The 55,597-nt window shown below is 53.5% G+C and overlaps 2 protein-coding genes across 4 annotated transcripts; both read left to right on the top strand.

The window, feature by feature from the left end:
- Nucleotides 1–3,266: 3,266 nt before the first annotated feature.
- Nucleotides 3,267–19,727, top strand: SARS1 (seryl-tRNA synthetase 1). The gene is made up of 11 exons (XM_061183765.1): nucleotides 3,267–3,501; nucleotides 7,730–7,800; nucleotides 10,436–10,516; nucleotides 11,672–11,830; nucleotides 12,799–12,942; nucleotides 13,683–13,838; nucleotides 16,750–16,971; nucleotides 17,556–17,685; nucleotides 17,955–18,112; nucleotides 18,839–18,968; nucleotides 19,302–19,727. Exons 1-11 carry the CDS (start codon nucleotides 3,366–3,368, stop codon nucleotides 19,457–19,459), a joined length of 1,545 nt encoding a protein of 514 aa, XP_061039748.1. The 5' UTR covers nucleotides 3,267–3,365; the 3' UTR covers nucleotides 19,460–19,727.
- Nucleotides 19,728–30,421: 10,694 nt separating this feature from the next.
- CELSR2 (cadherin EGF LAG seven-pass G-type receptor 2) lies at nucleotides 30,422–55,280 on the top strand. 3 transcript variants are annotated; one of them, XM_061183763.1, is made up of 34 exons: nucleotides 30,422–34,065; nucleotides 38,482–39,129; nucleotides 41,012–41,234; nucleotides 41,645–41,760; nucleotides 41,936–42,024; nucleotides 42,417–42,574; nucleotides 42,963–43,126; nucleotides 43,291–43,416; nucleotides 43,780–43,946; nucleotides 44,213–44,500; nucleotides 44,590–44,764; nucleotides 45,003–45,144; nucleotides 45,317–45,437; nucleotides 45,865–46,048; nucleotides 46,227–46,328; nucleotides 47,069–47,163; nucleotides 47,400–47,609; nucleotides 48,086–48,269; nucleotides 48,378–48,506; nucleotides 48,592–48,772; nucleotides 48,929–49,096; nucleotides 49,196–49,322; nucleotides 49,437–49,637; nucleotides 49,956–50,130; nucleotides 50,452–50,564; nucleotides 50,704–50,783; nucleotides 50,872–50,998; nucleotides 51,110–51,232; nucleotides 51,833–51,960; nucleotides 52,195–52,283; nucleotides 52,396–52,590; nucleotides 52,729–52,899; nucleotides 53,039–53,273; nucleotides 53,720–55,280. In XM_061183763.1, the coding sequence occupies exons 1-34, from the start codon at nucleotides 30,771–30,773 to the stop codon at nucleotides 53,739–53,741; spliced, it is 8,751 nt and encodes a 2,916-aa protein (XP_061039746.1). In that variant the 5' UTR covers nucleotides 30,422–30,770; the 3' UTR covers nucleotides 53,742–55,280. The 3 variants fall into 3 exon arrangements, with proteins under 3 accessions (XP_061039746.1, XP_061039745.1, XP_061039744.1); XM_061183762.1 differs by having other exon boundaries at nucleotides 42,945–43,126; nucleotides 54,210–55,280; XM_061183761.1 differs by having other exon boundaries at nucleotides 42,945–43,126.
- Nucleotides 55,281–55,597: the final 317 nt, after the last annotated feature.

Here is a 55,597-nt window from a genome sequence, read left to right as displayed (position 1 = left end):
CTAGAGCAAACTCAAACTCCACTGACTTAGTCATAATATTTTAAGGATCTCCTTTCTACACCCCTTAGTGGACCGACTTCTGCAGATCTTCCCTGCATCCTGCCAGGAACTCCTGAGTTATGCTATCGGGGTCACCTGTTGCTCCCCTAGCAACTTAGACACATGTTAGATATTTTTTAATAGTTCTATTGAAGTGTAATTCAAATACCATACAAGTCACTCATTTAAAATGTACAATTCAATAAATTTTCATATACTCACAGAATTGTACACCCATTACCACAATCAAATTTAGAACAGACACATGTTATTTTATATGGGAAAAGCGTTTAGCAAACTAAGGCTATAGCATTTTGCACAAGCTATTGGGGGAGGGAGTGTGGGCTCAGGAGACAAAATACTTAAATCCCATTTGGTCACTTAGAGTCTGAGAACACACATGTAACTCTCATCATGTAGGTGTCACCTGTATTTGGCTGGGAGTACAAATGAAGACTGTGGTGTATTCAAGGACAGGGATTTCTTATGCCAACAAAACTTTTTTTTTTTTTCTCACTCTACATTAAAGATAAGACTGACTATATTTATACAACAGAGACTTTGTAGTGGATTTTTCAGCTTTGTGAAATCAAATTTTTGTCTCATCAAGACTGGTTGGATTTCCTTTTTACTCTGTATTCCAAGAGTTCGTAGATTGTTAGGGGATGGGTATCGCATGTCACACTTTTTTGTGAAATAAAAACATACCTTTCAGCTGTTTTTCTTGAACATAGGTTGGATGGCTGGATGGGTGAGTGAGAAGTGGTAAATGTCCTTGAAGCTTAAACTGAAGAGAAGGATTCTGGAACCCCAGAGTGACAGAGAAAAGAGCATACTTGGGAGCAATAGGGACCTATGCTAGAAGCCTCTCACCACCTGTTGAAGAATCAGCCATCAATCAAAGCCTCAGTTTTCACAATAATAAAACACACCTGATGATGCCTTACCTCCCAAGATTGGGTGAGGATCGAAAAAGAGAACACATAAAACACTTAGAATGTCAGTTCCATTCCGTTCCAGTTCAGTTTTCCCTTGGGTGGCACTGAGGCCAGCCACATAACAATGTGCCTACAAAGACAGGTAAAATTAGATTATTTGGGTATGACATGGATTATTATGGACTAGATGTGGATAAAACCCTAGAGGACATCAAGGACCCACCATTTCCCAGAGCAGCTGGATTTTCCTGCTTCCGTGCTTTCCTTCACTCTAGTTGAGGGCACTTAATCCCCTACAAAGAATTCCCTCAGCTGATTAGTTGTGACCCAAATTTGTTTTGACTGGGTGGTACCTGGGTTGTACTGGTGGTTAAATATTTTAAATATCACCCCTGCTTATAGGATCAAGTCTAAACTCTTAAGAAGGAAAGTAGGAAGCTCACATTAATTTGGCATTTCTATGTGTCAAGCCTGGACTAAGTCCTTTCATAACATTGCTCACCTCGTTCTCAGAACAGGCCTAGAGGCAGGTACTAGCCCCACTATAACGGTGAGGAAACTGCATCTCCAACAGATTTAGTAATATGGCATACACACTAACCCTAACTGCACATCCTTATACTCTAACCACACTGAATTTTTTACTGACCCTCAGTCATAAGCTCTGTCATTCTATTATGTTAATTTGTTATATTTATCAGGTAGCATGAGCATTTTAAAGGAAGATGTCTGTAACCTAACGATAAAACTAATGGTGAAAATTCCTAAGGAAATTTGGAGAGGTCAGAATTTTAAGGCCATCCTTCCAATTACACTGATGACCTCCTTAAAGTATTAGCTCAGTGGCCCTCCTCCCCTAGGCCTGGGCCCCCTGCAGCCTCAGGAACACCCATCACTGTTTTGAAACTTAGCAAACAATACACTTTGGCACTGCCTTCATTGACATGGAAGAAGTCAGCTCCCGTCACAGACTTGCCCTCAGAAGATTTCAGGGAACCCAAGCCTTTGAGGACAGTCTTCTTACATGCTTTCTTCAGAGCCTGTAGCTCCCAACACTTCCTTTCCACTGGTTTTATCTTTTTTTTTTGGCCGCGCTGTGCCGCATGTGGAATCTTAGTTCTCCCAACTAGGGATTGAACCCGCACCCCCTGCACTGGGAGCACGGAGTCTTAACCACTGGACCGCCAGGGAAGTCCCCCTTTCCACTGGTTTTAAATCTAACGTCCTCGGTAAGCGGAACCTAGGGGGGCCAAACCCAGACAAATGCCTTTCCTAAGCCTCCCTCTGGGTCTCTACTAGTCAGCTCCAGCATTGTCATTAGCCCTGTCCTACACCTCAGAGTTGGCTTGGCAGAGCCTTGTTGGGGAGTAGGATAGCAATGCCATATCCTCATGACAGGTGCACAAGCAAGTGGCAGAAGACCAAGGTCTTAGCACAGTTAGCTTTGGGGCATGGTGGGTGGGTCTCTAAACTCTTGGTAAAGTGGAAGGATGGGGAACAGTATGCCTATTCCCAAATCCTTCAAATAAGCTCTTGTTATCAGGGAGATTCTTGGATAACTTTGGCTCCAATCAGCAACCAGAATATTTCACTGTAAAGGCCTGAACATTATAAAATTAAAATATGATGAAATCTTTGTTCTAGGAATTTTCAAATAGATCCAAGACATGACCTCAATATCTTAAACTGCCTTCAAATCTCCTAAATATTTTCCCCTTGGAAAAGTCTACTCAAGTGTCTCTCTAAAAGATTCTCCAACCCTGTGATCTTAAGGGTTGATAAAGGGACAATTTGGTTCACCCAATAATCAGATTAAGAAAGGTATCCTAACTCTGAGGCAGGAGAGCAGGTATTTTGAACTGAGGTAATCTGGGGACTAAAACATGTAGCCACACTCTTGTCTCAAGATGGAGAAGAGAGCAGAGGTTCAGAGAGAGCGTCCAGTCTTAGGACCCAAGCTTGTAAGGCGGAAACTGGCATCTATTGAAGGTGCCAGCTTCCAAGCCAGTGATTATACTGACAGGCCTTGTCTTAGATATGCCCTTTAACATGAGAAAGAAACAGGCACCCATTTTTATTCCATGGGGCAATTAGAGCCCCTAGAGAAGCGGGCACAGCTGGGGAAAAAGCACACGAGGAGGCAAAACAGCTAGTGGGACTGACTTAACACATCCGGCAAGCCCACACCCACCCACCCCGTCCTCCTCTGCGCGGCCCCGCCTCCTACGCAGCCGCTTCCGGCCCAGAGTGGAGGGCGGGCTGAATGCTCCCGTCGCGCCTGCGCGGGAAGTGGGGGGCGGTCAGCGCGCCGGTGCAGTGCGGCAGTCACAGGGCGGCTGCTGTGGGACGAACCTCCCTTGTCTTAGTGTTGGCCCTGGAGAAGGAACGATGGTGCTGGATCTGGATTTGTTTCGGGTGGATAAAGGAGGGGACCCAGCCCTCATCCGAGAGTCGCAGGAGAAGCGCTTCAAGGACCCGGGACTGGTGGACCAGCTGGTGAAGGCAGACAGCGAGTGGCGACGATGTAAGTACCGGGACGCGCGGAGTATCCCCGGATGCCAACCCCAACTTCGTTTCTTGGACCTCGTTACCGCTCCTGAGGTTCCACCCTTCATAAGACCCCCTCCCAGGTTGCGGTGGCTCCGAAGCTCTCCCTGTCCACCCGGGGAGCCGGACCGACCCACTTTTCTCCTCCGCCCGGGCCCTGCGACCTCCCTTCCTGGCTAGCTGGGTGCGGGTTGCTGCTTCTGAGTCTGGGAAAGGAGCATGGCGCATTCGCATCAAGAGCTGTCAAGCCTTCCGGCCTCAAGGATAGCCAGAAGAAATCCAGGGCGGGAGGTTTGGGGGGTTTCACCTTTCCTAACACTTATCTTTGGTCGCCTCCTGTCTTTTTCTCATCTTAAGCAAGGCCAGAGTGGTCTCCCTCTATCTTGATAGAATCAAAGGTTCCAACCTGACTGAGTCACATCTGCAGCACAGTAGGTTCACTCCGTCCATATTGGAAGCATTTTGGGACTGTGGAGGCCGCTCCTGGCTAAAAACAATGATGCCGGAGCTTTTGGGAAGGCCATCCCCCTGAACTGTGGGCAAACTTTTAAGAACCGAGAATAGTCTTACGTAGTAGCTCAGACATGGGCAGAGGGGTGCTGTGAAGCAAGAAAAATCTTGTAATTATTGAGGCTGTTTAAAGTTTTCCGGGGAAGACATTGGCAGAGTTGGGCTGGAACCTGGAACTGGACCGGGCATCTTTCATGAGGCTAAATAAAACCATAGAACCCTCTGCCTATCAATCTCTGCCTAGGCTAGCTGGTGTAGTCACTAACTGGCCGGATGCTGTCAAACACGTGATTTATTGTCTGATGCAATAGGTCTGCCACCCGCTGAGAGACAGGTTTATGACAGCGCACTGCAAAGGCAGTCGCTGTCCAAAAGTGTGGATTTCTATTAGGAAAGTTGATTTTCCTAAATATATAAGTATCACCCGTGTAGGGAGAGAGTCGAAGGAAGAGTTGGTAACATGAAGGTATTCGGTACCAGGAGAATATTTGTTTAGCTCAGGTTGTTTGCTGATTCTGCACATCACAGTCAAGCCCAGTGTGGTGGTGATCCCACCACCTGAATCTGAATCTGAAGTTTTGAGTTGCAATGGAATTAAATTAAATGGGAGTGAAAAAACTAGACTGGACAGTGTTTTACTGAGTCAGAAGTCAGAAGTATCAGATTTTTGTTTCGCTCTAGCCATTGCCCAGCTGCTAAATGACTTTGAATGTGTTACCTAGTCTCTTGGGTATAACGTACACCTCTGTGGGAAGTTCTGTCTTTTACCTGAGGAGTGGATATGTAGTGAGGGGATGAATTCTTCAGGGACAAGGTTGTGTTTTATTCATCTGTGTGTCAGTACCCAGGGGATACATATAGATACAGGATATACATATACACATGTGTACATATAATCCCAGTACCTAGCACTGCACCTGGTCTTTGTTAAGGGCTTGACAAAGGTTTGTTGAAGTCATGAATATCTTCTGTGTTCAGGGCACTGTGCTCTTCCATATGAAAAGCAGTTGATGTAGTTTATTTTCAACATATTTATTGATTTGATTCTTTTCTACTTGACATCCCTAACCAGTATTCTGTTTGCAGCTAAGGGGAGTTAATGATTTTTCCCATTGCTGGCTGCTGAAGGTGGACATTGACAGATTTTGTTTCAAGATTCTTTTACATCTGAACCTCTGATCAGAGTTTAGGGTTCTTCTATCCTTAGCTGCAATGAGGAGTTGCAACCCAGAGCCACATTAAGAAATCAGACCATGTTCCCTGAATGAGGATACAGCAAGCTTCAAAAGGCCCTCCATTACAACTATACCCATTTGTCTGTCTGTAGACCTTCAAGGTTTAGGGCTCTGTGTAGAACACAGGAGTCTGATATGACTTGGAGACAGAGCACCACATCAGAGTTTACCACAGCTCTTGTAACTTCAAGGATTCGAACTGTGATTTCTTCTTTTAATTCAGAGTAATATAATGAGGACACATTTAGGCATATAATAAACATTTGTCTTGACTACTTCCAAAGTCAGTAGATTTCCATGTATCTTGAAATCTGCCACTAACTACAGGAATTATCAGTTGAAGTTGTTACTTCCTCTTAACCCTGTTGCACATGCCTTAAACCAGGCCCTTATCATTGGAAAAACTTTCTAACTGCTTCCTTTGACCCCAGTCTCAGCTAGTCCAGGGCCACACCTAGGACATATGATCCATATACTATTTTATATATTTCTGTTGTGGCATTTATATTATTTTTATACACAACCTTTTAAAACTTATTGAGATGTAATGTATTCAGTAAGTTCAGTAAGGTGCACAAATCTTAATGTGCAGCTTGATGAATTTTACAAAGCCATACATCCATGTGACCACCATTCAGATCAAGATCTAAGACATTTGCAGTTCTCCGGGGAGGCTCCCTCATGCCCCTTCACTGTCACTTCCCCCCTCCAAAAAAACAGTATTTTGTCCTCTATCACCATAAAGGACTTTTGCCTGATTTTGAACTTCATATAAATGGACTTATATAGTATATAATTTTGCATGTGACTTCTTTCTCTCAAAATTATGTCTGTAAGATTATTCCATGTTATTATGTGTAGCAGTGGTTGGTTCTTTTTCATTGCTGTGTAGTACTCCATATATGTAAACATACCAACCAATTTCGTTGATGGACTTTCAGATTGTTACCAGTTTAAGGGTACTATGAATAATGTGCTATGAACATTGTGTCTTTTGGTGGACGTAAGCACTCATTTCTTTTGGGTATGTACCTAAGAGTGGAATTGCTAGGTCACAGAGCAGGCACATGTTTAGGTTTAGTAGATATTACCTAATAGTTTTCCAAAGTGGTTGTAATAATTGATACTCCCATCAGTAATATATAAGAGCTCCATTTGCTCTACAACCTTGCCCTTGATATTGGCAGTCCTTTTAATTTTAGCCACTTATTCACACTGATTCCAGAGATGGAGAACAGATTAGTGGTTGCTGAGGGTTAGACAGGGCAGGGGAAAGGTAATGGACTACAGAGGGATGATAACAAAAGGAATCTCTGTGGAGATGGAACAGTTCTGTATCTTGAGTGTAGCAGTGGTTACACAGATCTACACATGAGATATCACACAGAACTACAGGCACACGCAAATGAGTACATGTAAAACCACTCATCTGTTCTCCATCTCTGTAATCAGTGTGAATAAGTGAATGAGAAAGTAGTTATATAGTTTGTGCTGAAGTTTAGTTTAAATTTAGTTTAGTTAAAGTTGGCAAAACTTTAAAGAATAGCCATGTCTAGGTGCTGTCTCATCTCTAGTCATCATTTTACCTGTCCAAAGCTTATTTTTTACCATATTGTTGCTAAAGCTTAGATTCAGGAGGTCCAACTTTTGCTAATCAAGGTTAGACTGATGAATCACAATACCAAGATGTTAATTTGGGCCAGAATACCTATGCAGGGTGATTAGTGCACTGTCTTCCCCCAAAGAAACCAAAGTGTAAGAAATTGAATTCTTCTCAAGGCTGCCAGATGAGTGTTGTATCAAAGCAAAGGAAATAACATTAACCATTTCTAGCATAGGGAAGTAGCAACCAAGTTCATGGGAATAGAAACTTGACTGACTGCCTTTTTTCTAGATCCTGGTGCATACCACATAGTTTCTTTAAATGAATTTTAAGATAATTGAACAGGTTATAGTTACATGAGTATTTTCCAGTTTTCTCAGATGTGTTACTCTGTCTACAGTGGTATCGTCCAGGTTATGATACTTTTTTTTTTTTAAGTGTTTATTTATTTATTTGGCTGCATCGGGTCTCAGTTGTGGCGTGTGGGCTTAGTTGCCCTGCAGCATGTGGGATCTTAGTTCCCTGACCAGGGATCGAACCCACGTCCCCTACATTGGAAGGCGGATTCTTAACCACTGGACCACCAGGGAAGTCCGGTTATAATACTTTTTAATTTCAATCCCAGAATGGCCTTTTCATTGTCACCAAATGCTGGGGAATCCTACTGTAATCACCAATATATGCCATCTAAATTTGGGGCTCTAAAACTATAAGATTTCACAACTTTGTGAGGCAGATCCTTTAGGTCTGCCTGCATTTTGGCCTTGGGCTGAGATCAGTCCTAAGGAGCCAAGATTAGGAACAAGGTATCTTAATTATGTGCCTATCTTTGGTATATTGGGTTCTTTATTCTTCAGGCAGATTTCAGGCAGACAACTTGAACAAGCTGAAGAACCTATGCAGCAAGACAATTGGAGAGAAAATGAAGGTAAGAGAACTGAGTAATACCCTTGAGAGCTTGAGCAGAGGTATTTAATCTTATTCTTAGTTAATTCATAATTTCTAACGTAGTGTTTAATTCCATGAGCTACTGGATTTCTTACCAGAGGGGGAAAGTTATTTTAAAAAGAAAGGGAGGAAGGCAGGGAGGGAACTAAGAGGCATTTTCAAGGATCAGTGAGTCCATCTTCTGTCTGCAGGTATGTTTTAGTCCATTCTTGCTGCTGTAACAGAATACTGTAGACTGGGTGGTTTATAAACAGCAGAAATTTATTTCTCACAGTTCTGCAAGCTGGGAAGTCCAAGATCAAGGCACCAGCAGATTGGGGAGGGCCTGCTTCCTGGTTAATAGATAGTCTTCTTGCTGTGTCCTCATGGCAGAAGGAGCAGGGAGCTCTCTGGTGTCTCTTTCATAAGAGCACTAATTACATACATGAGGGCTCTGCCCTCCTGAGCTAATCACCTCTGAAAGACCCCACCTCCAAATACTATCACGTTGGGGATTAGGTTTCAACATATGAATTTTGGGGGACACAGGCATTCAGTCTGTTGTAAGATAAGATTCTTGCCACGCAAGTCATTCATTGTCTGTTCTGTTCTTAATAATATGAATTCCACCAGTAATCCTTTCCAGTTATTTCTTGAGCTCAACCTACAGTGCCAGAGAGGTTTTCCTGTTGTAGATTTCAGATTCTTTATCCCAGTGTAGTCGTGCTCTTTATTTAAAAGAGCACAGATATTGAGTCCAAATCCTAGACTCTTGGTTATGTGACTTCAGGCAAGTTAACTTCTGAGCCTCAGTTTTCTTGTCTGTGAAATGACAATTCTAACACTAACCTTTAGAATACAATTGTGAGAACTGAAAATTTCTAATATAGAAAACCTGGCACAGTGCCTGGAACATTGTAGTTATTTAGCAATTGAGAGTAACAATGAATGGCAAGTAGTTACTGGCCTTCATCCAGTATATCCTTCCTGTCCTTGAAGAATGTTACGTTTCAGCTCAGCTTTACTTTGGTAACCAGATTAGTTTTTAATCTTTCTTCAAAAATACCCTCTTAGCCTCTTAATCATTTTTTTTTAAAAACATGTTAAATGCACCCTACAGTCTGTCTCAGTTTTAAGTTGTAAACCTCTAAAATAAACCAAAAAATTATGAAATTTAGGAACCTGAACCTGGAAAGACCATAACAAAAAGATTCCCTTGGATTCTAGCACCTTATCCTTCATGATATTCTGTATCCTTCTCTTCAACACTATTTCGTTACACTTTCAGCATTTGACAGGCTGTAGAAATTGATATTGATGATAATCATACTGTTTTCTTCCTGTGGAACTCTTGACACTATGTCAGGTGCACGTCAGTGACCCCATAATTATGTTAATTTCCATATATACTTCTGCCTGAGTGTTCTTTGGGGCATATATACGGATAGTGCCAGCCAAGTATTTTTCTTAGCAAGAAGATGGGAGTATTTTCATTTGCGTTAACGTTCTTAGATTCCCTTGACTGCTGGCCCTGCAAGGAGTGTTCTCTCTTGCTATCCATTGAGATAGTACTAGCAGTGCTTTAATTTGTATAGCACTTGAAAGCATTCAAAACCCTTTCATATACGTCTCATTTTGGTTTTGATCTTCGCTGTAAACCTGGAGTGTAGGTAGTACATTTGTTAGCCCTATTAAAAGGGTAGGGTAAAGAGGCCTAGGAAATTAAGGGGCTTGCCTAAAATGGTGCCATAAGTTAGTTGCAGAGCCAGAACTTGAACTCAGAACTTGAATTTGCTGCCCTGAGGGATTATCAGAGAGGAAGAGGGCCTCAGCTATCTTGGCTACCACATGGAACATCTTGAGATTTAGGCCATTTTTTCCTACCTCAGTAGTCTATGCCTGTTCTTATCAAGACTCATTCTGATATTGTCAGATTTTTCCAGCTTTTAAAGATGATTTTCCTTGAATCACTGTCTTCTCCCTTGCTCTGGACAAGGATTAGAAATGATGATTTGGCAGAAGATCATAAAGAAGGGTGAGGAGAGAAACTGGAATGGGAAAAAATCTAGTCCTGCGTATACCCTTGCTGTTTTGCCAAGTTGCATTGATTGCTCTAAACGTGGCTTTTTTCCTCAAAAATTGTGTTTCTTTGGCTTCCTAATATTCCTCATCCCATCCATTTTTCCTCTTAGCCGCAGGCCTAAGGGCTGGGTTTGTTCTTAGTAGGTAGATGGGGATTCACAAATTGACACACAGGTGTCTGCCCAGCGCTGGCTCCTGACCAGCACTGTTTTCACACATTCTTGGGGTCATAACATTCTATGCCCATGTCAGACATTTTTCTTCTCGAGTTCCCGATGGTGTCAACCCTCTGACCTGGATTGGTTAATCAATCTGTCCAGGATCAGAAAGCTAGAAAGTGTCAGGACAGGGACTTGGAATGTTAACTTTTTGCTTCCAGTTCACTAATTTTTCTCCCATGCGTTGCATCTTTTAGAGACTAAGTTATGTAGAAAGTTCTGTAATTAGTTTATATGATATATTAGTTTGGTGTACCCTTATAAAACTATGTCAGAAATTTTCCTTTATAATTAATTATGTTTTTGTTGTTGTTTGTTTGTTTTTCTTTCCCATAGAAAAAAGAGCCAATGGGAAATGATGAGTCCATTCCGGAAGACATATTAAATCTCGATGAGCTCACTGCAGACACTTTAACTGTAAGTTATTGTCCTTTTCCAGGTTGGGATTTCTGTTCTTTTAGCTTTGTTCCTAGACAAGCAAGTCCTGACACTCTGCTCCACGCAGCACTGTGGCATCCTTGAATTTCTGCAGCTGGGACATGTCCCCATCCACTCTTGTTAATCTCAGTACTTGAGTATTAGGCAGCCGAGATGGAGACAGGTGGAATGGAAAAGTCAAGAGTAGGAAGAAGAGAAAAAAGGAACTGAACTATGTTTGGTTTAATAACTCCATTTCCACAGAGTCAGTAATTTTTCAGTTTTTTGTAATTCAGTAAATATTCACTACAATGGGCCTAGAGCAGGAATTTTCAAGTTTTTTAGTCACTGAACCCTTTCTTAAAACCTGCAACACAGGGACTTCCCTGGCGGTCCAGTGGTTAAGACTTTGCCTTCCAATGCAGGGGGTGAGGGTTCGATCCCTGGTCGGGGAGCTAAGATCCCACATGCCTCACAGCCAAAAAACTGAAAAAGCATAAAACAGAAGGAATACTGTAACAAATTCAATAAAGACTTTAAAAATGGTCCACATCAAAAAAATCTTTAAAAAAAAAAAAAAACAAAAAACCCTGCAACAATAGCAAGAGCATAAACCCAAAAAAGCAGAGTTGCTGTGCTTGAAGGGCAAGGTTGGGGTGCTATTCCTGCCCTGCCCTACCTGCTAAGGGTCCCCCCAGGAAATCAGAGTACAGTTTGAAACACCTGCAATAAGGAATACAAAATGAGCTTAAGACAAGGTCTCTTGCTCCTAATAAATTTATAATCTTCCTAGAGAACAGTTAAATATAGTATATAATAGCATGCTGAATTGGTTTAATCAGGAATATCAGAAAGTGCAAGTTAAGCTATGGTATTAACACTCCTGAGATATACAGGAACAAGAGGAGTGGCCAGAATTTATCCATCTCTGCCTTAGGCACCCTGAAAGAAAATGCCAACGGATTTGTCGGGCAAAACTGTATATATCCCTGTGTGAAATAAATCTCAGTTCTTTGAAAGCCTCCAGTGTCAATTTTTAAAATGCTATCACAAGAGTTATCATTAGAGCCCAACAAGGTTGGGGCAACAGTCTTTTTCCTACTCTGCCCTTGACTCGCTGTGGCCTTGGACGGGCTTGGCCTTGTTCATCTACAGAACCTGAAAGTCTCACAAATCAAAAAAGTCCGACTCCTCATCGACGAAGCCATCCTGAAGTGTGATGCAGAGCGGATAAAGCTGGAAGCAGAGCGATTTGAGAACCTTCGCGAGATTGGTAACCTTCTGCACCCCTCTGTGCCCATCAGCAATGATGAGGTAGGCGTCGGTGCCACAGCAAGCGGCTGCCTTGCGTCGTCGTCTCCCCTCTCCTTTGGGAAGGGGGCGGAGTGGGAGGAGGACAGTGAAAGTCTGGCACGCTCTGTATAATAGAAGCAGGCTCTTTGTGTATTCGCTCTGCCCACCAATTGAAAATTGAAAGAGTCAGATCCCTGCCTGATTGGGAAGTAGCAGAGACAGCAGGTAGGTGGAGACTCCTGGCACGGAAATCTCTTCTAAATCAGGCTGCTGTCCTCCATTTCGTGTTGCCCATGGTAGCAGCTCGTCTCGTGGGAGGGATCTGCAAGATCAGCCTCACCCCTCACCCACACCCTGCTGAGAAGCTGCAGGTTGAAGGGAAATCTGCATGATAAAAGTTTCCTGCTGAGTGGGAGCTTCCCCAGCACAAAGCTGCTCTGAGCCCAGCCTTTGTTCCCTGACACCCCAGCCGTGGCAGGGCCCATCTGTGCCTCTTTCATTCATTCCCTGGTGAACGGACATTAAACTCACTGAGGGCTGGGGTGGCAAACTCGAGAGGTCAGGGCCCAGAGCCCGCACTTGTGTGGCCCTGGACCAATGAGAGCCTGGAAAAAAAAAATCTGCATTCCCCTCCGTACCCCAGGCAGTGCGGATTGTCCAGGGAAGGGTTTTCCCTGTATAGGATTTTCAAGGAGTCATTTAAAAGGGTATAAAAACGAGAGAATACTACAGATCTTTTGGAAAATCATGATTTCAGTTCCATGGCTAGAATTGCCTCTAGAACTTTATAAATTATTATTTCTCTATTGAGGGCAGATTCTCTAGCAAATTCCCTTCTCTAGTCTCTGTACACAAGGGCCAAAACCTAGTGTTTGAGTTAAGCAGTGACTTCACAAAGCTCTAGGTCGTTCTTGGAATAGGGTTCGGAAAGATGGAGGTTGTAGAATTCAGAGCTCATGCATCTTTGTCTCCTGGGCTTGTTTCCTTAGGATGCCGACAACAAAGTAGAGAGGATTTGGGGTGATTGTACCGTCAGGAAGAAGTACTCTCACGTGGACCTGGTGGTGATGGTAGATGGCTTTGAAGGCGAAAAGGGGGCTGTGGTGGCTGGGAGTCGAGGGTACTTCCTGAAGGTAAGAGTCGGCAACCAGTGAGGTTGGTTATAAACAAAGAACTGAAAAAAAAGTGCAGAAAACATAACCCACTTAAAGAAGCCCACAAATCCGCCTTTCTACTACAAACTTACTGGCAATTAGATGCAATTCTCTTTCTAAGGCAGGAGAGTGCTTATCAGGATTCCCTGGAACAAAAGCCACTGAGTGATCGTCTGTAATGAATATGTTTTGCTGACTGAATTAGAACAGTCTGTGCCTTTAAGGAGCTCCGTGTAATTGGACAGTCAGACAAGTAACAAAGAGTCAAAAACCCTCTGTGATAAGTGCTCTGGTGCGAGTAGCCCAGGATGCTATAGGAACGGGTAGGTGGAGGCAACACACCCAGATTAGCTGGGCAGAGGGCAGATGCACTCAGGGAAGCCTTCCAGAAGGACATGGTAAAGTAGTTTTGGAAATACTGTCCATATAGGTATGTTCTGCGTATACAAATAAGTCCAGTGTTTTAAGAATTAGCACAGGAAGACTCTCCCATGCACCCTGGGTGAAGAGTCCTTTTCCCTTGATTGGTACCTTAAAGGGAATGCTCTTCAGATCATGTGCTGTGCATGGCTGTTAAGAAAGAGTCTCTTGAGTCAGTTGTTGGATCCATGGTCTTTGTGGCCTCCTATGTGCCCCCAGTTGCCTCTGGGGGTAAATGCTAGCAGATGAACGTGATGGCAGCAGAACTCACTCACACAGTGCTGTGTCTGCTCCTTTAGGGGGTCCTGGTGTTCCTGGAACAGGCACTCATCCAGTATGCTCTTCGCACCTTGGGAAGTCGGGGCTACACTCCCATTTATACCCCCTTCTTCATGAGGAAGGAGGTCATGCAGGAAGTGGCACAGCTCAGCCAGTTTGATGAAGAACTTTATAAGGTGAGTAGCCTGAGGCAGTGTGGCAGAATGACTCCTTAAGGTATGAAGTTTAACTTCAAAGACACAGCAATGCTGTCCAGCAGAACTTCCTGCGATGATGAAATGTTCTATATTGTGGCTATTGAGCACTTAAAATGCGGCTAGTGCAACTGAGGAAGTAAAATTTTAATCTTTATGAATTTTAATTTAAATGGTCACATGTGGCTGGTGGCTACCATTTGGACAGTGCAGACATAGAGCCTATTTTATCTTTCCCCAGATAGTTTATGTGATCTATCTAAATTGAGCATGCTTTAGCACCATGAGCTTAGAAAAGAAGCTCATATATTATTATTAAGCTTGGACAAAAGGAAATTGTAGAAGTGGCAGATCTTCCCGTGTCCTCCCACTCCTCACCCCAGACTGGAAGCTTCCACAGGGGGAGACATACTTTCCTTTGGATGGATGTGGCTTCCAGTTTGTGGCTCTTTCTCAACCATGAACCATCTCGGGGAGAGCCAGTGGATTTGAGTTGAGGTGCAGAAGGTCATTCTGAATCAACCAGCTTTAACATCAGCTGTAGCTTCCCCCACCCGAAGTCTACGCCCAACACTCAGAATTTCTAGTGTCTCTGCTAACGGCTGCCCATCGCAGCTGAGTCCACTTCTCACCTGTCCCTCTCCTTCAACCCTGTTCCAGGGCAGGGGGGGAACGACTTTGTTCTTATTGGCTGTTTCCTCCCAAAACCTATGTAGCAGGTAGTTAGACAACTGCTCCTGGCCTCATCTGATTTATCTTACGTAGAGAGATGAGTTTAATAGTCAGAACCTTCTTCCCACTAGGTCCTGTTGGTGAGTTCAAAGGTATGTTTGTTTTTTTTTTGTTGTTTTTTTTTATAGTAATCTTTTATTTATTTATTTATTTTAATATTTATTTTTGGCTGTGTTGGGTCTTCGTTTCTGTGCGAGGGCTTTCTCTAGTTGCGGCAAGCGGGGGCCACTCCTCATCGCGGTGCGCGGGCCCCTTCACTATGGCGGCCTCTCTTGTTGCGGAGCACAGGCTCCAGACGCGCAGGCTCAGTAGTTGTGGCTCACGGGCCCAGCCGCTCCGCAGCATGTGGGATCGTCCCAGACCAGGGCTCGAAACCGTGTCCCCTGCATTAGCAGGCAGATTCCCAACCACTGCGCCACCAGGGAAGCCCTCAAAGGTATGTTTTAATTCAAGATGCAGTGGGAAACAAAATGCTCTCTCCAAACCCTGAGCATTGGTACAACCTTGGGGTCCTCCTCTTCTTCCTTTTAATGAGAGGAACATGTGCATTATCAGATGAGACCTGTTTTTATCTTTTCCCTTTTTTTCTCATCTCAACTCCGAAGATTGGATGGATAATCACTGACAGAACTTTAGAAGGATACCCTGCAGGTAACACCAGGGAGAAGCTTATAGGGAGGATTATGAAAAATATTAGGTAGCAGGTGCTCCATGTGTTTGCAGCATTCTCCATCTCTTATCCAGATGCTTCTTGGAGCCATAGGCAGGGAGAATCACAGGTCTCCATAGTGAGGAATTTTGGCTGGCACTTTTTGCCTAATAACCTCAGTTTATTAATTCTCTAGAGCAGTGCTGTCCAATTGAACTTTCGGCAATAGTGGAAATGTTTTGTATCTGTCCTATCCAGTGTGGCAGCCACCAGCCACATGTGGCTGTTGAAATGTGGCTCATGCAAACCAAGGAATTAAATTTTAATTGAATTTAAATAGCCATGTATGGCTAGTGGCTATACCATATTAGACCGCAAGCTCTATTGTTTTTACGTTGTATGTGAATAGCCTCACACGGGGCTAAATTCCCACTGTTAGGTAGCAAGGTAGTTTTCCACATTTCCAAACACTGGCCCAGAGGAAGTTTCCTCCCCTCTTTTTTTTTTTTTTTAGTTTTAATTAAAGTAATACCACATGACAGAAAATTTGGAATTAGTGGGGGGAAATCATCTTCTTTCCCATTACCTACGACAGTTGTCATTTTTAATATTCTTGTGGGAGCTTGTTTTATACATGTATCATTTTCTCATACTTCTAATCACAATATATATAGATTGCCTTTTTACTTCACATTATATCAGAAGCATTTTTCAGTGTTACTACATGGTCTTCATAGCCATCATTTATTAGTGGTTACATAATATTACATGGCATGGATATAGACTACCCAGCTCTTCCCCTGTTGAATATTTAGGGGGCTTCCTTTTTTTTGCCATCAGTAAGTAATGTTACAATGAACTTTGTCCTGTCTATAGCTTTTTTTTTCTTTTGCATTACTTTCTTCAGCTGAATACCGAAGTGATTCTTCAAGGATTACAACCCTAGATCAACCCATAAGCACCAAGAGAGCAGAGACTGTCTCCTTTTGCCCCTCATTGGCAAAAAGGACTTGGCTCTTACTAAATGCCTCACAAACATTTGTCAAGTGGATTAATTTATACTGCTACCAGCTAAGGTTTTATTGCATGCCTGCCATCACTGGCCACTATACATCATTTATAAGTATTTCATTTATTAGATAAAGTAAAAATAATATCAGAGGGAATTCCCTGGCGGTCCAGTGGTTAGGGCTTCATGCTTCCACTGCAGGGGGCCTGGGTACTGGTCAGGGAACTGAGATCCCACAAGCTGCATGGTGAAGCCAAGGAAAAAAAAAATAGCATCAGAATATTTTATCTTCTTTTAATTTGCATTTCTTTGATCTCTAGTAGGGACCCCATTTTGGACTGACCCATTCCCTCGCATGTCTTTTTAGCATCTCCTGCTCACTCCTGGGCAGGGATTGAAGAAAATTTGTCCTCCCATCACTCAGATCTTCTCTGTGATTTCTTGCTCGAGCTGAGGTCCTACTCCCTCACTCTTAACTAGTAAATATTACCCTCCTCTGACAGGTGATTGGCAAAGGCACCGAAAAGTCTGATGACAGCACCTATGAGGAAAAATATCTGATTGCCACCTCCGAACAGCCCATTGCTGCTCTCCACCGGGACGAGTGGCTTCGGCCAGAGGATTTGCCAATCAAGTATGCCGGCCTGTCCACCTGCTTTCGCCAGGAGGTGGGCTCCCACGGCCGTGACACCCGTGGCATCTTTCGAGTCCATCAGTTTGAGAAGGTGAGTAGGCAGGTCAGGGTGAGGGATGGAACCCTTCTCTCTATCTCTCCAGGGCTGTTCTAGAAGAGATAGAATCTGTGTTGCTCAGGCCCACCCCAGCTCCAGTCTTTCCTCTCGTTGCCTCCATCTGGGTTTCTAGGGAAGAGCCTGAGAGGCACATGGTGGAGTGGCTAGAGCATGGACTCTGGAACCAGGCTGCCTGAGTCCAAAGGCCAACTCTACCACTTACTGCTGTGTAACCTTGAACAATTTGCTTAACCTCTCTGTGCTGTTTCCTCCTCTGTCAAAGGAAGATAATAGTAGTACCTACCCCATTAGGCTACTGTGAGGATTAAACCAGTTACCACGTGGAAAGTACTTAGGACAGTAGCCGCACGTTATGTGTGACGCTCTCTGCACAAGCATTCATTCCTGCTGCAGCCCCAGCCAGTCCAGTTCAGCCCCGATCTCTCACCAGGGCCCCAGCCCCGCCTGACTCCCAGTGGAAGAGGAATAGGTCTTCATTGCTAGGATAATTCCCACTTCAGCCTTCAGTTTATTCACCCCGTCCCATTGTCACTGTGCCCTTGGGTCCCTCTTTGCAGATTGAACAATTTGTCTACTCATCGCCACATGACAACAAGTCCTGGGAGATGTTTGAGGAGATGATCACTACCGCAGAGGAGTTCTACCAGTCTCTGGGGATCCCTTACCATATCGTGAATATTGTCTCAGGTTATCGGCCTCCCTCTCCTGCATCCCAGAAACACCACCCCGACCAGTTGAGCTGCCACACAAAGAAATAGCTTACAGTCCAATTAATTGCCCACATTAATTAAAATATCACACTCTTTTCCCTTGGGAGTTCTTGGTGATAAGAATATCTGGGCATGATTTCCCTCCTGGGGATAACATGTGAATTAAAGAATTCTTTGGGTTTGCTAAAGGTTAGCCTTCTGAAATACCATCCTTCCTTCATGAATTCTAGGGGTTTTTCCTTACAGGTTCTTTGAATCACGCTGCCAGTAAGAAGCTTGACCTGGAGGCCTGGTTTCCGGGCTCAGGAGCCTTCCGTGAGTTAGTCTCCTGTTCTAACTGCACAGACTATCAGGCTCGCCGGCTCCGAATCCGATACGGGCAAACCAAGAAGATGATGGACAAGGTAGATGGCCCCTGGGGAGGCAGGAAGCAGGGCCTTCAGTTCAGAGTAGGTCCATCTTATTTCTCAGCCCTTGGAGAACATTATTTCCCGGCGTCATGGGAAAATCTGAGCTGCTTAGTCTAGACCAAAAAGGGAATCTGAAAATGAATTCACTGAATCAGGACTGAGTCCTTTTAGATAGAAACCTGAATCTAGCTCTATTCTACAAGGTAATTCTAGCTTTTCTCTTCTTGGCTTTGTTTTCCATAACTCCAGATAAAGAGTAATCCCCATTTGTCTACACAGAACAGGTTGGAGGCAATGTCTTCCCTCTTCTCACCCAAGAAGGTCTGGGTTGTAAGCTTATCTGTTCAAACCCAATTTTCAGGCCCTAATCTTTTCCAGGTCAGGGACTTGAAAGGGGTTAAAAGGAGAGGCGATTGAGTAGTCTCTTCCCTCCCTCAAAGGGCCCAACTCTCCTCAAAATACTGGGACCTACCCCTACCACTTGTCACTTATGGAGACATGAGGAATCTTCCTGGAGTTATCTAATAAGCAATAAATACCAAACAGAATTCAAAGGTTTAGAGATCATTAATGGGTAGAACCTGTTTTTTATTTGATTTTAGATTTGGATTTGGATAGTTGCAGTTGGGGGAGTCTGGCTGAGTGGATGGTTCCTGGTCATCAGTAAGCCCAGCTAGGGGTTGAGTATAACTGCTCCCTCTGGGGACCCTCTCCTCGCAGGTGGAGTTTGTCCACATGCTCAATGCCACGATGTGCGCCACAACCCGCACCATCTGTGCCATCCTAGAGAACTACCAGACAGAGAAGGGCATCCTCGTGCCTGAGAAATTGAAGGAATTTATGCCACCAGGTGAGACTCCCAGCCCAGCCCATCTTCCTCCTCTTGTCTGTCTTCCTGCTCTTCTAAATAGTAAGCCCCTTTCAGAATGCACCAAGTTTTCTTGTTCATACACGGCCCCCAAAACTCTGCCTGTCCTCTGGTGTTGGGCATTGCAAGGGGCAAGGTTGAAAAGTAGCCAGTGCCGGTATGAGCTTCTATTTAACTGCGGCTAAAATTTAGGCTGGGAAAAAAAGGAATAAATGAAAGCAGTGCCTGCCTTTGTCTTGTGGAACTTTCCCCAGAGGTCCCTGGACTTTGACTCTTGAGGAATGATGGGTTGTTTGGTTGGCTGTTCCCTTTCAGGTCTCCAGGAACTGATCCCCTTTGTGAAGCCTGCACCCATTGACCAGGAGCCATCGAAGAAGCAGAAGAAGCAGCATGAGGGCAGCAAAAAGAAAGGGGCAGCGAGAGATGTTGCCCTGGAAAGCCAGCTGCAGAATATGGAGGTCACTGATTCCTGAACATTCCTTTCTTCCACTTTACCAGGCATCCATTTCAATTAGCTGCAATCTCAGAGCCTGCCCGCGGGCAGGGAAGCCAAGCACGCACCCATCGCCCACCCCGTGTGACTGCATTACCAAAAGGGGAACCATCTGCCCTGTACAATGCAGTGTTCCTCTTTTCTCGCTTGGGCATAGGATCTAATCACCAATGACTGATGAAACCGTGTAATAAAGCATCTCTGAGGGAGGCCAGGACTCTTCCTCAGGCTTCTGCCCAGGGCTTGAACCCGGTCTCTGACAGTTCTCCCTGGAACCGTATTCACTTCTGCTTTTCCTGCTATATCAGGCAGGTTGTTCCATTTAGCAGAGAGCCTTTGAGAAGGTAGGTGAAGGCAGGGGTAGATTTAGTAAAGGCTCAAGGGGAAAGTGAAAACTGAGTCTTAGACACACAGGCTTGCAGGGCAAGGGCAGGATCCTCCTTTGTAAATTTGCTCCTGCTTTGTTAAAGCAGTTAGGTAGGACCAGCTTAGAGACCTGAGTTGATATAAAAAGCTTCATAGCGGGACTTCCCTGGTGGTCCAGTGGTTAAGAGTCTGCATTTCCACTGCAGGGGGCGCAGGTTCGATCCCTGGTTGGGCAACTAAGATCCCACATGCCGCACAGCGTGGCCAAAAAAATAAAAGCTTCATAGCACTTCTGTTCCCTAGGAAAGGCTCCATGGAGAGGGAAGGAGGTGGTGAGACATCAGGGTAGATGAGACTACATTTAATCCAGAAAAGCCCCTAGATTCAAGAGCACAGGGCAGGGCCTTATTCACAGCTGCTTCTCTCTTTCCAGTCATCCCCAAATGGGAGACCAACTGCCTGGCAGCTTGTTGCTCAACTCCAGAGGATCGATATAGCCCACAGGGCAGGGGGCTGGTGGGAACAAGGTTTCCGTCCTCTCTCTGGAGCTTCCACCGTTGTCCCAATAGCCAGTTCACCCTTCTCTGGGGAGGATGATGTTGAGGCTCTTTATTTACCTGCCGCCTTTCATCTGCAATCTACAAACACTTTAGTAACACCATCTGTTAGTTTAGTGCTTCTCCCCTAGGAGTCTAATATACTTCCTATAGATGATCTCTTTTATCTTTGTGACAGTCCCAGACAGGAGGGTGGGGACATGATTATACCTCTTCCATCATAAGGAAGAGAGTACAAGGTGGGTAAGGGAGTTGAGAAAGCATGGCCGGGTGGAAGCCAGGAGTCCTGACTCCTCAGCAGGGCTTGATGCTTGCTGTGTTTCTTTGGAAGGATGAGAACAGGACTCTGAACTGGCCTGTAACTTAGGAGCTTGACTTTGTCTTCCTTAGTCCCTAAGCAGCAACTTCCCCAGGCCTGCTGGAGCTTGCTTAGCACCCAGGGAAGAGGCCATGTGCTTGGTTTTCCACTGGGAGCTTGGGCTGATCCTGTGAATCTTGCCACTGTCAAAACTGGGGCACCTGAAAAGGTGACCACAGTGACTCTTCTGCCGCAGGCAGGCTCACCAGCCCGTCTCTACTCTAGCCAGTGCCCCAGCTCTGGGATAACAAAGCCAGGGCAAGAGAACAAAAGAGCAAGCTGCTCCCATATACTTGGAAGGATGAGATTCACATTCCTGTAGCCTCAACTATTTGGTTTGAAGAAAGGCAGTTTACACAGTGAGCAGGAGGCTGGTTTTGGTCACCACCACACACCGCTCTTTCCTGTTTGAAAAGCTCATTGGGCTCTGGGATTAGAAACTTTCAAGTGGCCCTGCACACCCCCATCTAGCCTTAGGGGTCACTACAGCTGCCTCCTCTGCTCCCCACTCCTACCCTCTTGGCTGCTGGTGCCCGTGACCTTCCACCAGGAGGCACTGTTTTTCCTGGCCCTGAAAGCGCTGCAGGAGGAGGAGCTGGCCGCCGCCTTCTCACCCGACTAGTTTTCTGGACCTGGCTGCACCTGGGACCTGGACTCCCCCTGCTCGTTTATCCAGAGAGCCTCCTGCCCTGTGCTGCTGGCAGCCCAGCTCCCCATGCCAGCCTTCCCTGTGGCTGGTCAGTGTGTGGGCTGGCTTGTAAAAAGGAGTGAGTGGAGGCCTGGAAAATAGCTGCTGTGTGGACCAAGTAGTCTGTTAGCTGAAAGTCTATACCTCGAAGCCACAAGACAGAAAAATAGTAATTGTGAAGGAAAAGATGATCCCGTGGCTGAGGTCCCTCCCTGCGTGTGGAAAACACGCGAGCAGGAGACGCACATAGGCACTTATTTACTGAGTGCTTGCCCTGTGCTAGGTGTGATTAGGAGCAGGGGTTACAGAAAGAATGGGACACAGTCCTTGCTCTCAAGGAACTCCCAGTCACTGGGAAAGGTGTGGCTTGCCTTCCTCCAGTGAGCTGAAAACCAGGCTCCTTCCCTCCCTGGAGCGGTGGGATGGGGCTGATGTGAGCCTTGTTTAGGATAGGCCGGCCAGCCTGGAAGCTGAGCACCAGGAATGGGCCCAGATAACCTTGACTCCACCCTGGCAGTTGCCTCCGCAACCCACGGCTGATGCCCTCATCCCTGGCACCTTGACCTGCCCCATCTCCAACCTCAGCTGCCCAGGTTACCTCAGCAAACAGCCCCCACAGGCGCCAGGGAGTGAGTCAGAGCCCTGGGTCTCTTACCAACCCTTGGTTCCCACACCCAGGAGTTCAGGGACTGAGATGCAGGTCTGGGTGTTTCAGGCAAGAGAGAGGAGCCACCAGGCCTTTCTAGCAAGAGAGAGACAACTAGAAGGCCGACTTCTAGAGAGAAATACCTAAAGAGCCAGGCAACTGTGGGGACCCAACATGAGACCAAGGGGCCTGCCCGAACTCACAGTCTGCTGGGAAGTTTAGTTTATCAGCCGAGTACCGCCAATGGGGAAACCACACCTGGGAACTGACACCTTCCCTGTTACCCGTCCTGCTTTTCCTTCCCTGAAGCGGTTCCGGTTTACCCAGGGTCCTGAGAACGCCGCCTCTCGCCATACCTCCCTCTGGGGGCCTGGGGCAGCCCTGGCTGCACTCCCAGGAGGAGTCTGACAGGCAGAGCTCGGACGGACCCTGGAGAAATATGCTGCAAGTCAGAGCCTGTGCCAGGATGAGGGGCGTGCTCCACTCCCCCAGCCACCTCTCAGCAAAGGGTTCCCCCAGAGCTCCTCCCAGATACACACAAAAGGGGGCGCCACCCTGCATCTCCAAGGAGGGCGGTCCTGTTGGTGCTGACATAGCCGCCTCTGACGTTGCCCTTTTAAGAGACTCCCCCGCCAACGGCGGCGTGCCTGCGGCCGGCAGGTTCTCATTGCAGAACCCCAGCAAGTGCGGCGCCCCGTCTGCGGAAAGGAGGAGACAGGACGCCCACCTTGCCAGTCTCGACCTCTGGGTCCCCGGACCTGCGGGCAGAGGTAGGGGGTCCCAGCAACCTCAGATTCTGAGAAAACCCCTTTTTTCTAGAGGGGAAGTTCCTCTCTTGCGCTGTTCTCATTGGTTGGCTGGCGAGCCCTGCATTTTGGAGAGCGGTAGGGTCCTTCCCTTGGACCAGGGCTTCCCTCCCCCTACACAAGCCTGCTGTCAGAAATGATCTGGAAAATTATTTTTACTGAGGTGTAAATTACTGATAAGATGGTGTGACCCTTTAGGGACACTTTTCTTTTTCCTTGTTTTTATCAAACCCTAAAGAAAGGGAAGAATTGAGCTCCCATTTAGAATAGCATTCATTCTCTCCTCCTTCCATCTTGTCTCGGGGTGGGGGGGGGGGAATTCTTTTTTTTACTCTTTCTCCATAACCAGCCTTGTGTACTTGTGCCCTGGATCTCGCCGCCTTTCGGAATTCCTGAGTCCCTGTTCTTCAGCCAGCTCTCTTTTCAACCTCCCTCTCCCTCTCCTATGCCTCCCCTCCCCACCCATTCCCCTCAACTACCAACCTACTTACACTTCCCCATCTTAAAACAGCCTTTCTGCCATCCAGCCTCTGCTGTCAAATTATGATCCCAACTGGCTCCTTTTCCTCAAAGAAAAATAAACCCTGGACACTTGTAGGTTCTGCTACCTCATCAACATTCCGGGTCCTCCTAGTCCCCACCCCTTCAGAGGAAAGGTAGAATGTTCCAGACTGAGGGAATAGCATGAGGGAGCAGGAAGAAAGCCTGAATAGCTGTAGTGCAGGGGGTGAGAGGGATGTTGAGTTGGGGCTAGAGAAGTGGGCAGGATAAGGAGACAGGGCCCGCCCCTAAATGCTGGATTCCTGGGGCTCTTGCCTCTGGCTGCTCTTTCTCTGTATGCTCTCCTGCTCTACATCCCAAATCCATCATCTCTCATTCACACATCTCTGGCTCTGGCCCACTTACTCCCAACACACCCTGAGCATCTTCACCAGGATCCAAACCTGTAAGTCCAAAGTCTAACTCCCTATCTGATCCTCTGCCCCTACCCTCCTCTGGGTATTCAGGCACCCAAAACAAATACCTGGGAGTCACCCTGGACTACCCCCTCCTCTTCCCCAGCAGCCGATCTCCCACAGTCCCACTGAATCTCTTCATCACCCAGATCTGGCCCCTTGGCAGCCTAGTCCTCAGCTGCAGCACAGACTCCCCTCCTCCTGGACTGTTACCACCACCTCGTGTCTGCCAGACCCCAGCCCCTCCTTCAGGTGCAGCCTCCCCGCTGTGGCCGATGGTACAGCCACGTCATGCCCTCACCCCCACCCCCGCCAAAACGCTTCAGCTGGCTCCCTCAACCTAGGAAGTAAAGTCCAGACTTCTCAGCCAGATCCGGATTCATCAAACTGTGGCCACAGTTCAGATTAGCAGGCTCTTCTGCTCTTCTTTTCCCTACCGTGAGCCCTGCTTCAGCCCCGGGGGACTACTCACCTCTCCCAGCACTGACCATGCAATGCCCCCTCCTTATCTGCTCACGCTGTTCCCTCTACCCCAGTGCCTTTCCTCCTGCCTGTCCCTGGAATTCCTCCTTCCCCTTCAAGGTGATTCAAATGTCGCCTCCTTTACAATGCCTTCTCTAACTTCTCCCACCCTCACACAGAGATATTAATGAATACGGCTCTACCACAGCATTTGTCTCTGTCCACATTAGACTGGTTGCTCCTTGAGGCCAGAGCTGGAGTCTTGTTCATTTGTGTCCCTCTCACACCTCTCATGTCCGGTGCCTGGAGCATGGCTAGGGCTGGACAGGGCTGTCTCCTCGGCCTGCTCTGAAAAACTTAACTAAGTTATTACAGATGTTGCTTTGGGATTTGCTCCTCGCAGCTCAACCTCAGGCTCCATCTCTTCCCCTCTGTGCTCAGGAGCCAAAAATGATCTCAACTGGATCTTAGATGGACCGTGCATCTGTATGGAATGCTTGGGCCTATTGAGCCACCCTCCGCAAACAGTGTCAGCACCGTGGGCTGAAACTATCATGGGTTAAGGTATCCAATGCCACCTTTTGAGTCCCGAAGAAAATCTATCTAACTTGGCTGGACATCAGGCTTACAACTCCTGGCTGCAGCTGGCATTGGGAATACAGTTTTGTGATTAATGTGAATGAGTTCCGGGCCGCCCAAAGAGAACCCTAGAGACCCAACTGGCCTCCCAGATGGTGGTTCAAGGAATGAAGGGACCACCTGGTCACTCCTCTATGCCATTCGTCAATTCATCCATCCATCCATCCACTTGACTAATATTTACTGAGTGCCTGCTACGTATCAGGTGCCATGCTAGGTACTAACTAGGTATTTAAGGCAAACGTGTTCTCCCTGCTCCTGGAGCTTACAGCTAGTGGGTAAGACAGATGTTAACCAAGTAAAGTAACAAATAAATACTTTATGTAATTACAAACTTCAATATGTGCCATAAAGGAGGGAACATTTAAGACTGCCACATTCAGCAGCTGGAAGGAAGGCAGGGTGCCCAGAACAGAGTGAAGGGGGAGGAGTAAGAAGGGGCTGGGCCACTCCATGCCGGGCTTTGTGGACCTCTATGAAGTTGGCTTTTATTCAAGGCACAATCAAAAAGCCCGGTGCAGGGTTATTAGGAAGGGAGCAACATGCTCAGATTCATACTTCACAGTACCACTCGGCAAAGGACACCATGAGGAGTCCTTTAATCGGAAAAATCCAGAATGTGGCACATTCAACAAGAGAACTAGCCTGGACTTTTCAAACAGTCAATATCACAGAACAGAAAGAAGGAAGGAAGGTAGCAAGGAAGGAGGGAAAGAAGGAAGGAAACTAAAGCGACATATGGCCAAATGTAATGCATAAACTTCTGGTTTAAAAGTACAGCCATCAAAGACCTTTGAGGGACAAGACGGAATTTGAATCAGGCCGGAATAAGATGACACCGGAATCATCACTCGAGTTCCTGGGTGTGGCAGCAGTCCCCTAGGGCTCTGACTCAGGCACAGCACACTGAGGGGGCGAGGGTGGAAGCCCTATGATGTTTGCACCTCGCTTGCACTTTGTTCTCCAAACACCAAGAGAAAGCATAGTGCTGACGATTATTGAATCTAAGTGGAGAGTATCCAGGGGATACGTTGTACCATTTTGGCAATTTTTCTGAATGCTAGACATTTTCTAAAATAAAAAATTGGGGGAGAGTGTTTTCAATCTAAAAAATGTTTATTAATTTAAAAAGTTTAAAAGATTTCTTAGGCGGCTGAATGGTGACTGGTTTGGAGGGGAAGCAACCTCATGAAGAATCCATGCAACTCTGGTTGAGCGCCCCCTCTGTGCCAGGCATGGAGATAGGGGCTGAGAAACAGCCCGCCCTCAAGGCACACACCCGCTGTGAAGAAAAGTGCAGGGCAGCAGATGGGCACGCAGGCGAGTGTGGACAGGAGAACACGCAGGTCCTGGCCCGCCCGGGGCTGCTGGCCTGTGGTCCTTTTCATTCCCCCGCCGCCATTCCCGGAGCAGCAGTGTCTGGAGCTCCCCGAGGCCAGGCTCTCCCCTCCCCATTTCTGGGTCCTCTGTAAAGCAACACCGAGGGCTTCCCCGGTGGCGCAGTGGTTGAGAATCTGCCTGCCAATGCAGGGGACACGGGTTCAAGCCCTGGTCTGGGACGATCCCACATGCCGCGGAGCAACTAGGCCCGTGAGCCACAACTACTGAGCCTGCGCGTCTGGAGCCTGTGCTCCGCAACAAGAGAGGCCGCGATAATGAGAGGCCCGCTCACCACAATGAAGAGTGGCCCCCGCTTGCCGCAACTAGAGAAAGCCCTCGCACAGAGACGAAGACCCAACATAGCAATCAATCAATCGATCAATCAATAAATCTTTTAAAAAATAAAAAAATAAAGCAACACCGAGCCCAGAAACAGGATCTGCAGCAAGGGCCTCTCCCCACCTCTCTCCTGTCAGAGAAACTGCCCCACCCACCCACCAAAGGTCACTTCGACCTCTGCCACCAGCAGCCTCCCTCCACACCTCTCCTTCCAAGCAGGCCATTGGTCCCAGAATTTCAGCCCTCAAGGACCTACCCATGACAGAGATCACCTGGTTCTTCCCAGTCTGGCCCAGTCTGGCCCTGTCTGTCCCTTCAGTGTGCTGGGCCACAACACACCCGCCCCAGTCTTTTTTCATTTTTTTTTTTTGGCCATGCCATGCGGCTTTCAGGATCTTAGTTCCCCGACCAGGCATTGAACGCAGCCCTGGCAGTGAAAGCGCCGAGTCCTAACCACTGGATGGCCAGGGAATTCCCACACCCACCCCAATCTTGGCTTCGGCCAAGGTGACACTCACATTTCACTCATTCATAGTTTATACTGCTTAATCTGGAGCCAGATTGCCTGGGTTCCAATCCCAGGTCTGCCATTTACTAGCTGTGTAACCTTGGAGAAAACCCTTTACCTGTAGGTTAAAGGAGTTTGCTGATGAATTCATCTGGCCAGGAATGCAGTTCCTGATTCTTCAAGAGGCAACCCAAGTCCTACCTCCTCCAAGAGGCGGACTGAGATTTCCTCAACCTTCACTGCTCCCTCCTCTGAATTCCTTTAGCCTTTTCTATCTCAGCAGCTCCTGGAGCACTTCACCCATACTACCTTGTTCAGTTGAGAGCCACATTTTATGCATGTGTGTATTTTCCGTAGACCTGGGGGACCCTCAGGGAGCAGCATGGGTGAGGAAGTCCCATTGGAGCTGGAGGACAGCCTGGGTTCTCCCCACAGGTCACTTTCCCTCCCGAGGTTTGGACTAGAAGAGCGGGAAGTTCCATTTGAACGGACTCCAGGATCTTGCTGCACCTTGGTTTTCTCCCATGTGGGAGGGAGATCTAAAGGTTCCTTAAGCTGGAAAGTTCCATGAAATAGGCAGGCCTTCCCCTAGGGGTCAAGGAGGACACCACCAAGACAAGCCCTAGTTTGAGACTCTGTGATGCGTAGAAGACTTGGAAGTTTCCGTCCTGCTTTTGGGAGGGAGAAGCGGCTGAGCGGGGGGAGAGTGGACTGGGGAGGCAGTTCTGTCCTGTGCCCCTTGGGGGCAGGGCAGGGAAACCATGAAGGACTATCTGCCAAACGTGCCTGGAGATGAAGGGAGGGGTTCCTTGCATCCCCAGCCTGTCTGTCCTTGGGCAGAAAGGCCCTTCGCAGGGAAGGGGGCTTCCCACAGCCGTGCTGCCTCCGCTCTAGGCTCCAGAATCAAGTTCTCCAGCCAAGGCTGCTGCGCTCTCCCACCCAGCAAGCTTATTTTAGTACAAAGGGAGAGAGATGAATGGAGGGCTGCAGTTTCTCCATGCGTTGGCTTGGGCCTTCAGCAGAAATGAGTCTCATTACCCAACCCCAATTCAAAGGATAATTAACAGATGGTATAATTTCCGAGCATTCTCCGCGCCACATGGCTGTTAGGTGAAGAGCAAAATGCCTACGCAGCCCCTAGATCCTCCCAAACCACAGAGACAAAGGGAGTCCGGAGAGGCAGAGCCCTGTGGAGGGCACTTAAGCCACCCTTCTGTCTCTGGAGCTGCCCTTGGCCTTGTTCATCTTCAGTCAGTGAAGAGGGCACTTCCCTGAGTCGTGGGTCCCCTGCCCACTTCCTTCTCCTCATCCCGTCCACTACCATTGCCAGGAGTATAGTCTAACCCGAATCCCTCTTGCTGTCGCCAAAGCTCATCTCCTTTCCTTTTCCCCGGGGAGCAAGAAGAAAGCTGATTTCTCATTCTTGGCATCACTGTGTGGTCACACGGAAGTTCCCTGGGCTGGGGCCTCTGAGAGGGGATTCACAGCTCTCCTGCTGTGACCCACTGAGAGTGGCACTGCTGTGACCAGAGTGCCGTGTTGGAAGAGAGCATCTGGCCCCATGCTTTTCAAACTGGGTTCCTCCAGACCCTCAAACTCCACAGGGGGCCCAGAGGTGTGCTCCTTGGGGAGCAGTGGGGATGGGGCAAGACCTGACTCCCACTTCAACCCAGCAGCACTACTTCTATCTGCTTCATATTCTGGGCTTCTACTTTAGAAAAGAATCGTTGAAAAAAGGATTCTACTGCTAAATTAATTTTTGAAATTATTGAGCTTATTTGATCCCCTCATTTTACAAAAGGAAATTGAGGCACATGCATTTGACCAAGGTCACACAGCTAGAGGGAGGTGGGCTGGGACTAGAAAAGCCCTGGCTTCCTCCCCAGGCCAGCCCTCAGACCACCAGCCCCAGCCCCTCGCTGCTCACACAGTTGGCCCTGGGACCCTGGTTGGGGTATGAGAGAGGGAAGTCCCTTTGAATCATCCTCTACCTCCCTTGCCTGGCTCTTCTTCAAGGTCCAGCTTCCATGCCTGGACCTCCTCCAGGAGCCCCGGAATCTCCCACACCCCTTCAAGTGGCAGGTCCAGTCTGAAGGCCTGCTCTGTGAAGAGGCTCCAGAGCCCTGTGCACTGGGCAGGGCTGTTTGCTGTCACAAAGCTGTGGGTAGAAGGAGGGGAGTGGCAGCTGGACGTTGATGGAGAAGGAGGGAGGGGGCAAGAGGTCATGTCTCCAGACAAGAGGCCCTATGGGGCAGTGAAAACCACTGGTCTAGGACCCAGGAAGCCTGAGTTAAAACTTGGCTCCACCCCTAGCCAGCCTTGTGACCCTGTACAAGTTTCACCCTCTCTGGCCCTCAGAACCTGCTAATATTAGCATGTTTATACCAGCTGGCTTTTGCTCTGACATTCCCAGCTTACCTCCCCCTGAAAAGCCCAGGTGGCATCCAAGCTGAGGCTGGGGTCATTCTGCACTGCATTCTGCAGCTGGACCCCAAAGGGGCAGCCTGATTAGATCACAACTTTGCTGAGGGGTGTGGGGAGGTGTGGGCTCAGGACCTCACTGTGTGTTTGCAGGGAAGTGGGGTGTCTCTCTGGCATATGGGAGAGGCTTTATACTATTGAACAGGGCCGTTTTAGCTCAGTCTGACCCAGATCTGTGGAGGGGACAGCAGCAAGGGCTCCTATCAGCAGCCAGCAGCAGCCAGCCTTGTTGGGTGGCGTGAGGTGGGCACTTGGCCTCTGAGAGCCCTTCAGAAGGTTTTGAAAACCTCTAAACATACTTAGGGTACTGCCACCATTATTATCATTTGCTGTCTGGCTTCTGATTGTTAATTCCTCTCTAGACTGTTGTAGGAATCTGGCACCGGCCCAGGGGCAGGCCTGGGGTGGGATTGGGGTGGGGAAAGGGGGTCTGGACTGCTTGAATTCTACAGCACTGGTGCGGAGGAGGGCGCTGGGTGGGGCCCACCTCCTTCCGTGCGGCTGGCGTCGCCACTTTAAGGCGGCGGCGGCGCGAGCAGGTCTATGGTAATGAGCCGCCGCTGCCGCCGCCGCCGCCGCCGCCGCCGCCGCCGCCGCCGCTGCCGCTGCCGCCGCTCTGCAGAGCTCGCCCGCCCGCCTGGGAGGCGAGGGAGCGTGGGGCTGGGCCCGGGGCCGCGGCGACAGCAGCAGCAGCAGCGGCGGGGACGCGGGACACGAGCGGGCGGCGCGGGGCCGTCGGGGGCGGCCGGGGCCGGGCCGGCGTCCGGGTGCGCAGCTCCGCGGGAGCAGGTGGGCTATCCCGCGGGAGCGAGGAACACTCCGAGGATCTGGGGGCCGGCAGGGCCAAGGGCGCGCGGGGTCCGCGGGCGCAGGTGGCGAGAGCCGGGTGTGCCAGTGGAGGCGCGGCGCCAGCCCGTGGTGGTCGGTGTGACCGGGGCGCGGGCCCGGCTCAGGGAACGGTGGGAGCCGGGGCTCCGGTGAGGCATCAAGGAGCAGGCCCCCGGGGACTGGCGCCCTGGCCTGGGCATGAGGCGCGGCGGGGCGGGCAGGAGCGGGAGGAGGAGCCGCCGCCGCCGTTGACCCGGCCGGCCGGGAAGAGGGAGAGATGCGGAGCCCGGCGGCCCGCGCCCCACTTCCAACACCGCTGCCGCTGCTACTGCTGCTGCTGCCGCCACTACTGGGAGACCAAGTGGGGCCCTGTCGTTCCCTGGGGCCTGGGGGACGCGGTTCCTCGGGGGCCTGCGCTCCCGTGGGCTGGCTCTGTCCAGCCTCATCCTCGAACCTCTGGCTCTACACCAGCCGCTGCAGGGATGCAGGGATGGAACTGACTGGCCACCTGGTGCCCCACCACGATGGTCTGAGGGTCTGGTGTCCAGAATCCGGGGCCCAGATCCCCTTGCCGCCAGCGCCCGAAGGCTGCCTCTGGAGCTGTCGTCTTCTGGGCATTGGAGGCCACCTTTCCCCACAGGGCAAGCTTGCCCTGCCCCATGAGCACCTGTGCTTAAAGGCCCCACGGCTGAGATGCCAGTCCTGTAAGCTGGTGCAGACCCCAGGGTTCAGGGCAGGGGAAAGCTCAGCAGAAGCGTCCATGGGTGGACGTCGGAAGAGGAATGTGAATACAGCCCCCCAGTTTCAGCCCCCCAGCTACCAGGCCACAGTGCCCGAGAACCAGCCAGCAGGTACCCCTGTGGCATCTCTGCGGGCCATCGACCCAGATGAGGGTGAGGCAGGTCGGCTTGAGTACACTATGGATGCCCTCTTTGATAGCCGCTCCAACCATTTCTTCTCCCTGGACCCAATCAGTGGTGCAGTAACCACAGCTGAGGAGCTGGATCGTGAGACCAAGAGCACCCATGTCTTCAGGGTCACAGCGCAGGATCATGGCATGCCCCGACGCAGTGCCCTGGCCACGCTCACCATCTTGGTGACTGATACCAATGATCACGACCCTGTTTTTGAGCAGCAGGAGTACAAAGAGAGCCTCAGGGAGAACCTGGAGGTTGGCTATGAGGTGCTCACCGTCAGAGCCACAGATGGTGACGCCCCTCCCAATGCCAATATTCTGTACCGCCTGCTGGAGGGGCCTGGGGGCAGCCCCTCTGAAGTCTTTGAGATTGACCCTCGCTCTGGGGTAATCCGAACCCGTGGCCCTGTGGATCGGGAAGAGGTGGAATCCTACCAGTTGACAGTGGAAGCAAGTGATCAGGGTCGGGATCCCGGTCCACGGAGTGCCACAGCTGCTGTTTTCCTGTCTGTGGAGGATGATAATGACAATGCCCCCCAGTTCAGCGAGAAACGCTATGTGGTCCAGGTGCGGGAGGATGTGACCCCAGGAGCTCCGGTACTCCGGGTCACAGCCTCAGATAGAGACAAGGGCAGCAATGCCCTGGTGCATTACAGCATCATGAGTGGCAACGCTCGGGGACAGTTTTACTTAGATGCCCAGACTGGGGCTCTGGACGTGGTAAGCCCTCTTGACTATGAGACGACCAAGGAATACACCCTACGGGTTCGGGCACAGGATGGCGGCCGCCCCCCTCTCTCCAACGTCTCCGGCTTGGTGACAGTGCAGGTCCTGGATATCAATGACAATGCTCCCATCTTCGTCAGCACCCCCTTCCAGGCTACTGTCCTGGAGAGTGTTCCCTTAGGCTATCTGGTTCTCCATGTCCAGGCCATCGATGCTGATGCTGGTGACAATGCCCGCCTGGAATACCGCCTTGCGGGGGTCGGGCATGACTTCCCCTTCACCATCAACAATGGCACAGGCTGGATCTCCGTGGCTGCTGAGCTGGACCGGGAAGAGGTTGATTTCTACAGCTTTGGAGTAGAAGCCCGCGACCATGGCACCCCAGCACTCACTGCCTCGGCCAGTGTCAGCGTGACCATCCTGGATGTCAATGACAATAACCCAACCTTTACCCAACCAGAGTACACGGTGCGGCTCAACGAGGATGCGGCCGTGGGCACCAGCGTGGTGACGGTGTCGGCCGTGGACCGTGATGCCCACAGTGTCATCACCTACCAGATCACCAGCGGCAACACCCGAAACCGCTTCTCCATCACCAGCCAGAGTGGGGGGGGGCTGGTGTCCCTCGCCCTGCCGCTGGACTACAAACTGGAGCGGCAGTACGTGCTGGCTGTTACTGCCTCCGATGGCACACGACAGGACACGGCACAAGTGGTGGTGAACGTCACCGACGCTAACACCCATCGTCCCGTATTTCAGAGCTCTCACTACACGGTGAATATTAACGAGGACCGGCCAGCAGGCACCACGGTGGTGCTGATCAGTGCCACAGATGAGGACACAGGTGAGAATGCCCGCATCACCTACTTTATGGAGGACAGCATCCCCCAGTTCCGCATCGATGCAGACACAGGTGCTGTCACCACCCAGGCCGAGCTGGATTACGAGGACCAGGTGTCCTACACCCTGGCTATCACTGCCCGGGACAATGGCATTCCCCAGAAGTCTGACACCACCTACTTGGAGATCCTGGTGAATGATGTGAATGACAACGCCCCTCAGTTTCTGCGGGACTCCTACCAGGGCAGTGTCTATGAGGATGTGCCCCCCTTCACCAGTGTCCTGCAGATCTCAGCCACTGACCGTGATTCTGGCCTTAACGGCAGGGTCTTCTACACCTTCCAAGGAGGCGATGATGGAGATGGTGACTTCATTGTAGAGTCCACGTCAGGCATTGTGCGAACACTGCGGAGGCTGGATCGTGAAAATGTGGCCCAGTACATCTTGCGGGCATATGCAGTGGACAAGGGGATGCCTCCAGCTCGCACGCCCATGGACGTGACGGTCACTGTGTTGGATGTGAACGACAATCCACCTGTTTTTCAGCAGGATGAGTTTGATGTGTTTGTGGAAGAGAACAGCCCCATTGGGCTGGCTGTGGCCCGGGTCACAGCCACGGACCCTGACGAAGGCACTAACGCCCAGATCATGTACCAGATCGTGGAGGGCAACATCCCTGAGGTCTTCCAGCTGGACATCTTCTCTGGGGAGCTGACCGCTCTGGTGGACTTGGACTACGAGGACCGGCCTGAATACATCCTGGTCATCCAGGCCACGTCGGCTCCCCTGGTGAGCCGGGCTACAGTGCACGTCCGCCTGCTTGACCGCAATGACAACCCACCGGTGCTGGGCAACTTTGAGATCCTTTTCAACAACTATGTCACCAACCGCTCGAGCAGCTTCCCGGGGGGTGCCATCGGCCGGGTGCCTGCCCATGACCCTGACATCTCCGACAGCCTGACTTACAGCTTCGAGCGGGGAAACGAACTCAGCCTGGTCCTGCTCAACGCGTCCACGGGCGAGCTGAGGCTGAGTCGGGCGCTGGATAACAACCGACCTCTGGAGGCCATCATGAGCGTGCTGGTGTCAGGTAAGGAGGGGCCCAGGCGACGTGGGGATGCGGGTGGCCCGTGCGGGAGGGCCTGCAGAGCCATTCAAGGAGGAACCGCTGACCCGCCTCTGTCCCCGGTACTGGCCCGGTGGTTGAGGGGTGAGAAGCAGCTTGGGAAGGAGCCCTAGAAATCCTGGCAGCTGTGCTGGCCCTGCCCGCTGCCCCAGGCTGGGCTGGGCTGCTTCGGTGGGCCGCCCCCTGCCTACCAGCCTGTGACGTGGTGGGGGAAGTGTTATGAGGCTGCCCTGGTGACAGCTGCCAAGAATTGTGAAAAAAGGCGCGTGGAGGACTGGGGTCCCGGAGAGCTGGGGGAGGGATGGAGAGGACCGCGGCCAGGAGAGGCGAGCCGGCTGCTCAGCGCCCCTTCACGCCCGCCCACCGGGGTCCCCCTGTGATCTCATACAGCCTCTGACAGAGCTGAGGCCATGGGGCACAGGGTTGCCACTTTGGGGTCAGGACCCTGCAGTCGGGCCCCTTCTGGCTCCCGGCTGAGCCGCAGACCGGCTGAGGGGGACTTTGTCTAGGACATTCTTTTCCCTCCAGGCAGAAAAAGCCCGGCCCGGCTCCCCCTTCAGAGCTCCCACAGGAAGTGAGGCCACAGCTCATTGTCTCTCTCCAAACAGACCCCACTGTCAGAGGTTGTGGTTTGGGGTCCGGCTTGGGGGAGGGGCTGCAAGCCCGGGGCAGGCTGCAGCCTTCCGGGCCCCCTTGCTGCCCCACGGGCTGGCTGTTGTTAGACACCAGGCCTTCCCTGTGGGCCGTGAGAGCCTGGGCTCAGGGGATGGGGTGTGGGGACCGCAATGAGCCAGGGGACTGGCGGCCTCTGAGGGCAGAGCCCCCTGATCCAGTGGCGAGAGAACAGAATCCTGGGGCATGGGAGCCTGGCCCGGACCTAGGCCGGGCATTCCAGCTGCTTGGCCAAGCGCTCAGCCTGCAGACTCCCTGGACAGAAGGGCTGGGGGAGGAGAGTTGGGGTGGGGACGACATCCTGTCTCTTCTGTCAGCTACAGGGAGTGGGCAGCAGCAGCAGCAGCAAGGAGGGGGCCAGCCCCAGGTTGCTGAACCCCTTCCCCAAGCCTGGGAACAACTGGGACCCTCATGAGGGCTCACTGTTTGCTGTGCCCTGGGGATGGGTGGGTCAGGGTACCCTCACTCCAGACACATCAGGGAGGGGAGAAAGAGAAGAGCCTGCCAGGCCTCACTTCCACCCTGGGGAGTCTGGGCCAGGATGGGAGTGAGAGGCGTGCAAGACACAGGGTGTGGCTTCAGCGCCCCCCCTCCACTCATGGTCCTTCCGGGGACGCATGACTCCCCTCCCTACTCCTCAGGTGGCCATCGGAGCCAGGGCACATGAGCTTTTAGAGGTCACGGACAAGCCTCTGTGCATCTTGAAGCCTCAGTTTCTCTCCAGGAGGAGTAAGTGGGAGCTGGAGCTCCCCTGTCTCGTCCTTCTCTGTGCTGGGAGGCAGGGGGAAGGAGTGGAGAGGAAGGGCCTCTCCCTCCTGTCCATCCCCAGTCCGCCCTAGGTGATGGAGGGATGGGCAGAGGCCCCACCCAGCCTTCGTGCTCCTACCAGAGCAGAGCCCCAGACCTCGGCTCCCCTAGAATAGAGGGGGAGGCCTCAGCTGACCCTCCAGCCCTAGCCCCACCCTCTCCCCTCAGCCCTGACCCTTGGAGGCAGTCACCACGGCAACCCCAAAGTTCAGGGAGGCTGGGGTGAGGGGGATTGACTCCTACTGCCCCTTTGTTTTCCTTCTCTTGTTCTTTGTCTCTTCTTTCTTTCCCGCTTCTGCCCCTGGGGGCCCTTCTGCACTGCCCCCTCCATTGCCCTCTCCCCATCTCCTGTGTGACTGTCTCCTGATTTCCCACTTTCTCCACTGCTGGCTCTTTTCCTGGGCCTTTGTCTTCCCCTGTTTGGTCTCTGTGTTTATGCCTCTCTGATTTCCCCCTCTCTTGTTCCCTGTGGCTGCAGCTGCCCCAGCTTGGGCCGAATGGCTCCCCTGAAGCCTGAATTCTCCTTGCCTCTTCCTTACCCTGCTAGGACACACAGGAGCTCCTGTCTATGGTCTGGTCATTCCCCAGAGTGGCAGACCCCCTCCAGGCCTACAACTCCCACTGGCACATCTGCCAGGGGAAGAGGGGCTTGGAGTCTGATTCTGCCACAGTCTGGGACTTGGCACTTTTCCAGGTGTGGCAGGTTGGGTTCTAGACACAGGTGGGGTTTCCTGGAGTCAGGGCCCATCCCAACCCTTTTCTTCCCAGGAGGATGGCTCAGGTAATGCACCCCCCCCACCCCTGTTTCCACCGTTGCCTTTGGCACCTGAGGGGTGACCCAGGTCAAGGCAGGAGAGAGGAACAAAGAAGAAGCAGAGAGCCGTAGGTTGACTGCTGGGATGGGGGACAATAGCAGAGGGGGCAGGTGGCCACAGATGGTGGACCAGATGGGAAGCAACAGAGACACACTGGGCAAGGAGCACAGGCGGGGCCTGGGATGACGGAGGGGAGACATAGGGAGGAGTGCTTGTTCCCAGGGCTGAGTGGTGGTGAGGTTTCTCTTGACTGCCCCCTCCCCTCCCTGATTAGTTAGAAGTACTCTGTGTGGACTCTTGGGCTGCATTCTGCCTGGAGAGACTATCCCACCAAGGAATTACTGGGCACCAGGTACACAAGAGCCCTGTGCCAGCTCCATAACTAAGTGCAGGGAGGTCTGAAAGAGGGAGAAAAGTAGAGCCTGAGGTCATAAATCTGGGCAGGCTTCCTGGAAAAGGTGAGTTTAGAGTGGGTTAGAAAACCAGGAGGGCCGTGGGCTGGTGTCTGGATAGGCCAGGTAGGAAGGAACAGCTTGTTCAGTAGCAGCAAGTCAAGAGAAGGAGGAGCAGAAGTGAGTGATGACAAACAGGCTTGCTGGTGAGAGCAGGCGGGCCTTGCATTCTCAAGCAATGAGGCTGGAGGGCAGGTGGGCAGTGGGCCGAGGACATGGCTGAGATGGGTGTCTGGCTTTAGCCTTCCCAGCCGCCAGTGCAGTCAGCCACCTCAAGTCGCTGTGACACAGAAGCAGGATCTGTTCCCAGATCCCTTTCCTACTCCCACCCCACCCCAGAAACACCAACTCCTGTCCCATTCCTGCTAGGGTGTCCTTTTTAACAGCTACCTGGGCCCCTCCTGCTGTGTTTCAAAGACCATTTCTTCATTATGGAGACCAAATAAATTCTCATGAACATCTTACTGAACACCTACTATGTGTAGGACATTGTAGTAAATAAAAAATATGAATATCCCTTATAGCCCTGCCAAGCCATTTCCCTCTCCCCTTGGCCTCCAGCTTTCATTTTGAGCTAAATAAAATCCATTGCCATGTATTTGTGCATTCAGGTGTGTATGGTATTTCGGGGCTTAGGGTGTGTGGGTGGAGTGAGACACCAGAGTGTTAGTACTTAGCTGTTTATAAGTGAGTGTGTGGCCTGGGGGTATGGCAGGCACTCGGCTGTAATGCGGTTAGCCAAGTGGGCGATGAGTAGCCAGAGGCCCTAGGGCCGGAGGAGAGGTCAGCCCAGTGGGGCTCTTCTGGGGCTCAGGGTGGAGAGCTGCCCAGGCCCTTCCATCTCTGACCCCCAGAACGCCACAGCATCAGGCCAGTGGGCGGTGCTACCACCCATAAGGTGGCTCAGCTGGATTTCCTGGGGTGGGGCCCCACAGGCTACCCTCTGCAGCCCAGAGAGTTGGGCGGGAAGAATGCTTTGTGTGGGGCGTTGCCATGGGGATAGCGGGCCTGAGCCCAAGCAGCCATGGGGCTCAGTGGGAGGGGGACTGGGTGGCCCACTGACCCAGTTCACCCTCCATTCTCTACTGCAGTGGGGGAGGGGGAACATGGCCAGGGTCACAGTTATGGTAGTGATGAGAAATAGAGGCTGAGGGGGCAGAAGGATTATATCTGTGGGTCTCTCATGGTGCTCTGGGCCCTGTAGGAAGGTAAGAAAAAGGCGAAAGAAGATTCTTGCGCAGGAAGGCACCTGGTCTGGTATAAGGGAGCAGGACCTGTGGCTTGGGCAGGGAAAGGTGCACAAATATTAAAAGATGTGCCCCTGCTTCACAACAGAGGGTTTCTGGGAAGTATGCAATGAGAAGTTCTGAAAATCAATCCCCTTAAGTGCCCATGCGGGCTGAGCCGTCGCGTCACGGAGTGACTCTCCCTCAGGTGAGGTACACATACTTCCTAAGGCACCTTTATGCCAGTTAGAAAAGAGGACCCTTTCTTGGCAACTGGGCAATGCAGGAGTGTGCAGGTGGGATTTCAGCCCGCACTCACTCCCTCCTCCGGCTGCTCCTGCCCGGGGCCAGGTCTATGGCTTGGCAACCCTGCCCTCCCCAGGTGCTGACCGTCTCACCTCTCCGCAGACGGCGTGCACAGTGTGACCGCTCAGTGCGCACTGCGCGTCACCATCATCACCGACGAGATGCTCACGCACAGCATCACGCTGCGCCTGGAGGACATGTCGCCCGAGCGCTTCCTGTCGCCCCTACTGGGTCTCTTCATCCAGGCCGTGGCCGCCACGCTGGCCACACCCCCAGACCACGTGGTGGTCTTCAACGTGCAGCGGGACACCGACGCCCCGGGCGGCCACATCCTCAATGTGAGCCTGTCGGTGGGCCAGCCGCCAGGGCCCGGGGGCGGGCCTCCCTTCCTGCCTTCTGAGGACCTGCAGGAGCGCCTGTACCTCAACCGCAGTCTGCTCACGGCCATCTCAGCGCAGCGTGTGCTGCCCTTCGACGACAACATCTGCCTGCGCGAGCCCTGCGAGAACTACATGCGCTGCGTGTCGGTACTGCGCTTCGACTCCTCCGCGCCCTTCATCGCTTCCTCCTCCGTGCTCTTCCGGCCCATTCACCCAGTCGGGGGGCTGCGCTGCCGCTGCCCGCCTGGCTTTACGGGCGACTACTGCGAGACGGAGGTGGACCTCTGCTACTCGCGGCCCTGCGGCTCCCACGGCCGCTGCCGCAGCCGTGAGGGCGGCTACACCTGCCTCTGCCGCGATGGCTACACCGGTGAGCCCTCACCTAGGGAGGGGGACCCCTGGGGACGGCTCTGGGGGGCTAACGCCGCAGTGCCAGCACAATCAGGCTAAGGACAGGGCTGGCCTCGTTCTTTTCCAGAGTAAGGTACAGGGTACACTGGCCATTCACAAGTCCCACTTGCTCTTTCACAACCACCTATTGAGGAAGGCAGAGAGGGGAGCCCTTCTTCTCGGCCACCTACCCACCCCCCACCCCCAGGTGGTGTAACTGAGTTCAGCTCTAGCTCTAGAGCCAAGCTGCTTGCATTTGTATCCCAGCTTTGACAATATTAGCTGGGTGACCTTGGGCAAGTTACTTAACCTCTCTGTGCCTTAGTATTTTTAAGTGGATGATGAATCTATTCACATGATAAGGTGGTTGTGAGGACTGATTTAATACGGGTAAAGAGCTGGCCTGTAGGAAGTGTTGGCTGTGATTTAAGGGAACGCTGAGATCAGGTGACTTGCTCCAGGTCTCATCTGGATTAGAGATGAGGCTGGGCCTAGTACCTGATCTCTCCCCACTGCTGAGTGAGTTACCTTTCTGAGCTGCAGCAAGTGCTTTTCTCCCTAGGTATTGAGGGGAAGGCACAGAAGAGCTGGGGAAACTGGAGGGTTTGGGTGTGGGGATAGTGGTTTTCAGATTATCGCACCTGTGTGTGACCCTGAACAGAATAGCCCCACCCTTGCCCAGGTGTGTAAAACAGGGTCCTGACCAAGAGGCCTCCCTGTTGGCCTGTTTCCAGGGGTCTTTACACATCCTGTCCCAAGCCTCTCCCTGGGATGCTCACTGCCTCTGCTTTGTGCTCCTGACCCCTCCCTGCAGGCTCCCGTTTTTCCTCAGGACATCCCCTTCTCTCCTCCATGGGCCCTTCCTTCCCAGATGCCTTAGGGCTTGCTCCCTCTCCTCCAGAGCTATGCCCACTGGCTCTGCCAGCAGTGGTAGGCAAGCCCCACTGCCACCCCTGCTGCATCTTCCTGCCCAGAACTTGCCAGACTTGACTCCTCTCAGCTGCTACTGTGGCTGGAGGGGCGGGTGGGGAGCAGAGGGGTGGGCTTGGGGGAGGGGAGGGAAGTCTTTGTCCAGGAGGATGGGGTAGGGGGGTGCTTAGAGTAGACGAACAACAGTTTCCATGGAAACTAGAGCCTGTCACTAGGCACTGGAGCTGAGAACCTATCTCTAGAATCTGGGAATGGGGAGGGAGAGAAAAGGGTGGATTTTTCCATCTGATATTGGAATTTTCATCTCCTCCATTGAATCCTGGTCTGCTCCCAGGGCTCAGTTCCCTACTCTCTCAGCATCTCCCAAGTGCACAGAGGTCCTCAGTCTGGACCCCAGGGCTCAGGGTGGGAGTTCCCCACACCATCCCATAACTACGACAAATCCAAGTGGAAGCCTGGTCTTATCCCCAGGGTGGGAAACTGATCTTGGTGCCTGACAGGGACAAAAGCACCAGTGGGAGGGAGGGAGGAAGCAGGGGTTGGCACCAGCCCTCATGCTGTCCTGCAGGCCCTTCCCTCCATGCGCATTCACCCCTGAAGGGGCCAGAACACCCCCAAGCTTGCTTGGTAGCCCTGACACCAAAGGCCGCTAGGACCTGGCCCTTATAATCAGGGACCTCGTGAGCCTGTGCTCTCGAGGTCCAAACAGGGGTATGGAAGGGACTGGGAGCCTCAAGGAACTCGCAGGACAGCCATATGTGGGATTGTGGTGAGAACAGCCCAGTGCGCCACGCACAGCACAGAATGGCTGAGTTTGCACATGAGAGGAAGTGGGGATGCCTGGGAGAGTTTGGGGGTATTATGGGGGTCACAGGAGACCACGGAGGGATCACTGGATCACTTGGTGCTCACCTGCCTTACCTCTTGCCCAGGTGAGCACTGTGAGGTGAGTGCCCGCTCAGGCCGCTGCACCCCGGGTGTCTGCAAGAATGGGGGCACCTGTGTCAACCTGCTGGTGGGCGGCTTCAAGTGCGACTGCCCATCCGGAGACTTTGAGAAGCCCTTCTGCCAGGTGACCACGCGCAGCTTCCCCGCCCGCTCCTTCATCACCTTCCGGGGCCTGCGCCAGCGCTTCCACTTCACCCTGGCCCTCTCGTGAGTTCCTGGGTGCTGGGGGTAGGGGCCAGGGAGGGGGAGTCCGGTGCCTCCTGTTCTGCGGACGAGGTGGGAAGTCAGGCAGCAAAAGTGCCCAGAAGAGGTTGTTGGCAGAGCCAGGTCTGCACTTGGAATTGCCTGTGCAGTTGGCCAGCAGGCCTCCTTCACCCACCAGGGCCGTCTACGCTCCTCCCACCCCACCCTCAAGGGTGGGAGCTAGGATGCCAGGGTTTTGCTTCTGGTCCTGGTTTGGGCTCATCTTCCACACTCTAGCCACATGGCCCATAGCCTCGGCCAAGGAGTCAGCCCTCTGGAGAGTCCTGAGTAGGATCAGGGCTGGTTAGGTGGCTGGGGTGCTGGCATCCAGGTGGGTGCCCCATTGCGTGCCCCCATCGCCCACTCCTACTCAGGTTTGCCACCAAGGAGCGTGATGGGCTGCTGTTGTACAATGGACGCTTCAACGAGAAGCATGACTTTGTGGCCCTCGAGGTGATCCAGGAGCAGGTCCAGCTCACCTTCTCTGCAGGTGATCCCGCTTGCCCCATGTCCTTGCCCATCTCCTAGAGGCCCCGCGTCTCTCGGCCCTTGACCCCAAGTCACACACTCTCCCAGCCAGATCTGGGCCCAGCCCAACCATGTGCATCCCCTCCCCATTCCCAGCCCTCATCTGGTGTCCCAGCTCACCTGGGTCCTTTCCCCAGGGGAGTCAACCACCACCGTGTCCCCGTTCGTGCCCGGAGGGGTCAGTGACGGCCAGTGGCACACAGTGCAGCTGAAGTACTACAATAAGGTGGGTGTGGGAGTGGGTCAAGGAGCCGGAGGGTTCTGTCCTTGGCTCAGGTGCTCACCCAGACCTGGGTGGCACTGCCTCCCCAGGGGCTGGTCATGGCACTTCTGGATGAAAGGGGGGAAGGGAGGGGTGGAACTTGCCACCTTGCTGGGCATTCCCATTCCGCTGGGTGGTGTAGATGCTTCCTGTTCTATTAGGCAGAAACTTGAGTAGACGTTGAGGAAGGTAAAGCACGTAAGTCATGTGAGCACACATCAGTGTGCATGTGTGTTTGTGTACACACACACGTATATGTGGGTGTGTGTGTACACACGGGGGGTGAGTTAGTGCCTGGCCCATGACCTGAGTGGCTCTTGCCCACTCTTCCCATCTCTGCCCTTCCCTGTCCACAGCCGCTTTTGGGTCAGACAGGGCTCCCGCAGGGCCCATCCGAGCAGAAGGTGGCTGTGGTGACCGTGGATGGCTGTGACACAGGGGTGGCCCTGCGCTTCGGAGCTGTGCTGGGCAACTACTCCTGTGCTGCCCAGGGCACCCAGGGTGGCAGCAAGAAGTAAGCAGGGGAGAGGGCTGGGGCTGCGGTGAGGTGTGGGCCAGTCAGGGCGGGAGGGTTGTAGGGGGACCTTTGGGGGCCCTGAAATGGGGACCAGTTCAGACGGGGGTCTTCCCTCACCTTGCTTCCCTCTGCCCCTGCTCAGCCCTCTGCGGGGGCTGGGGTGGGAGGCGGCAGCAGGCAAGACTGGGGGACTAGAGCCGGGCCTCGTGCAGCGGTCCGGGGAGGAGCGGGTATCAGATGAGAGCAGCTCCGGGTTGAGGCTCCCCTTCCCCTGGCTGCTCTGCAGGGCCCCTTGGGCTCCTGGACTGGCGGCAGGGCTCAGGGAGGAAGAAGAGCCGGAAGCACCCCACTCTCCCTCATGTCGCAGCCATTTTCGCTCCCCCAGGTCTCTGGACCTGACAGGGCCCCTGCTGCTGGGCGGGGTGCCTGACCTGCCTGAGAGCTTCCCTGTCCGAACCCGGCACTTCGTGGGCTGCATGAGGAACCTGCAGGTGGACAGCCGCCATGTCGACATGGCCGACTTCATTGCCAACAATGGCACCGTGCCCGGTATGGGAGCTGGGGTAGGGGCGAGGCCAGGGGCCCTATGCAGAGAGGAGGGGTGTGCCTGCTGCGGGGACCCCTGCACGTGGCGGGTCTCGGAGCCCCCTCCAGCCACTGCCACAGGTTTTCTGTTGGGAGCCTCCACCTGAGTGCCCTTCTCTCCACTCTAGGCTGCCCTGCCAAGAAGAACGTGTGTGACAGCAACACTTGCCACAATGGGGGCACCTGTGTGAACCAGTGGGATGCCTTCAGCTGCGAGTGCCCTCTGGGCTTCGGGGGCAAGAGCTGTGCCCAGGGTAGGGGGGCAGCCCTCAGAGGTCGGGGCCTGGGAGCTGTCAGCAGTGCTGGGAACGCTGGCAGGGTCCGGGCAGGCACTGGGCAGGGCCCAGCTGAGCTGGGCTGTGGGTAGAAAAGCGTGTCTGGGCAGAGCCCTGAGAGGGTAGCACGGGAGACAAAGGGCCCAGTCAGAGGCAGGCCTGGGCACAGTGTGGTGCGGGCCCAGGGCAGGTGAATGCTCTGGGGGGCGGGGCTGCCGTGGAGAGTGGGCACTAGGAGGGACAGTGCCCTGCCTCCCAGGGAGCCGCCCCTGCTGAGCATCATACCCCCTGGGGCACTTGGGCGCTCCGCCTCTCAGAGTCTGCCTTTATCTGTCTCCCCAGAAATGGCCAACCCGCAGCGCTTCCTGGGCAGCAGCCTGGTGGCCTGGCATGGCCTCTCGCTGCCCATCTCTCAGCCCTGGCACCTCAGCCTCATGTTCCGCACACGCCAGGCCGACGGCGTCCTGCTGCAGGCTGTCACCAGGGGGCGCAGCACCATCACCCTGCAGGTGATGCAGAGAGGGGTGGGGCAAGCGGGCCCTGGCCAGGGTTGGTCAGAGATGGCTGGGCGGGGCCTTTCCCTGGAAAGAAAAGGCATCTAGGTTCGTTTGGTGGATCACTGCTGCCATCTCTTGGGCCCAAGGGAAATAATACCTTTTCCTCTCTGGCCTCAGCTGGGCAGCAGGATGGGTTTGGTGGTCCAGGAAGGAGGACGGTGGGCTGGAAGAAGAGCCGATTAAGGCAGTCTGCTGACCCTCTTTTCTTCTGGTGCCAGCTTCAGGAGGGCCACGTGGTGCTGAGCGTGGAGGGCACTGGGCTTCAGGCCTCGTCTCTCCGGCTGGAGCCAGGCCGGGCCAATGATGGCGACTGGCACCATGCACAGCTGGCACTGGGAGCCAGTGGGGGCCCCGGCCACGCCATCCTGTCCTTCGACTATGGGCAGCAGCGGGCAGAGGGCAACCTGGGCCCCCGGCTGCATGGGCTACACCTGAGCAACATTACCGTCGGGGGAGTGCCTGGGCCGGCCAGTGGTGTGGCCCGCGGCTTCCGGGGCTGTTTGCAGGTAAGCCTCCTGCCCTGCCTTCTCATCTCCAATAGCTGGAGGCTGGAGGCCCGCTCCACAAAGGGCCAACACTACTTTGTCCCTCCCAGGGTGTTCGGGTAAGCGAGACGCCCGAGGGTGTTAGCAGTCTGGATCCCAGCCGTGGGGAAAGTGTCAATGTGGAGCCAGGCTGTAGCCTGCCAGACCCCTGTGACTCGAACCCATGTCCTGCCAACAGCTATTGCAGTGACGACTGGGACAGCTATTCCTGCAGCTGCGATCCAGGTATGCCAGGGATCCAGGGAAATGGGGCAGGTTAGCAAGTGCGGGGCGGCGACGGTTCACTCTGGCTGAGCTGTGTGACCTGGGGCTAGTCACATCACCTCTCTGAGCCTCTCCTGCACTACAAAGCCAGCGCCAGCTGGTATAGCTGCTCAGAATAGAAGGAGATGGATGAAGGCAGGTTTGAAGAAAGTGCCAGGGGAAGGTGGGGATTGAGCCTCTCCTGTCCTTCTGGTCCCAGGTTACTATGGTGACAACTGTACTAATGTGTGTGACCTGAACCCATGTGAGCATCAGTCCGTGTGTACCCGAAAGCCCAGTGACCCCCATGGCTATATCTGCGAGTGTCCCCAAAATTACCTTGGGCCATACTGTGAGACCAGGTAAGTGGACCATTGCAGGCAGCAGCAGGTCCCAGTGGCACTGCCTGTGTCTGGTGTGTCCCTCAGAGCACTGAGAACCTGGCTGAGCCGCAGCCAGGCTCAGAAAGGCCACACGTGGCTACGCCAGACGGGTGGCAGAGGGAGCCCATTCCTGCCTGGTCCTTCTCCGCAGGATTGACCAGCCTTGCCCCCGAGGCTGGTGGGGACACCCCACGTGCGGCCCGTGCAATTGTGACGTCAGCAAAGGCTTCGATCCGGACTGCAACAAGACAAGCGGCGAGTGCCACTGCAAGGTGACAGCCCCGGCCTAGGCCTCCACAGCGGCTGCCTTGGCCTCTGTTCTGTACCTCCTGGGCCCTTGGGGGGGGCAGTGAAGGAAGCCTCCCTGCAGAGAGCTGAGGGCTATGTGCCTTTGCTCCACTAGGGCAGGCAAGGGGCTGTTTGTCCTCGTATGTCTGGGGTGTGGGGCGTCCAGGACCTATACTTAACCAGGGAGCTCTCGGTCAGCTATACTGGTTGTTTGCAGCCTGTTCTGATTGGTGTCTCATTGATAGATTAAACTCCAAAACATTACCAGTTGTTACATATTTTGAATGTACCATTCTTGGTGGGGACCTGAGGTCAGGGAGCTTCTCTCCAGAGGGGCCACAGTGAAGGATCCATGAGCATCCAGGGAAGAGAGCCTGAGCCAGTGACCCCATCCTCCCTCTTCCCTCCCAGGAGAACCACTACCGGCCCCCTGGCAGCCCTGCCTGCCTGCTGTGTGACTGCTACCCCACGGGCTCTCTGTCCCGAGTCTGTGACCCTGAGGATGGCCAGTGTCCATGCAAGCCAGGTGTCATTGGGCGCCAGTGTGATCGCTGTGACAACCCTTTTGCTGAGGTCACCACCAACGGCTGTGAAGGTAGGGCTCTTGCGGTAGATGGGTGGCCCTCCCTGCTGTGTGCCAGGCCCTCGTGTCCCAGGGAGGCCAGGAGCATGGGCTGGTTGCAGGCCTGAGGTTGCACAGGGAGGGCTGGGGAGCCTGGCCAGAGCTGTAGGGGGACAGTTGCTCCTGAGTGACGGTGTGTGCTTCCCTGCAGTGAATTATGACAGCTGCCCACGGGCCATCGAGGCTGGGATCTGGTGGCCCCGTACCCGCTTCGGGCTGCCTGCTGCTGCCCCCTGCCCCAAAGGCTCCTTTGGTAGGTGCTGGAGGCCCAGAATGTGAGACTGAGGACTTGGCCTTTCATCAGTGGGGTGAGGGTGGGGAGCCCCTGGCTACTGATTATAGGACCCCACTTTCCAGCCTCCAGGTCCTGGGGACTCCATATCCCATGCTCCCTTGGCTCACTGTTCCCCTGCTCCCAAGGTTGCCTAAATGAAAGGTGCCTATATCTTGGACTCATAACAAAAGTGCTAAAAAACCTGCAGTGTGCGTGGCACAGGGCTGGGTGCTAGAGATTCAAAGATGAGTCACACAGGGTTCCCGTCCTCAGCTCACCACCTAGTACTGGAGTTATGCCACTAGAAAGACGGTCTGGGGAGTAGGGGAGGTGAGGTGCTGTCCCAGGGGACCCAGCCGCAGGATGGGGGCTGGTGCTGGTCCTTGGATTGACGATGAGCAGAGTTCAGAAGTAGAGAGTGAGTGGCAGAGAGCGCAAGGTGGTGGCTGGAGAGGGACAGCCACGTCTGGGGGCTCGAGGGGACCACGTGCCCTGTGCTCCTGTAGCCCTTGTTTGGGCTGATCCTACAGAGGTTTTGGCTCTGGTGTTCTCCACACGCGTCTCCCTGTTTTCACCTGCAGTATGGGACGGCAGGGCCCTTGTTTGGTTGTCGCCTGTCTCTGGTCCATGAGGGGCTGGCCCCCAGCAGAACTCAGCCAGGTCTCGGCAGCCTCCTGTGTCTCTCCCTGAGGCCTGCCCTCCTGGCTGCCTTCCCCCAGGGACTGCTGTGCGCCACTGTGACGAGCACAGAGGGTGGCTCCCCCCAAACCTCTTCAACTGCACATCAGTCACCTTCTCAGAGCTGAAGGACTTTGTAAGTGGAACTTCTCATCTCCACCGCCTTACCCCCACCCCCTGCCCTCGCCCAGTATGACCTGCCTGCCTCCCCAGCTTTGAGAAAGGGGACTCTGGAATTCCAGCTCCTGTCTCCCAGGGGCCCCCGCCTGGAGGCCATTTCTCCCCTTTCCTGAGTCCTTTTACTCTAGAGTTCAGTTCTACTCTCTGGGTACCTCACTCCTGTGCTGACCCCCCAGCCTATCTTGGTCCCAGGCTGAGCGGCTGCAGCGAAACGAGTCAGGCCTGGACTCGGGGCGCTCCCAGCGGCTGGCCCTGCTTCTGCGTAATGCTACCCAACACACGGCTGACTACTTCGGCAGTGACGTCAAGGTGGCCTACCAGCTGGCCACTCGGCTACTGGCCCACGAGAGCACCCAGCGAGGCTTCGGGCTGTCCGCCACACAGGATGTGCACTTCACCGAGGTGGGGCTTGGAGGGGGCAGGAATGGCTGGGTGGGTGGAGGTCACAGTGAGTGAGCCTGCTCCTAGCCACTGGGGGGCAAAGTGGGGGGCACTCCCCACCCCTGCCTTTGGGGAGCTCCCAGCCGGCATGAGGCCCCCATGAGACCCCCTGAGCCATGGCCCAGCATATGGGTAATTTAGAGCACCTCTTCCTAACCCTTTTCATAGCAAGGCGCCCGTAGAAAATAATGTTTGTACTGGGGCCTGGTCTGATCAGGCTTCTCGGAGGAGAGGGCCTGCCCATCGTGCCAGGACAGGGAGGAACCAGCATCTAATAACATCTGTGTGGGAAACTCTTAGAGACTGAGGAGGAAGGATTAGAGGGAGGGCATGGTGGGGGGCGAGCCAGGGCTGGTCTAGGTACAGGCTGGGGCCTGGTGGTGGGGACGAGGAGTGAGGCTGCAGGCACAGCCCACGGTGACCGTGCCCTCCCCCAGAATCTGCTGCGGGTAGGCAGCGCCCTCCTGGATGCAGCCAACAAGCGGCACTGGGAGCTGATCCAGCAGACAGAGGGTGGCACCGCCTGGCTGCTCCAGCACTATGAGGCCTACGCCAGTGCCCTGGCCCAGAACATGCGGCACACCTACCTAAGCCCCTTCACCATCGTCACGCCCAACATCGGTGAGGCTGCTGCCCGGGTGGGAGGGCTCAGGGAGAGTCTCTGGTAAGGGCGGCCGTGCCAGGGGCCTGCCCACCTCACCGGGGGTCTGACCTGTGACCTCTCCCTAGTCATCTCTGTAGTTCGCCTGGACAAGGGGAACTTCGCTGGGGCCAAGCTGCCCCGCTACGAGGCGCTGAGAGGGGAGCAGCCCCCGGACCTTGAGACAACGGTCATTCTGCCTGAGTCCGTCTTCAGAGGTCAGTGGGGGCCAAGGGGTGGGTCAGGGGCCAGGCTGGGGCATCTGTGCAGGACCCAGCTGAGTGGACAGTGTCCCCATCCCAGAAACGGCCCCCGTGGTCAGGCCCGCGGGCCCTGGAGAGGCCCAGGAGCCAGAGGAGCTGGCACGGCGTCAGCGGCGGCACCCGGAGCTGAGTCAGGGTGAGGCGGTGGCCAGTGTCATCATCTACCGCACCCTGGCTGGGCTGCTGCCCCATAACTACGACCCAGACAAGCGGAGCCTGAGGTGAGCCGCTGGGGAGACGAGGAGTGGTGGGGGGGGCAGGTTGGGTGGGTGAGGCACAGAGTGGGGCCAGGGGTTGGGGGCATCTCAGAGTGATTAGGGGCGTCCTCCAGTCACGCAACTACCATGGTGACTGTGTGCCCGCCTGCCCCGCGCCAGAGTTCCCAAACGCCCTGTCATCAACACGCCCGTGGTGAGCATCAGCGTCCATGACGACGAGGAGCTTCTGCCCCGTGCTTTGGACAAGCCAGTCACGGTGCAGTTCCGGCTGCTGGAGACGGAGGAGCGGACGAAGCCCATCTGTGTCTTCTGGAACCATTCGATCCTGTGAGCCTGCACTGCCCTGCCCCCAAGGCTTTGGGCGGAGAGCTCAGGCCCCTGGGCACCCCACCCTTCTTGTCTCCTGACCCTGCCTCCCTCATGCAGGGTCAGTGGCACAGGTGGCTGGTCAGCCCGAGGCTGCGAAGTCGTCTTCCGCAACGAGAGCCACGTCAGCTGCCAGTGCAACCACATGACGAGCTTTGCTGTGCTCATGGACGTGTCCAGGCGGGAGGTTGGACCCACCAGGGGTAGCTGCAGAGCTGGGGGTGGGAGCCAAGGGCACTGGACTAGGTGCTCAGGCCCCGCCCTTCCTAATCCCTCTGGCTCTCTGCCACCCACCCTGCAGAATGGGGAGATCCTGCCACTGAAGACGCTGACCTATGTGGCCCTAGGGGTCACCTTGGCTGCCCTACTGCTCACTTTCCTCTTCCTCACTATTCTGCGTGCCCTGCGCTCCAACCAGCACGGCATCCGACGGAACCTGACTGCCGCCCTGGGCCTAGCTCAGCTGGTCTTCCTCCTGGGAATCAACCAGGCTGACCTCCCTGTAAGATGTTCCTCCTCACGCAGAAACCTTCCCCAGTGTCCCGCCGTCACAGGCTCCCATATGCATCCTCCCCAGCGGCCCCCTCAATCCCTGCTCCTGCAGTAGTGACTGATAAAGAGCCAGCCTAGTGCCTGGCCCACAGTTCCCGCCTCTCTAGCTCCCCCTTACTTCCCCAGCACCCGAGAGGTACCTTCCTCTGGCCCAGACTCCCCCTGAAGCACCTCCCAACACCCAGGCTCTCCTCCCCTGTCTGGCGAGAGCAGGACCCACACTCTGGGTGTGCCTTGGTCACTGACTGGGCGCGGCCTGGGCCCTCAGTTTGCCTGCACAGTCATCGCCATCCTGCTGCACTTCCTGTACCTCTGCACCTTTTCCTGGGCTCTGCTGGAGGCCTTGCACCTGTACCGGGCACTCACCGAGGTGCGCGACGTCAATGCCGGCCCGATGCGCTTCTACTACATGTTAGGCTGGGGTGTGCCCGCCTTCATCACAGGTACCCCCACCCCCGATCCCGGGCCTTGAGGTTCTACATCCCTAGGGCCTACGTCCATCTTCATGCCACCTTCTCCCACTCCCATCCCAGGCCCAGAGGCCCACATCCCTATGCCTGGGCCAGGTTCTCCACAAGTATCCCTCTGGTTTAACTCAGCTATTGACACCCCCACTCAGGGACAGGGTCCCCCATCCTGGAGAGGACGGCATGGACAGATGGTGGGCAGAAGCCTTCATCCCCTGCATCTGGCCCTAGGAGCCCATTTGACCGCCTGACTGATTTCCAAGTCCCTGATCACCCCTTCCCCGCTGCTGTCACCAGGTCTAGCCGTGGGCCTGGACCCGGAGGGCTATGGGAACCCTGACTTCTGCTGGCTCTCCATCTATGATACGCTCATCTGGAGTTTCGCTGGCCCCGTGGCCTTTGCTGTCTCGGTAAGTGCTGGAAAGCGGCTGGGGGCGAGCAGGCTGTGACCTCAGGATCCCCTTTAGGAATTGCTGAGGCCTCCATAGGGTGGGGTGGAAGCTGTCTGTCCCTTGATGGTCCCCCTCACACGTCCCCCTCCCCTGCTAGATGAGTGTCTTCCTGTACATCCTGGCGGCCCGGGCGTCCTGTGCTGCCCAGCGGCAGGGCTTTGAGAAGAAAGGCCCTGTGTGAGTATGGGGTGTGGGTGCCCTGGCAGTGGACGGGCATCGGCACGGGAGGCCTCACGGCCAGACTCATAGCCCACCCCCTCCCCAGCTCGGGCCTGCGGCCCTCCTTCGCTGTCCTCCTGCTGCTGAGCGCCACGTGGCTACTGGCACTGCTCTCTGTCAACAGTGACACCCTCCTCTTCCACTACCTCTTTGCTGCTTCCAATTGCATCCAGGTACCTGGTCCGACCCATTCCCTGTGGGAGGCCGGTGGAATTGTAGGTGGGAAGCTTGGGTACGAGGTGCCTTAATAAGCACTTAGACACTTGCTGCTTCTTGCCTGTCAGGGCCCCTTCATCTTCCTCTCCTATGTGGTGCTTAGCAAGGAGGTCCGGAAAGCACTCAAGTTTGCCTGCAGCCGCAAGCCCAGCCCTGACCCTGCTCTGACCACCAAGTCCACCCTGACCTCGGTGAGGGAGCCAGGGTCAGGGAGGTGAAGGGGTCATGGGGAGTTGAGGGGGAAGAGGCAGGAGGGACAAAGGCTGTGCGTTTGTCCCACTTTTTCTCCATCCTTACATCCTTTCCTGGAAGGAGGAAGGGGTGGTAAAATGGTATGTGTGGCCTTGGAAGAAGGGACCTGGGGTCGGGGAGGGGTATTTTGACTTGAGAGAGATGGGAGCGGAGCTTAGAATAGATGAGGGAGTGGCCAAGACAGGTAATCAGGTCATAAATGCCCCACACCTGAGAATCCCTTGTGCATCTTGATAAATCTTCTGTGTCTCCCAGAATGCTCTCAGGAGATAATTCCTGGTGCCACCTTTTGCCAGCAAACACTTATACAGCCGAGTCCAGGGTACTTGGGGTGCGTAGAACTGGCACAGTTATGGCAGAGCTACACTACTAGGCCCTGAAATGGGGGCAGCAAAGATGTGGGGCCTGTCTCTTCAGTCCTGGGCATGCGGGGTGGGGGTGGGGGGTAGAACTTAGGGCAAGCTCCCTCGGCCCCTCCACTTTCCTGGGGCCACCCCTTCCGGCTCCCCCATGTACTGACCTCTCTGTTCCCTGCCTAGTCCTACAACTGCCCCAGCCCCTATGCAGATGGAGGGCTCTACCAGCCCTATGGAGACTCAGCAGGCTCTTTGCACAGCGCCAGCCGCTCAGGCAAGAGTCAGCCCAGCTACATCCCCTTCTTGCTGAGGTGAGCTCTGGTGATGGGACAGTTGGGGAGGGGAGAAGAGCACCTGGCATGCTAGACCCAGGCCAGGCTGCTAGGAGATGGGTAGCACACACCATGGCTGACACGGTGGCAGCTTGAAGTGGAAGCAGTGAGGAACATGGGGCAGGAACTGGAAAACCCAGAACAGAGAGAGAAGAGAATGGGACACCGGGCGAGGGGCCAGGCTGATGCCTCCAGCATGTCTTGTCTTCTTAGGGAGGAGTCCACACTGAACCCTGGCCAAGGGCCCCCTGGCCTGGGGAACCCTGGTGGCCTATTCCTGGAAGGTCAAGACCAGCAGCACGGTGAGGACGGAACCTCCTGACGGCCAGTGGTGGTGGAGGCGCAGCTGCCTAACTTTTGTTGAGGGTGGGCAGTGGCGGATGGGCTGCCTGTGATCTCTCCCCCACGTCCTAGATCCAGACACAGACTCCGACAGTGACCTGTCCCTGGAAGATGACCAGAGTGGCTCCTATGCCTCTACCCACTCATCAGATAGTGAGGAGGAGGAAGAGGAGGAAGAGGCGGAGGCCACCTTCCCTGGAGAGCCGGGCTGGGACAGCCTGCTGGGGCCTGGGGCGGAGAGACTGCCCATGCACAGTACCCCCAAGGGTGGGTCAGCGCAGGGTTGTGGCCTTTGCGGGCAGTGGGAGGGCAGAGGGGCTGGGATTCCTGGGAAGCAAGACTAGGACGGTGACTCTCCTAGCTGTCTGCCTTCTCTGGGCCTCATCTACTTCCTTTCTCCACCAGATGGGGGCCTGGGGCCCGGGAAGGTTCCCTGGCCAGGAGACTTTGGGACCACAGCAAAGGACAGTGGTGGCAACGGGGCCTCTGAGGAGCGGCCGCGGGAGAATGGAGATGCCCTGCCTCGGGAGGGGTCCCTGGGTCCCCTTCCAGGCCCTTCTGCCCAACCTCACAAAGGTGAGCGGGGTATGCTCAGCTGCATGCTCCCCCATCAGCAACCTCACTCCTCACACTGGCCTGTGGCTGGTGGGGCTCTCGAGGGCAGCCCCATGCTCCTTCCGCCTGCTCCTCATGGCACCCGCCCTCCGGCCCACAGGCATCCTCAAGAAGAAGTGTCTGCCCACCATCAGTGAGAAGAGCAGCCTCCTGCGGCTACCCCTGGAGCAGGGCACAGGGTCTTCCCGGGGCTCCTCAGCCAGCGAGGGCAGCCGGGGTGGGCCCCCTCCCCGCCCTCCACCGAGGCAGAGCCTCCAGGAACAGCTGAATGGGGTCATGCCCATCGCCATGAGCATCAAGGCAGGCACGGTGGATGAGGACTCGTCAGGCTCCGAGTGAGTGTGGCTGGGTGGGCGGGACAGGGTGCAGCCCCGCAGAGGCCCCGCCTCCAGGCCTCCCCAGGCCACTCTGGTGGGCAGCGGAGTGTGGCGCAGGTCCCTTCAGGCCACATGCCCACAAACATGGTGCCCTGTGGGGTCAGCCCAGCCCAGCATCGGGCAAAGTGAGGGAGGGTGGGGAGCCGGGGTTGCTTTTCTGTTTCCTTCTTCTGGTGAAAGCTTCTCACTGTCTCCTCTGCTCCGACTAACCCTCTGTCTGCCTTTTCTGTCACTTTCCTTTCCTGCCTCTCCAGATTTCTCTTCTTTAACTTCCTGCATTAACCCTGGGCCGGTGGTTCCTACACCCTGAGGCTCCCTTACGTTCCCCAGCTGCACTCATGCCCCCACTCCTGTCTTGTGCTTTATCCCGCCCCTGCTCCCCCTGCCTGCCTGCCTGCCTGCAGCAGCGACGAAACATCCATCTGAGGAGCCTGGGCCTTGCCGGGAGGGGCACCCACCCCACCCAAGGCCATCTAGTGCCAACTCCCTCCCCCACCATTCCCCTCACTGCACTTTGGACCCCTGGGGCCAACATCTCCAAGACAAAGTTTTTCAGAAAAGAGGAAAAAAATTTTAAAAAAGGAACTCCACTCTTCATGACTTCAGGGATTAATTTTTTTTATACGCTGGAAATTGACTCCCCTTTCCCTCCCCAAAGAGGATAGGACCTCCCAGGATGCTTTCCCAGCCTCTCCTCAGTTTCCCATCTGCTGTGCCTCTGGGAGGAGAGGGACTCTTGGGGGGCCTGCCCCTCGTTTGCCATCACCAAAAGGAAAGGACAAAGCCACATGCACCCAGGGCATCAAGCCCTGCGGGCCGCACCGGGCAGGCCTCAGTGCGGCGAGGGCGCAGGGCCGAGGGCACGCCTCACCCCGCCTGTGCCGCCCCTTCCAGGAACTGAAAAAGCCCTGTCCGGAGAGGGGGCAGAAGGACTCAGCGCCCCCAGACCCCCAAATGCTGCATGAACACATTCTGAAGGGAACCCGCACCCCTGGGTGGCGGCCAGGCCACCCCAGCCCCTCTCCTTTCCCTGGACTTTGGCCGTGCGCTGCAGCCCGGGTATTTGCTCAGTTCGCTGACCCAAAAGTGCTTCATTTCCCTGCCCGCCCCATGCTGGGGAAGGCCAGTCATGTGTTAAGTTGCGCTTCTTTGCTATTGTGTGGGTGGGACAGGGAGGAAGAGGACAGATGGGGCTGGCCCGGTTGCCCCGTGCTGTCTCCAGCCCAGGTCTCCTGTCTGGGTTCCAGTGTCCACTCGCCCTCCTCTGAGACCAGACAAACCCCACTGACCTGCTGTGGCCTCTGAGACATGTTCTATTTTTATCCCCTTGGAATTGGCTCTCTTCTTCGAAGGACCAGGTCCCTGTTCCTCTTTCTCCCCCTCACCACCCAGCTCCCTGCGAAGAGAGAGTTAATATATATTTTTTATTTATTTGCTTTTTGTGTTGGGATGGGTCCAGTCCCAGGGGGTCTGATGTGGCCATCAGTCAGGTCGGGTGTGTACCCAGCAGTCCTGGCGAGGGGGCCTCAGGCCCTTCCCCTTGCTCCAGGCTGTCATCTCCCCACCTCTCCTCTCCCTCCTCAGTTTTGCCAACTGCTGTTCATCTGAGTCACCATTTATGCTGAGCATGTATTCCAGACTTGTCACCCATTTTCCTCTGGAGCAGGTGGCTAGAAAAAGAGGCTCTGAGTAGAAAAAGTGTTCCTATTTCTCATTTGTAAGGCTGGTCTCTGGCTTTTCTGCCATGGATTCTTTCCCTGGCCTCTCCCCTCAGCAATTCCTGCAAAGGGTTAAAAACTTAACTGGTTTTTACTACTGATGACTTGACTTAAAAAAATACAAAGATGCTGGATGCTAACTTGATACTAACCATCTGATTGTACAGTTTGATTGTAACTGTAAATATGGTAGCATTTTGTGCTTTGTTTTTTCAGTTCCCCATGCTACTGAATAAAACTAGTTCTGTGCGGGCTGAGCACTGTCATCCTGTCCTCCTGTGTGGGGCCCTTTCCTTCCAGAGGGGGGAGGCCTGGTCTCTGGAAAACACGGGCAGGCAGGGCCCTGGAAGGGCCAGGTCAGGGGACTCAGATGTCCTCTCGACACCCCCAGCAGTGTCCCCCAAATAGCCTCAGTACTGAGCCCACATCCTGGCATTTCCAACGAAGATGTGGCTGTTCGCAGGAAAGTATGCTTCTCACCAGGACAGGAGGGACTCGCATGGCTGGAGAGGCTGCACAGAGCAGGCAGGATTCCAGCCCAGCCCCTTAGGGCTGAGTCCCGTC

The sequence above is a fragment of the Eubalaena glacialis genome, chromosome 3 (genome assembly GCF_028564815.1).
Source record: "Eubalaena glacialis isolate mEubGla1 chromosome 3, mEubGla1.1.hap2.+ XY, whole genome shotgun sequence".
In the NCBI taxonomy this organism is placed as follows: Eukaryota; Metazoa; Chordata; class Mammalia; order Artiodactyla; family Balaenidae; genus Eubalaena; species Eubalaena glacialis.
Note: the sequence above shows the minus strand (reverse complement) of the source record. Positions and strands in the feature narration are given on the sequence as shown.

Excerpts from the sequence above, each read along its gene's own strand:
- SARS1 (XM_061183765.1), top strand. The coding sequence starts at position 3,366 with ATGGTGCTGGATCTGGATTTGTTTCGGGTGGATAAAGGAGGGGACCCA. Across the intron at positions 3,502-7,729 it reads AGACAGCGAGTGGCGACGAT|GCAGATTTCAGGCAGACAAC; the intron begins GTAAGTACCGGG and ends TTTATTCTTCAG. Across the intron at positions 13,839-16,749 it reads TTGATGAAGAACTTTATAAG|GTGATTGGCAAAGGCACCGA; the intron begins GTGAGTAGCCTG and ends CTCCTCTGACAG.
- CELSR2 (XM_061183761.1), top strand. The coding sequence starts at position 30,771 with ATGCGGAGCCCGGCGGCCCGCGCCCCACTTCCAACACCGCTGCCGCTG. Across the intron at positions 47,610-48,085 it reads AGGATGTGCACTTCACCGAG|AATCTGCTGCGGGTAGGCAG; the intron begins GTGGGGCTTGGA and ends GCCCTCCCCCAG. Across the intron at positions 48,270-48,377 it reads CATCGTCACGCCCAACATCG|TCATCTCTGTAGTTCGCCTG; the intron begins GTGAGGCTGCTG and ends ACCTCTCCCTAG.